This window comes from Cynocephalus volans, chromosome X (genome assembly GCF_027409185.1).
Source record: "Cynocephalus volans isolate mCynVol1 chromosome X, mCynVol1.pri, whole genome shotgun sequence".
Classification (NCBI taxonomy): domain Eukaryota; kingdom Metazoa; phylum Chordata; class Mammalia; order Dermoptera; family Cynocephalidae; genus Cynocephalus; species Cynocephalus volans.
In genome coordinates this window covers 149,768,190-149,840,278 of record NC_084478.1, presented here as the reverse complement: position 1 = coordinate 149,840,278, position 72,089 = coordinate 149,768,190, and the positions used below count along the sequence as shown (strand labels likewise).

The window sequence follows — 72,089 nt, the reverse complement described above, 5'->3', positions numbered from 1 at the left end:
CAGTTGATTTAAGCATTACAAAGAAACAAGGATATTTGCAGAATTATGGCTAACATGTGAAAGACTAGTAATATCATTGAAGTAAGCAAGGTGACATTCCCTACTGCAATTTGCAAAAGGTTAGGGTGATCCAAAAACCAAAACTTGAACTTTGCAAACATTCTCTCACCACAGTAGCTTCCCAGTATCCTTATATATCAATTAGTAACTTGTCTGGCCTTGAGCCAGCAACCTTGCTGTGTTTCAATTCTTTCTCTTACAAGAGAATCTAGATTGGGGAAAGTTTCCTGTTTTTTGCAAGGTTAACATTTTTATATGTACTTTTAAGAAGTTAGACAATACCTGAAACTGCAGGGTTTTGGAAAACCAGGCCCTGTGAAATAAATGTGCTTTATGTATACTCCACATTTAATTCATTCCCAAGTAAAAAAGTCTGAAGGGCTGAGAAAATGGGCGTCTTGAAAACCGATGAAGACATTGCTTTTCAAGAAAAGGTAACCTGAAGTAACCTGATATTAATCAGTTAGTTATTTCTCTATTGTCCTGTTTCCCTGTTCTTTCTTTGCAAGGAAAGTAACCTGGAAATAATCAATCCACTTTCTGTTCTTTGTTTCTGCTTTCTTCAGCCCTTCTCTATCTCAAAAACTAACTTCCTCTCTTGGATCATTGGAAAACTTATTCTATGTAACGAACTGAAATGTTGCCCAATTCTGGAATCACAAATAAAAAAAATTATGATCTTTAAACTAAATTATTGTAAGTTTGTCTCTTGACACATGATATCTATGAATTTGCAGAAATAAAGAAATATATCACAAATTTTTATTAGTTATGAATATTCATGAGATACAAAGGTGATTGTCATTCCTTGTGCCCAAGATGTGAATGCCAGATTCATACTGGCAGCATGCCCATTACCAGAAATTGCAATTGTACTTTATGTCCCCTACCCAGTTATCCCAAACTTCCCTCCCCATCCACTTTTTGCCCACTCCACTTTGTATACCTAGGTATGCTCTCTCCCTCTGCAAGTCCAACACACCACTGTGGTCTTTCTATGTTTCCTTCTTTCTCTCTTAGCTCCCACATAGTATATTAAAAAGAAAAGACATCTAATTAAACTCTAATTGTAATTTTAATTTGATCTCTGAGCCCTCCCCCAGCCTGAACAGAAGGCAGGAATGTGACCATGACCAGGGGCCCAGGCAGAAATCACAGTAAGCCCTCCCCCTGCAAAAGTGAAGACAATAGTGCCCTACAAATAAAACACTTCATGCAGGTGGTCCACCACAGCCACCAGCACAGCTTCTGCCACCATAAGGATAGCTCACTGCCATAGTAGCAGCTATGACTGCAGTGCAGTTGGCCTGCCACATGTAAAACTGTAATGACCACAAGGAGAGTCAATGGAGGAGCCTGGAAAGGAAATAGTAACAGAGAACTTCCCAGGTGTAGGGTGGGATCCAGACCTTCAGATCCAGGAAACTCAAAGGTCCCGAAACAGATTCAACCCAAAAGATCCCCCCAAGACATATTATAGTTAAAGTCCCAAAGCTCAAAGACAAAGAGAATTCTACAAGCAGCAAGAGAAAAGCGTCAGGTCACTTATAGGGGAACACCCATCCAACTAACAGCAGACTTCTCAACCCAAACCCTGTAGGCCAGAAGAAAGTGGAAAAATATATTCAAAATACTAAGAGAAAAAAACCTGCCAGCCAAGAATTCTTTACCCAGTAAGGCTCTCTTCAGAAAACAGAGAGAAAAAATGTGTTTCCGAGACAAACAAAAGTTGTGGGAGTTCACCACTGCACGACCAGACCTGCAAGAAATTCCCAAGGGAGTCATTCATCTGGAATCTGAATAATGGTGACTACCATCACAAATACACAAGAAAGAGCAAAACCCACAATTAAAGCAAAAATGCCAGCAAGAAAGAGAAAGAAGCTAAATCATTCTGCCGTAAATTCCGTACTCACATTGATGAAAAGAAATAAAAGGGGAAATAATGATCAAGAGTATTTAAGCCAAGTGAACAAGTAGCAATTAAATGACAGAAATTAAACAACACTTCTCCATAACTACTCTAAATGTAAATGGATGAAACTCCCTATTGAAGACACAGACTAACTGACTGGATTAAAAAGCTAGACCCAAGTATATGCTGTCATCAAGAGACCCACCTCACATGTAAAGACACTCATAGACTAAAAGTGAAGGGATGGAAAAAGATATACCCTGTAAATGGAAACCAAAAATGAGCAGGAGTTGCTATTTTTATATCGGACAAAATAGACTTTAAACCAAAAAAAAAAAAAAAAAATTAAAAAGATAAAGAAGGCCATTACATAATGATAATTGAACTATCCAGCTAGAAGACATAATAACCATAAACTTGTATGGACCCAATACTGGAGCAGCCAGAAATATCAGGCAAACAGTCTTAGACCTAAAGAAGGAGATAGGACCTAATACATTAAGAGTGGGTGATCTAAACACCCTTCTCTCAGTATAGGACAGGAGTTCTAGGCAACAAGTCAACAAAGAGACACAGGATTTAATGTACACCCTAGATCAACTGGACTTGGCAGATATATACAGAACATTTCACCCAACAGCTAAAGAATACACTTTCTTCTCATCAGCTCACAGTACATTCTACAGGATAGACCACATATTAGGTCAAAAATCTAGTCTCAGCACATTTTAAAAAACTGCAATCATTCCAACAATCTTTTCAGACCACAATGGACTAAAACTGGAGATTAACAATAAGTGAAATGCTGGAAGCTGTACATATACATGGAAAATGAATAATAGGCTCCTGAGTGACTTATGGGGTCCAAGAAGAAATTAAACAGGAAATAGAAAAATTTCTAGAAACTAATGAATATAAGGATACATCATACCAAAACTTGTGGGATACTGCAAAAGTTGTACTAAGAGGCAAATTTATTGCAGTTAATGCTTATATCAAAAAACGGACAGACTTCAAATAAATGAACTAACACTGTGCCTCAAAGAACTTGAAAAACAACAACAATCCAAAGCTAAAGGCAGTGGATGGAAAGAAATAATTAAGATCAGAGCAGAACTAATGAAATAGAGACCCCCAAAACAGTAGAAAAGATCAACAAAACTAAAAGTTGGTTTTTTGAGAAGATAAACAAAATAGCCTCACCACTATCTAAATTAACAAAAAAAGGAGAGAGAAGACCCAAATAACAAAAATTAGAAATGAAAAGTGAGACACTACAACTGATACCACAGAAATATAAAGATTCATTAGAGACTATTATAAACAACTGTATGGCAACAAATTTGAAAATCTGGTAAATCTGGATAAGTTTCTAGACACACAGAAATTACCAAGACTGAACCAAGAAGAGATAGAAAACCTGAACAGACCAATAACAAGCAAGGAAATTGAAGTGGTAATTAGCAATCTTCCAACCAAAAAATGTCTGGGTCAAGATGGCTTTACAGCTGAATTCTATCAATCTTTTAAAGAGGAGTTAATACCAATTCTCATGAAACTATTCCAAACAATTGAAACAAATGCTACTCTCCCAAACTCATTCTATGAGGCCAACATAACTCTGATACCAAAACCAGATAAAAACACAACAAAAAAAGAAAATTACAGGCCAATATCCTTGATGAACGTAGATGGTAAAATCCTCAACAAAATATTAGCAATTAGAATACAGCAACATATTAAAAAGTTATACACTATGATCAAGTGGGATTCATCCCAGGGATGCAAGGATGGTTCAACATATGAAAGTCAATAAATGTGATATATCACATCAACAAACTCAAGGACAAAGACCATATGATTATCTCAATAGATGCTGAAAATTCATTTGACAAAATTCAACATTCCATCATGATAAAGACTCTCAACAAATTAGGTATAGAAGGAAAATATCTTAACACAATAAAAGCCATTTATGACAAGCCCACTGCCAGTATTATTCTGAATGGGGAAAAATTGAAGTCCTTCTCCTTAAGGACAGGAACAAGATAAGGATGTCCACTCTCACCACTTTTATTCAACACAGTACTGGAGGTACTAGCTAGAGTAATCAGACAAGACAAAAAAGTAAAGGGAATCCAGATTGAAAAAACATGAAGTCAAACTTTCCCTATTTATAGATGGCATGATACTATATATAGAAAAATCAAAAAACTCTTAGAGCTGGTTAATAACTTCAGTAACATTGCAAGATACAAAGTAAATGCCCAGAAATCAGTAGCATTTATTTCCTCAAATAATGAATTAATAGAGAAATAAAGTAAGACCATTTACAATTGTCACCAAAAAAAATACGATACCTAGGGATCATTGTAACCAAAGAGGTGAAAGACCTTGACAATGAGAATTACAAACCACTTCTGAAAGTGATTAAAGAAGACACAAAAAGATGGAAAGATATTCCATTTTCTTGGACTGGAAGAATTAACATTGTGAAAATGTCTATACTACCCAAAGTGATCTACAGATTCAATGCAATCCCCATCAAAATACCAATGACATTCTTCACAGAAATGGAAAAACACAATCTTAACTTTCATATTGAAAAACAAAAGACCCCAAATAGCAAAAGGAATCCTGAGCAAACAAACAACAACAAAAAAAACAAAGCTGGAGTCATAATTCTGCCTGACTTCAAATTATACTACAAAGCTGTTGTAAATGAAACAGTATGGTACTGGTATAAAAATAGACATTCAGACCAGTGGAGTAGAATAGAGAACCCAGAAATCAATTCTCAGGCTTATAGCCATCTGATATTAGACATAGGCAACAAAAATCTACATTTGGGAAAAGACTGCCTCTTTAACAAGTGGTGCTGGGTAAGCTGGATATCCACATTCAGAATAATGAAAATACAAATGAATCTCTCACCATACACTAAAATCAACTCAAAATGGATTAAAGACCTAGGTTAAAGACCTGAAACTGTAAAATTACTAAGGGAAAATATAGGTGAAACACTTCAACAGTTAGGTCTGGGCACAGGCTTTATGAACACAAGCCTGAAAGCACAAGCAACAAGAGAAAAAATAAATAAATGGGACTATATCAAACTAAAAATTTCTACACAGCAAAAGAAACAATCAACAGAAAAAAAAGACAACCTGCAGAATGGGAGAAAAATTTTGCTAACTATGCATCCACACAAGGGATTAATATCCAGAATATACATAGAACTCAAGCAATTATATGTTAAAAAAAAAAAAAAAAGATGGCCCAATTAAAAAATGGGCAAAGGAGCTGAATAGACATTTTTCAAAGGAAGACATACAAATGGCCAACAGATACATCAAAAAGTGCTCAACATCACTAGTCATCAGGGAAATGCAAATTAAAACAACATGGAGATACCACCTCACTCCAGTTAGACTGGCTATAATCAAAAAGACAGTGAATAACAAATGCTGGTGAGGGTGTGGAGAAAAGGGAACACTACTGCACTGTTGGTGGGACTGTGAATTAGAACTACCACTTTGGAAAATAATTTGGAGGTTTCTCAAACAACTACAGGTAGATATTCCATATGATCCAGCAATCCGTCTTCTGGGCATATATCCAGAGGAATGGAAATCATCATCTTGAAGAGATACCTGCATTCCCACGTTTATTGCAGGTCTGTTTACAATAGCCAAGATATGGAGCCAACCTAAATGTCTGTCCATAGATGATTGCATAAGGAAACTGTGTATTGTATACTATATGGAATACTACTCTGCCATAAAAAAGAATGGAATGCTCCCATTTGCAACGACATGGATGAACCGGGAGAGACTTATGTTGAGTGAAGCAAGCAAAGCACAGAGGGATAATTACCACATGTGCTCACTCATATGTGGGAGCTAAGAGAGAAAGGAAGGCAGGAAAGAAAGACCACAGTAGTGCTGTGATCCAACAGAGGGAGGGAACATTTCTGGGCTACAAATTGGAGTTGAGGAGAGAGGGAGAAGGGGAGGGAGGTTTGGAGATAATTGGGAGGGGACAAAGGGTACAAAAGTAATTTCTGGTAATGGGTATGCTCCCAGTATGAATCTGGCCCCCACATCATAGGCAGCAGGGGGGAAAATCAGCTTTGTATCTCATGAATATTCGCAATAAAAAAACACATAAGTTTCTCCAAGCTCAGCCTTGTTTTTGCAAGGAATCATTTTACAGCTTCAATGGCCTAATACCATGTACCAGAGGTAGTGTTATTCTGCTGCAACAAAGATACTACAACTGACATTGCAGGTGCAATTTGGGCTAACTTGGTTGAGTTTGAGGTAGTTCACTGTCATCTTCCGAGATCCAATTTTTGTAGGAGCCAGAATGGAGAATTAAATGGATGCATACATGGTGGACTACCAATCTCTGCATCCTCTAGGTCTTTAAGGATAGAATTAATCTCTGCCATTTTCTCCCTGGGATATGATTTTTTTTTTGATTTACTATCACTGCTTGAATGGAATAGACTTTCACTTGCCCTTTTGCATTTTAATAAATTTTACCCTACAAACCAAGTAACGAATGTAGGATATTCTGCCAACTTTTAAGTACGTCTAGTCCAATAATGCATACATACACAAGTGTTCACAATATATAAAAAGAAGTCAGTTATACACAATACAAAACTTCAATTGTATTTTTATTGACTATGAATAGACAAAAACAAAATTATAAAAACAACATGATTTATACTAATATGAAAATTATAAAATATTTAAGGATAAATCTGAAAAAGATGTGCAAGACCTGTACTTTTAAAACTGCAATTCAAGAGAGAAATTTCAAAAAGCTTAATAAATAGAGAGGTACACAATGTTCAGTATTGTCAACATCTCATTTCTCCCCAAATTTGTATGTAGACTGAATGCGATCTCTTCCGAATTCCAGCAGACTTTATTGTAGAAACTAAGAAACTAATCCTCAAATTCCTTTGAAAATGCAAAGGACCCAGAATAGCCAAAACAACTTTGTAAAGAACAAGAAAGTTAGGAGACTAATACTTCCTATTTCAAGACTTAATAAAGTAATCAAGACAGTGGGGTGCTGGCATCTAGATAGATAAATATAAAAATGGAACAGAATACATAGTCCAGAAATAGAGCCACACATAAATAACTGATCTTTCAACAAACTTGCAAGGGTGTGTCAGTGGAAAAGAATGTTTGTTGCAACAAATTGTGTTAGAACAATTGAATATTCCATGGCAACAAAATGAACGTTGATCCATATCTTAAGCCATGTACAAAAAGTTTGTATAAAATGGACAATAGACCTAAATATAATACATAAAATCATAAAACTTATGAAAGAAAACTTTGGAGGAAATCTTTGTGAACTTGGGTTAAGCTGAGAATTCTAAGAGACAACACCACCAAAAGCACAATTCACAAAAGAAAAAATTGATAAATCGGGACTCATCAAAATTAAGTTTCTGTTCTTTGAAAGAGACACTGCTAGAAAATGAAAAGACAAGCCACAGAGTGGAAGAAAATGTTTGCAAATCGTATATATTGCAAGGACTTATTTAGAGAACTCTTAAAATGCAAACAAAGCAATCACAAACTAGGCAAACAAAAACTGAGCAAAGATTTGACAGTTGACCAAAGAAGATATATGGATAACATATATCTAAGTAAATATGTGAAAAGATGTGCAACATCACTAGTCATTAGGGAAATGTCAATTAAAACCACATGAGCTGCCCATACATTCTATTTGAATGGTGAAAATTTAAAAAACTGACCGTATCAAGTACTGGTGAGGATGTTGAAGAATTGCTGTTGGGAATGCAAAACAGAACAACCACTTTGAAGAACAGTTTGGTAGTTTCTTAAAAAGTTAGAGAATACTTACCATATGATCCAGTCGTTCTCTTCCTTGTAATTTGCCAAAGAGAAATGAAAGCAAATGTACATAACAATACTTGAACACAACTTTTCACAACTGCTTTATTTTTAATAGTCAAAGACCAGAAATGACCCAAATGTCCATCAGTAGATGAATGAATGAACGGATTTACTATGTCTACACAATGGAATGCTAAATAGCAATAAATTCTGCCAAGTAACATAAGCCAGACAATAAAAGTACACATTGTATGAGTCAATTTATACAAAATTTTAGAAAATGCAAACTTATCCATATTGATGGACAGTAGGTCAGTGGTCACCTGGGGACAGGAGAGAGGACATGGATGTGTGTCAGAGAGTGAAGGAAACTTTTTTGGGTGATGGATATATTTATTATTTTGTTTGCAGTGAAGATTTCATGTTTGTATACATAATCAAAACTTACCAAATTTTACACTTGAAATATGTGCATTGTTTTGTATGTCACTTATGCCTCAATAAAATGGTTAAAACGTAACAACTCTTTTGACTAAGTAACTTCATTTATTAAGATATGTGTAAAATATGCTTAATACAGCATTGGTTGACATTGTAAAAACCTGAGAACAGTGCAACGTTCATTATTAGAGGATGAGTTAAATAAATTTTGATGCCTTCTTACAATGAGATACTAATATTATTTAAAAGAATTTTATTCATCTCTATACACAGAAAGACGCCCAAGATATTTTAAATATAAAATGTAATTTGCTTGCTGCTGAGGATATAAAATGTTGGGACTCTGTGGACAACAGCTTGGTAGATCCTCAAAAATTAAAAAGAACATTACCACATGACCCAGAAATTCCACTCCTAGGTTTTTAATCAAGAGAACTGAAAACACATGTCCACGCAAAAAATTGTACACGAATGGTCACAGCAGCATTATTCATAATAGGCCAAAAGTGGAAACAACCCAAGTGTCCAAGAGATAAATGGATAAACAAAAAGCAGTATATCCATACAATAAAATATTATTCAGGCATAAAAAGGGACGAAGTACTGGTACATCCTGTAACATAGATTAAACGTCAAAATGTTATGCTACATGATAGAAGCCAGACACAGAAGGACACATATTATATGATTCCACTGATATAAAATGCCCAGAGTAGGAAATCAGTAGAGACAGAAAGCAGATCAGTGGCTCACAGAGTCTGGGGGAAAGGAGGAATTGGGACTAACTGCTGATAGGTACAGGGTTTCTTTTTGTGGCAATGAAAATATTCTGGATGTTGTGGTGATGGTCGCACAGAATAGGGAATATATTAAAACCACTGACTGAACACTTTCAAATAGTAAATTTTATGTTATAAAAAGTATGTCTCAATTTTTAAAATATTATTTAGAAAAATCTGTGAGGAGTAAAATGTGTAATGTCAAAAAAAAGTAATTTGGATAAGGAATAATTGGGTATAGTAAAATACAGTGTAGTTTAAAATTTATAACATATGTTAATATATGCATATAAATAAATTTGGAAGACTATTCACTGAACTGTGAACAACAGCTATCTTTGAGAAATGAGATTATGGAGGACCTTCAGTTTCTAAGTAATACAATGAACTGCTACTTGATTTTTTTAAACCATAAATTACTTTTGTGATCAAGTAAAATTAGACTTTTAAATGATTAATGAAATATATAACAGAGTATAGTATTAAATACAACATGTAGAAAATCTTTTGAAAATAATTCTGTAAGTGAAAATCACTCTATATTTACTTTTTGTACAAATTTAGGTTTTTCTACATCGAAAGAAATACTTTTCTTTCAAGATATGATATATACATAATATACAGGAGATGTTTGTGTATTGAAGCGTTTTTAAATTTTAAAGTATTTGATTTTTTTGCAATACAAATTTGACTATTGAGCTTAAGAAGAGAACTCTCTAATATTTTAATATTACTTTTAGATTTATTACTCATGGTCAGTTCAGAATTTAAGTAGGGTGAGTATTTTCTCCCAATTTTGAGTGTAAGGATCAATATTATTCCCGTCTCAATTTGAGCACGAGAGGTGCCAACTTTTCATCAGTTGCTGAGATTCCCTGTTTGTGGTCACAAATGCCTCTATGCAATGGCATGGCAGCCATGAGAATGGGCCTCTCAGATCTCCTACTGCAGTAAGGATAGTTAACCAAAGGCACCAGCTGCTGTGCTCTGGCTGTCATCACTGTGTTTCAGGCCAAAGCCCACTTCCCCTGGCCTGTTCCCAGTGACTGCTCATGGCAGGATACTAAGGCAGGCCCATTTCTGGAAGACACAGGACTCCTCTGAAGGGCACCTTTGGCTTGAGGACTCCTTGTTGGCCTTGCTGAAACTTCCTTAGAACAATGCTGCAGGCTAAGAACTTTCATCTCTCCTTCAGGGGGCTCAGATCATCTTTACAGCCTGCTGTCTCTCCCAGCCTCCTGCAGCTCCCCTTTTCCCCTTATCAGCATTTGCCCCAATAAATCTCTTACAAATCAACTACTACCTTTTGCTTCTCAGATGACTTGGACTAACACAAATAGTACCAACGATGTTCCAAGAAAACAGGTGGTGAGATTACGATTTGGGACTGAACCACCAAACATCCAGTGGCAAAGATATTGACTTGGTCAATTGGTGGGGCATAGATGGTCCCTAGCATAAGGTGGTGAGTCAAATGCTACAGGTTTCATTGATGGTGACCAGGGAGAACATCTTGATGGAGGGAAAAGATGTTGCAGATGTGATGACTGAGGCATTTGAAAGCTGTGGAAAGGAAAATGTCCTCAAAGACAAGAGAGTTAACCTATTCCTGCTAAGTCTTATCGATGCCAGCAGAGGGATAATGACAGCAGTTAAACAAGCAGTTAATGGCTTAGTGCGTGAGGCAGAGGGTCTCTTTGGTACCTTACAAAGAGGTTCTTACCTCTTGCAGTGTGGGAGAGAAGACACAATTGAACAGGCTGAAGATCAAATAATTAGAATTGCAGAGATCCTGATATTTTTGACTGTTCATTGAAGAACAGGGTGCTGGGGCAGTGGTGGCAGGGGACCTGGAACCCTGTGAAAACCTGGGACCCAGAAAATGGGGATGAGGGCATGTAGATGGATGACCTTGAATGTATTGTCTAGGCAGACTGCTGCTCCCTCCCCAAGTACCTTAGGCTTGCAGAGGGATCCTATCCTTCCTGGTAAGAGCTAGCACTTCTATTGTGCAAGAAGATGGTGTAGTGGTCTCTCCTTCACAAGGCAGCACATGCTCTGCTCAGTAGGTGCCCTCATCACCTCTCTTGTCTGACAGCCAAGGTTCAGTCCCAGCATAAAACCTGGGTGGGTACATGCTGGGAACAATTAAAAAGGAAGAAGATTATACCCCAGATGAGATGCAAGAATTAGCTAGTATCTACCACCATGTGCCAGAGGAGTACACCTTGGATCATATTTGAGATTGCTTGATCAAGGGACTTGGAATTTAACTTTCAGGACCTGAGATCTAACACTTTGGCAAGGACCCCAGGGAAGAAGGCAAACTCACTTCTAGGGTGATTCTTAGAAGTCTGGAAAAAGCAATTGTCAACACCAAGTGAAGTAGAATTTTCTGAGTTGCCCTCAGCAGGAAAGAATTCTGCGACAGGTCCAGGCTGCAGTGCAAACGTCACTGCTCATTGGTCCATGTGATCAGAGGAAAGGATAAAGAGGCTGAGGGAAGTGGGAGCTCTAAAATGTACCCTATAACCTTCATGCTCCTGCCACTGCAGGGATGTTTTTATGGGGTCCAACAGGCAGGAGCATGCCAGTACATCTTCTCCAAAGTGAAAGACAAGTGGGTGCATCTTGCTTCTCTACCACATGAGGGAAGCTCCTGGTAAGCCTCTTTGAGTCAGGGAGACAGACAATTGCTCTGGCCCATATTAGGTGTGACATAGAAAACGGCCAGCTTTGAGTGGGGCTCAGAGCAGGAAAAGGCTCTGCAGCAGGTGCAACATCCCTACTGCTTGGACCATGTGATTGGGCAGTCTCTATAGCTGTGGACATGTTAGTGTTGGGAAAAAGTGCGATGGGAAAAGATGGCACTTATGTCAAGCCCCAGGGGTAGAATCACAATGCAGGCCCCTGGGATTATGGAATAAGACCATGCCAACCATTGCGGAGAATTATATCCCTCATGAATAGATGAATGCCTTCTTGTGGGAGTGAATGAGTTCGCAGCTCTCACAGGACTGCATTCGTTACTGTGAGAGTGGGCTGTTACAAACTGAGGTTGCTCCTTGTGTTTCCTTTTCTTTGCACATGCCCGCTCTCTCTTCCTTCCTCTGCTGTGCCATGATCAGCAGGAGGCCCTCACCAGAAACAGCTTATGCCAGTGCCATGCTTCTTGAACTTCCCAGCCTCCAGAATCATAAGCCAAATAAACCACTTCTTTATGAATTACCTTGTCTCAGGTATTCTGTTCCAGCAACACAAAACGGATTAAGATGTGCACGAACTGTGAAGAGTTCTGTATCACATATTAATGCCCACTAGAGGCACTGAACAGCCAAGTAGACAAAATGACATGGTCGGTTGACATAAATCAGACTGCCACTGGCCACATGAATTGGCATGATGGGCACATGACCTGAGGGCCCTGGTAGCAGAGAAAGAGGCATCCATCTGGGAGACTGACTTCACGGAAATGAAGTAGATGGCATAGGCCTATGATACAAATACCACACCCTCCATAAGCCAGCCTTATAGAATGCAGAGACAGCCAACACTTACCATTAATCATTTGCTATCATTATGAATATCATTCATAATTAACAAAAGTTTCACATACAATAGCTCTCTGACCATGACGTTTCTTGATAGAGATTTAAGGAGTATCCCAGTTCAGCAGTAGTGACTAATGAAGGGCCAAGACCCTTCCCTCAGGGTTAATTATGAATCATGCAGTAAGAAATATGAGAGATTTTCATGGCCACCACAGGCTCCCATGTGCACTGCACAGGTCTACGTTTCCACCTCTGACCCTCACAACCAGCTGCTTTGCTCAGAAATCTATCACCACGTTTGCACTAAGGGTGTGCTTCCCCCAGGCTGCTCCCAGCCAATGACCCGGTGTGCCAGGCATACTAAGCAGACCCCTGCCTGCAAGAAGCCGGCCTCCTCTGAAGGGCAACTTTAGCTCAAGGACTCGCCATAGGCTTGGCTGAAACTTGCTTCCAACAGCACTGCAGACTTAGAAGTAACTTCTTTCCTCCCAGCCTCCTTCCTTCCCTCCTTCTCTAGGTTCCTCTCTCTTTTTTTTTTCACAAGGGACAAACCTATATCATAGTCTTATGGCTCCTCCACCACCTCATTCTCCATTTCCCCCCAGTGGCATTTCCTCTAATAAATCTCTTGCACATCTGATCCCATCTTGGCATCTGCTTCTGATCCAGACTGACACAAATGGCTTGTATATGTGCTGGTGGGCTTCTAAGACAGAATGGCAAATATGTCAAACTTGCATGCTAAGTGCAGTCAACTAGTAGTGGCTACCAGGAGAATGCTGAGATGAGAAAGATTGTAGAGCTGTATCCGGCCCAGTGTAATAAGTGCCGTGGTCTACTGGCAAGGTCTGCCATGAGGGCAAGGGAGGAGGTCTTGGTCTTTCATTAGTCCCTACTAATGAATTGGGATGTTCCCCAATTCTACTGTGTGAAAATTTGTTAACGATGAATGATGTTCACAATGATAGCGAATGATTAATAATGATGGTTAATGATAATAATGATAATTATAAAAATAATTATGATATGATATAATAATATATGATTATATAATATTAAAATGATAATGCTTAATGATGAATGGTAATTATATAATGTTATTATATCACTGAGGATCCTAAGGCAATACTATATGTAAGATAATATGTGGCTTAATTATATAAGCAATAATATTTTCACACTGAAAGATGTTGAGTCACAGGGAATCTAGAAAAGATACAGAAGGTAAGAATTTGTTGATAGTTTCCATCTCTGACTTGGGGTGACTGCGTTCTGCTGAGCTGAAGTGATTATCTCTGTTTCTTTGGCAGGTCTGCATTATGGAGCACATCAAAACATGATGCTATTTGTGAATATTACTCATTTCCCTTTATCTGATTTTATACTTTCCAAGCAACATTCTGACATTAATCAGGTTTTATAAGTAGATATTCCTACTGGGAAAAGCATGTGCTGACCAGTTCATACAGGTATTCTAGTCTGTCTAGCATTTATTTCTTTCCTTTAAAAAATCATTTTTAAATTTATAAAAATACCTGCTTATCATAAAATAATAACTAAAGAACATAGAAGTAAAATTTGAAATCTACTCCTTATGCACAGCTTCCGTCCAATACTACCCACTAGGAGTAACACTTTATTTTTTGTTGTAAATTAATTGGTTTCTCCATTGGATATCTCATGCTCAAGATGTTTTCTTTATGACCCTGTTTAAAAGGAATCTCTTGTGAATTCACTCGGAATGAACTAACAAAACTGAGTTTCTAAATACATGAAACTGAGGGCTAACCCTTTCATTACGAGTCCTTGTTATCTTCATGTGCCAGTCTTTTATGATAGTAAACATTACGCTTTGCCAAAAGTGTAAGCTTTACCTATCACTCACAGAATAAGAGACCAATTTGGAAGAATATATGTAGTGTTGAGCTTGCTGCATTTTCTGATTTATTCAGTTCTATGAACTACCATTGGTTTACTTTTGTATGAATCGTAGTACTTTGTAGTTATTTTCTAGGAGGCTTTCCACCCTCCCCCCACCAAGGATAAAGCAAGGGGTAAGAAAAGTAACTGTACTGCTCGAGTGACTCGGTGTGCACCTACTCAAACAGTTGTAAAAAAAGAATGTGTGGAGACACATCTGAAATGATACAGATTACAGATTTGATTTTTGTTTCTTGTTGTTTAAGAAGGTCAAGATTATTATTATTGACCATTTTCAAACTGAAACAATTCCTGATGAGAAAAATTCGTTCCCTAAAATGAGGAAGGTTGGGCTTTCAGTGTACATGGAATTTATAGCAAGATATTTTCCTTAATGGAGAATATCTAGACCTTTTTGAAAATGCTTTCTTACAAGGATTGAGGGAAGCCACCTTGAGCATAAGATCTCTAAGGGAAATTATTGTTTTAGGAACAGAAAAGAGAATTTGCCAAAACAAGGCAATAAAACTATAAAAAGAGATATATAATTGTGTAACTTTTAAAAAACTTAAATCCTGATTTCACTTGAAGAGAGAAGGACTACAATATTTTCACAAATAAACCCAACCTAAAAAAAGTATTCATTTTATTGAAGGCTGATGAGTTTAAAATATAATTTCAAAACCAAAGAAAAGCTGATACAAAGTTTTCATAATTTTTTAGCTGGGACAAATAATTTAGTGAACATTAACACAGAAATCTAGGTGGCTGTGGGGATAAAATAGAGATCATTTAACGTACATTAATAAGATTTATTTTCCTAAAAGCAACTCATTTATTCCCTCATCCTTTCATAAAATTAGAATAAATTTTTCTTTTGATTACAAGGTAAGATATACTAGAGAAATAAAGATTCTCTAAAACATTCACAGATCTACCTGTTTCCTCTCTCTTTTTCATTATAGAGAAAATGGAATCATTTTGTAGCACGTTTATTATTCAACCGTTTTCAGAAAACGGCATGCTGTAAAGGTAATTACAAAAATACTGTAGAAATATCTTTAGGGCGAGGCTGTGATTTAGTAAATCCTACATTGGATAGTCACAGAGAAGAAGCCTGGTCTTCACATTGGTTCTATCCTCTCAACTTCATTTTCTGATGTTAGAAGTCAGAAAATGTTATATATTTTCAGCAAGCTATATGACTTCATAACTATTGGAGGCAAAATTACTACTATGCCTTAACCTCTTTATATAATAAAGTACCAAAGTAGTATAGGAATGTCATTTCAGTTATCTGACCCACTAGATTAGAGTGGTAGGTTTGATCGTCTTCTATTTAAGATCAATGATTGTTGCTTGAGTAGCTTTAATACATTTATTTTGATTTTTCCTTTTCTTTTCTTTTTATAATCTAATGTTACCCATGGGTTAGGCAAAATACCAAGGTCAGAATGCAAACTTGCATATGGCCTTAATATGAATTCATCTTTGGCTTGGAGGAAACAGCCCTCTGCCCTCATGAAGATAGTAGCAGCTTCAACTGTCCTACTTTTATGATTCTTAGTATAGATACTAAAGTCAAAAATCCAATAAAACCATTGCCATGAGTTTATCCATTATGTCATTCTGGCATATGATGTCAGTTTCTCCTGGCCAATTCTAATTTGATTTTTTTGTTCCTATTTTCATACATGAAGAATGGAACTTCTACTTTAAATAACAGCATACAGGGATTGCCTTTTCAATGTCATTTTATTTGCAATAAAGGTTTTGAAGGCATACTTGCTTTCATGCAAATGTTATCGCATGGTTCAGCCAGATGGTAAAACAAAGTACTAAAACAGGCAAAGTCATTCTACTGGCACTTTTGTCTTCTCAACTTACTATTTCCAGGTCCGCTAGGTCTAGTTTATATAGAACCTACCTAAGCATGATTTTATGGAGTTTAGGATAGATCCAGGCTAACTGGACGTAAATTCCTAAAGATACTACAAATTTTAGGGCACAGATGAAATAACAAACACATAGTAAGATCAACTTTGGGGGTACAAGAGAACTGAGATGGTTTCAGAAAAATAATTAAGAACCCAAACTAATCACACATGTAACCCAGTTTATTAGACTGTCAGTGATACTTTGCGTCAAATTCAAGTTATTTTATTTTGCTTCATATAAACAGAGGAAGGGAGGAAAGTTTTAAACTTCAAGTTTTGTTCAGCTTGTGTGCAGTTAGCATCCACAAAAGCACCATTGGATACGGAAGGATTAGCACCACAGAATTTTAGGACCTGACTGTTTTTTTTTTTTTTTTTTGATCCTCTTTATTTATTTTTATAAGAAAAAACATTTTTAATGGTAATATGTCTTCTTTCCTTTTTTAAAAAAATTTTATTTTGTCGATATACATTGTGGCTGATTATTGTTGCCCATCACCAAAACCTCCCTCCCTCCTCCCTCTCCTCCCTCCCCCACACCACTGTCCCCTCTGTTTGCTTGTCGTATCAACTTCAATTAATTGTGGTTGTTATATCTTCTTCCCCCCCCGTTTTTTTTTTTTTTTTGTGTATGTGAATTTATATATTAATTTTTAGCTCCCACCAATAAGTGAGAACATGTGGTATTTCTCTTTCTGTGCCTGACTCGTTTCACTTAATATAATTCTCTCAAGGTCCATCCATGTTGTTGCAAATGGCAGTATTTCATTCGTTTTTATAGCTGAGTAGTATTCCATTGTGTAGATGTACCACATTTTCCGTATCCACTCATCTGATGATGGGCATTTGGGCTGGTTCCAACTCTTGGCTATAGTAAAGAGTGCTGCGATGAACACTGGGGAACAGGTATACCTTCGACTTGATGATTTCCATTCCTCTGGGTATATTCCCAGCAGTGGGATAGCTGGGTAGGACCTAACTGTTAACACGCATCACTGAAAAACTTGGAACATGAAAACTGAAGTAGTATGTGGTGTGGTTTATCATAAACAATACAAGGCAATTTATGATTTGTTTTCACACAGTACAATACAATCACAATCAATGAGAACCTTTTAAGTACAATACAGGATCAAAAAACACCTCGTCGTACCCTGTTAACACTAGAGCAGTTACAGATTTAAAAAAAAAAATGTTTCCTGGAAGAGGCTGGGGGTTAAAACGATCCCTCCCCCTCAATATTTAAGATGAGAGTTGTATAGTTACATGATCTCTTAAGAAAGTATTTTCAAATCTACACGTCTCTTTGACTCAATGCTGACAAGTGGCGGTCTGAAAACTGAAAGGCTTGATACATTAAAAAAAACAAAGCCAAAACCTGATAGAGTCCAGTGTGGTGGAAGGTATTGCACATAAGGTCTGTTTGCAAATGATGCCAAGGGGGTTGATATTTGTCTTCCCTTCCGTGGAGATTTTACAAGGATTTCAAGGTATGTCTCAAGAGATATTTGTTTCTCAAACGAAGTTACACTGTTCTTCCCTAAGAAAAAAATTAAAGAAGACAATCTATTTTGTGCAGCTAGTGTTGTCGAAACTTATTAAGATCATGAACCAATTTCAATGAAAATAAGATTTCAAAGAAAATACATTCTAAAGACATACGAAGCTTATTAAAAGCAATAGGTTTGTGCCATGGAATAAGTTAAACTGCTCAACGTCATTAAGACAGCTGAATAAGACATATAAGTAACAGTTGTGTCATTTAATTGATTTTGGTACACAATTTAATGACATCCACCTTTAACATTGATTAAAAGTATTTGATTAACGTATTAATGCAGTCAGTTACTTATCCTTTAAATACTTCGCGCCTTTCTATAGAGATAAGTGACCAACAAAGTTTTTTCTCCTCAGGTGTAATATCCAGTGAATGGAAAGTTGATTGCATGTTCATCTAAATATGAGAAACATTAATTCTTATACCTTGTCTATTCTAATGTGATTGGTTTACATATAATGACCTAGAAAATCTTCAATGGGAAGCATTTCATTTAACAAAGATGAAATTGCTTCAGAATCTGGTTGGAATAAGTCAGTGAAGTGCGTTCTGCAGCGTTGCTAAAATTGCTTTCATGAATCATTAGAAACAAATAATACTCTCACTCGGAGGAGAGGCGTGTCTTTCTCCTATGTTTCTGCATGTTGAACATTTTAATTCTAGCCCCTTAATTCACGCTTCACTTCATTTTGAGGTTTTCCAAATCTGTAGAAACAAGTGCATTGACATTCTGTTTTCTAACTGCGATATCTAATACAGGAAGAAGTGACTCCTCCCACAGAAGTGAGCATTTTGTATCAAGAGTCAAGGGTCAGTTTCTTTCCTAAATTCGCGTTTTGGTAAAGGATTCTCCCCCTCATCCAAAGTTCGTCTTGGTATATATGTCCTTAGCACCATTTCCGACTTTTACGAAGATCCTTATTTGAGAAGTTTTGCCAGTTGGTACAGAGGAAAATAAGTACTTCAGTGTCGCTTGTAAATTTCATTCTCATGAGTTTATTCTTTTCTTTTTAGCAATATGAACTCTCACTTTTTTGTTCAGTACTCAATTACTTGCTGAAAATAGATATAGTACCTGCTCGTTAGTCTGTGCTTTTTCTGATTATTACATTACGTAGCCTGTGAGCTCATTCTGCATGTGGGGGTCTTTCTCCCTGAGTACAACCTTAACTCATATCAGAGCCGGGCAGTTTCCACGGGGCACAAATAGCGAACTATTCCTCCTGTGATGACTCTGCAGAGGAAAACCCGCCCACTGAATGAGGAGGTTCCTGCCTCTGAGCTTCACATTTTCAATGATTTCTTTTAATGTTGTTTTCCTTTTCTTGTCCTTCTCATATTTCCATTAGGCATATTTACACATTTTCTAGTTGTCCCATAGCCCTTATATATTCTCTTCTCTCTCTTTTTTTTTCTTTCAGTTTTTTTCTATTGGCTTTCAAGTTTTTGAAGTTTATATTGATATACCCTCAAGGTCAGCAATTGTTTCTCAGCTGTTGCAGTCTCCTCATAAGCCCATTAAAGGCATTCTTAGGGCTGGCCTGTGGCTCAGTTGGGAGAGTGTGGTGCTGGTAACACCAAGGCCACGGGTTCGGATCCCTATATAGGGATGGCCGGTTTGCTCACTTGGGAGAGCGTGGTGCTCACAACACCAAGTCAAGGGTGAAGATCCCCTTAACTGGTCATCTTTGAAAAGAAAAAAAAAAAAAAAAAAAGAATTTGTGGGCCTTTGGTTACAGAATAGATTTGTTTTTGCTTCTTTTGGAATAAAAAAGGATAGTCTTTTACACAATGTTTCAATAAAAATGTTAAAAGCAGACATTTTTTTAATTAAAGGTCATGGAGCAAGATATTTGCAGGCATTGCCATAGTCCCCCCTTTAACTGTATATGTTTCCTATGTCTGAGATAGGGGAACACAGACCTTCCTACTCCCAACTTAATAAGAAGAGACCTTTATGAGTCTGTTAAATCAATCTCCCTCCTGTGCCAAGGAGCAAATGGTTATCTGGTGCCATCAGAGAGCTGCAGACCCCAGGTGGGATATTTTACCTGAGGGCTCTCACAACACCAGTCCACTGCGGCTCCTTGAAGCCATTGCCCAGCCACCTGGTACCACAGCATCACAGAGAGTGATGCCATAGAAAGAGATGTTCTGCCTCATGCTCAGTTCTGGGGATTGCTCCCAGATTGCTCCACTGGCCAGACCTACACTTGACTTCTTTCTACTCACTGGGAGGATTAGCTTCCTCTGCCTTCCTCTGTCTTTGTCCATCTTGTGTTTCTATAACAGAATACCTAAGACTGGGTAATTTATAATGAGCAGAAATTTATTTAGCTCCTGATTCTAGAAGCTGGGAACTCCAAGATCAAGGGGCCACATCTGGTGAGGGTGTTCTGCTGTGTCGTCCTGTGGCTGAAGGCAGAAGGGCAAGAGAGGGCAAGAGTGACACAGCAAGTGAGAGAAGGGAAGGGTGCTGAACTCATCTTTTTATCAGGAACCCACCTGGGAAATAACTAACTTACTCCCGAGATAACATCATTAATTCATTCATGAGGGCAGAGTCCACATAACCTAATTACTTTTTAAATGTTTCGTCTCTAAACACCATTGCATCGGGGATTAACGTTTTAACACATAAACATTGGAGGACATGTTTTAACCAGAGCACCTTCCTTTAACAAAAATGCTATTATGAGATATTGACAATGTTAAATTTTTCCTGAGCTCTGTGATCCTGAAAAACAGTGAAAGTTAAACCCCCAGCTCTCTGTGTTCCAGAAAACAGCATCCTGCAAAGAAGTCTCCTACTCCATGTGACTTAGGTAAGACTCAGGGGATGCCTCCCCTGTTTACTTGTGACAAGGCCTGACACGAGACCCTCGAGATTTCCATTATTTGCCTCATAAGTGATTAGCTGAGCTTCTTGTTCCCACCGATCAGTAGGAACAACATGCTTGTTACCCAAGATTTGGCAGATTCCCTTCTTCCTCCAGATCCTTGAACTCTGATCAACCCTCAGTCTGAGCCAGCAGAGAACCTTAATGGCCCTTTCTGTGAATAGGCTGACCCCAGGCAAACATTCTCGGATGCACTATCTGGTCATCCCACATACTCACATCAGCTTCTTTGTAGGATTGCTCACTGCTCCTTTAATAGAAAGCTTCTTCTTGCCTAACTCTTAAGATGCTTGTGGATCTTACGGCTGGGGTGTCCTCCCTTTGCAATATCCCCTCACCACATTGCAAGAAGCCTTTTGACTAAAGTCTTTCTTCATCAAGTCAGGATGTTTTTTCCCCAAGCTTTACTGAGGTATAATTGACAAATAATATTTTCATATATTTAGGGTGTACGATGTGAGGTTTGGATATATGCATACACTATGAAATTATTACCACAATCAAGTTAATTAAGACATCCATCACCTCACATAGTTTTTTGTGTGGTGAGACACTTGAGATCTAGTCTCTTAGCAAACTTCAAGTGCACAATATACTATTATTAACTGTATTACCATGGTGTCCATTCGGCCTTCAGTACTTATCCATCTTATGGCTGAAAGTGTGCACCTTTTGACCGGTATCTCCTCTTTTTCTTCACCACACGCCCAGCCCTTGATAACCACCACTCTACTCTCTGTTACTATGAATTTGACTTTTTAACAAAATATCCCACAGACAAGAGAGATCATGCAGTATTTGTCCTTCTGTGCCTGGCTTGCTTCACTTAGCTTATTGTCTTCGAAGTTTATTCATGTTGTTGCAAATGGCAGGTTTTCCTTCTTTTTAAAGACTGAATAATATTTGACATTCTATAGATTACACTTCTTCATCTGTCAGTAGGTACTTAGGTTATTTTCATGTCTTGGCGGTTGTGGATAATGCTGCAATGAACATGGGAGTTCAGATATCTCTTAGGGATAGTAATTATATTTCCTTTGGATATATACCCACAAATAAGATTGCTGGATCATATGGTAGCATATTTAGTCACTTAATTTTCGGGGGTGGCGAGAATACACAATGGTGCCAAGAACACACAACGGGGAAAGGATAGATTCATCAATAAATAGTGTTGGCAAAACTGGATATCCACAAGCAAGAGAATGAAATTGGACCCTTATCTTACACCATACACAACAACCAATTCAAAACAAATTAAAGACTTAAAGATAAGACCTGAAATGAGAAGAAAACATAGACGAAAACTTCCTTGATATTGTTCTGGGCAATGATTTTTTGGATCTGGCACCAAAAGTGAAACTGACACTCAAATAGAAAGAGAGTCGATTTTATAATTTAGCTTAAGCTTAGATGTTAAATTAGGAAGGAGTTAAAAGGTTTTTGTTGTTGCTGACTTTGCTTGCCACGTAGCCTGAACTTAATGATTAAATAAAAGACATTGAGCTAGGAGTCTCCAGATGCTCTTCCTCCTTTTTGACCTCTAAAGATAACGTGACTTATGTACAGGTTACAAGCTGTTTGTCTTAAGATGTCTTGCAGAACCTAGAAGCAGATCCCAGCAGCCTCAGCTGGCTCAAACTGGATGAAGCCAAAGACCCCTACACTGGGCCTGTGTAACTGTCCAATGACTGACCTATTGACATCAGAAGGCCTAAAACTCCACCTCCTCATCATGCTAATGCTGCCATTTTTGAACATGCATCCCATGAAAAAGCATGATGAGCCTACTGTGCATGCCCAAGAGACTTTCCAGATTCCTCTTTCTTTGTTCTTTGCCTCCATTAATCACCTTTCTATTTCTTTACGTCTCCTCTACCAATCATATTTCCCCATGGCTGTGACTTTCCTGCAAACTTTGCCTTAAATATACCTCACTCCACGCCATCAGGAAGATGGATTTGACATATATAAATATCTTACTTTCTCACTTGGTCAGCCTTGTGAATAAAGCATTTCTCTACTACAAAGGCCCATACTTCAGTGATTGGCTTTCTCTGCATGTGGGCAACAAATTCCATTTGGTTTGTTAACAAAAAAGCACAGGCAACAAAAGTAAAAAATTAATAAATGGGACTACATCAAACCAAAAAACTTTCTGCAAAGAAAACAATCAACAAAGTGCAAAGGAAGTCTACAGAATTTGAGAAAATATTTGTAAACCACTTATCCAATAAGGGATTAATATCCAAAATATATAAGGAACTCACACAACTCAATAGAAAAAATAAACAACTCAATTAAAAAACGGGCAAAAGAGCTGAATAGACATTTCTCAAAAGAAGACATACAAATCGCCAACAGTTTTGTGAAAAGATGTTCAAAATCACTAATCATCACAGAAATGCAAATCAAAACCACAATGAGATATGATCTCGTACCTGTTAGAATCATCAAAGAGACAGAAAATAACACATGCTGGCAATCTCCTACATTGTTGGTGGGAATGTAAATTGGTACAACCATTATGGAAAACGGTACAGAGGTTCCTCATAGAACCAAAAAGCGAATTCCCTTATGATTCAGCAATCCAACTTCTGCTTATATATCCAAAGGGATTTATTTTTATCTGGCAGTTAATGATTCTGCATCTCTGATAATGTGCTGACTGTCCCTTGGACCCCTATCTTCACCTGAGGGTTCATGCTGGTAATGAATGAGTCTGGTGGGATTCCCTTTTATGATCAGCCAATGTGCAAGGGGTCGTCTTAGGGGAATCCCCAACCTATGTGGGTCTGAGTGCTCACCACTATAGGATTGCCAATCACACCTGCCAGACAGAACTCAAAGGAAAGACTTTTAATTTTGGAAAATGTTGACCAGGAGACAGAGGGTGAAGTCCCCAGTCAACTGTATAAATTAAATATTCCTAAAACTCCCGGAAATTTAAAAACTAACCAAAATGTTTTAAAAATTCAACTTCACGTACCTTAGGTAAATGTTTGGCAAAAAAAAAAAAAAAAAAAAAAAAAAAAAAGTTTAATATTGTTGGTTTAATAAAAGCAGTCATGACCCTGAGTTATCAGCATTAAGCATAATACAACTATACATATTTATTTAACCTGGTATGTGGGTATGTTCCCCCAAAACTTAGAATGGACTTACTAGAAAAATGAGCTAACATAATATTTATTAAACATTTAAGATAATAAAAAATATACATATAAATTTGAGTTTAATCACATCGAGTCATTATTCTGACAACCTTTATTTCAAAAATACTTATATTTTTCAACCCACAATGTAGGGAAGGAAAAATAATTTGTTTTATAAGATGTCTGGATAAAAATAATTTCCAATTTCATGGGGTTAACTTAAAACCTTAGACTAGGGTAAATTAAGTAGGAGATATTCATTAAATAGCTAGATCATTTATAAGTGAGATAAAACACTGAAACAATAAACAATAAATGTAAGTTTATATACTTTTTCTTATTATTTTTATATGGTACAGAAAAGCTAAAAATATTACAGTTCGTTAATAAATATGTTCTTTCTTTACACACTGTGAAATTTTATTGTAAGGAAGTATATACCTATAAACAATTGTGGGATATATATTCCCAATCCTTGCCAGTCTGCCATAAAATGCTGGCTCATGACGGATGGTTTATAATGATCCACTTTCTTGTTTTCTCTGTAAAATAATAGTGACTAATATTTTAAAATTATAATCAGTACTCATAAGTGAAATAAAAACAGGTAGAGTATCCTTTATCCGAAATGCTTGTGAGCAAAAGTGTAGATTTTGGATTTTTTTCAGATTTTGGACTATTTGCAGAATACATACTGGTTGAGCATCCGCCATCTGGAAATCTGAAATCTGAAGTGCTCCAATCAGTATTTCCTTTAAACAGCAGGTTGGTGCTCAAAAAGTTTCAGATTTTGGAGCATTTTGGATTTCAGATTTTAGAATTGGGTGATGCTTAACCTGTAGACACAATAATGGCAAAGGGAAACAACATTGCATGCACTGCATGCAAGATAAGTTTTTGTTAAGGAAAAAGAAAGTAATTTTATCCTCAGGTAAAATGAGTGGTTGTTCCTAAATGAGATGAATGGACACAGCAAGTTGCAAAACATTAATTAGAAAGGAATTTAATTACTCATGGTCAAGACTGGGTAAAATGTGATGGGTTTGTTTATAAGATTATTTAAAAAAACTGCCTGAGTATTAAAATTTGGTTTTCTCTCTGTTAAAATGACAAAATCGTCATGGATTACTGTTCTGCTCTTAATAATAGGTGGTAAAAGATGTTCATTTACCTTCTGAGTAGCAAGGACGGGGCGGAGCCCAAGAGACTCAGGACCCCGAACTGCCCCAAGCGCGCCCATCCGGCCCGTTCCCCTGTCCTGGGCAGTGTCTGCTGGTTCGGCTCGAGCAGGTCCTGTCCCTCTCTTTGGTCCAGCCTAAACGCCCCAGCAGGTGACGTCGCCGCACGCCATGCCCGCCCCTCTCCCACGGCCACACTGGTCTGCGCCGCTTTGGCTCGTGCAGACCCCGCCCCTCACCGCCGGGCACCCTCTACCGCCCTTGGGCTCTCTAGCCCCGCCTCCCGGCGCGCAGCACAGCCCCGCCCACTCCCACCACTGTGACGCACGCGTGACGCAGGCGTGACGCCAGCGCGGTTGCTCCCCAGGCGCGCGCGCTGCCCCCGCCCTGCTGCTAGGCGGCCGTTGATAGGCTTGTGTAGACAGGCCCCGGCCGCCCGCAGGCCTTTGCCGCCCGCAGGCCTTCGCCTCCCGCATCCCAGTGCCGGCTGCACCCGTCATGGACGACAATGGGGTTGTGTCGGACCCCGAGCTGGCCGCCCTTCTGCGCTATTTCATCCCGCACGGGAACGTCTTGGGTGCGCGGCGGCCGGCGGCGGTCGGGTCACCTCCCGGGACCTGCTCTCTGCGTTTCGGCCCGCTCCTTCCTCCGCACCGGTTCCCCGTGTACCCCCTACGCTGTCCCCCAGGTTTCCTTCCCATACCCCTGACCGCCCTGCGCCCCGTGTCTGGCCAGGCTCCACTGACAATCTCTTGGAAGAGGAAATCTTCAAGTACATGACCCAGAGGCGGAGGAGGCTTTCGCCCTCTAACTCGTCTGCCTCCTCCTATGGGTTCTCCAGTGAGACCCAGCCCCAGAGGCCCGCCTGGCCACGCATGGGATGGGAAAGGGGCATGGGCGACGGGGAGGATGGGTCGGGAGTGTGTGGCAAGGGCGTTGGCTGATTGGGGCGCTGGGGAGAAGGGAGGAAAGCCTGAGAGGCACATGGACTGTTCCTCCTAACCCATTCAGACTTGGATTCAGCTCTCAAGGGCTTGTCGGATATGGACAATCTGCCCGAGAAAGAGGACACCTTACTTGCCCAGAGCATCGGTAAGGCAGGGATGGGGTGGGCACCCTTATACCTTCATCCCACTCTGTCAGGGACCCCAGTCTCAGGGAGAACCTGATTCCCCAACCCCCACCACCCCTCAGCAGCCCTGGAAGGGAGAAACTTTGTCATAGGCCCATAATGGGATTCAGATTAGGTCCATTAGGCCAAGCAGGGGACAGTGATGCTTCTGCTGCTAACCATGCCCTCCTTCCTAAGGTTGTAATGAGGAATACTATGAGGAGAGTTACCTGACCGCCAGGACTTCCGGGGAGGCTGATTCTGTGGGTACGTCCAAGGGCTTCCACCAGCAGGGGACTTCGCTCTCAGTTGCTGACACCTTCCACCACCAGGTGAGCTAGCTGTCAGGCATCCTGTACTTTGATCGGACCTGAGTGGACCATAGCTGGGTTTGGGCAAATACAGTGCAGTAGGGGGGGGCACTGAGTGCACCCTTCATTCTCTGGGGAGAGTTAGGGTCAGCAGACAACTGTTTGGTCAGGGCCCTACTTTGGGGAGTCGTGAGAACTATTTGACGAGAGTGCATGGGGCACATGGCCTGGACCCTGGTTTGAGATCTAGGCTCGTGCTCTTTCTGAAAATCCTTAGGGTAGAAAGGAGGGTGCTGTTGTACAGGCAGTCAGGACAGTCACTGAGCAAGTGGGAAGGCCCCACAAACAAAAGGCCGGGAACCCAGGAGGTTCTGGAAGGGGCAGGTCCCTGGCCTTTAAGCAATGGTCTGAATGGGCTGGCCAAGGAAGTTTGGACTGAGGGATATGATAGGGCCATGGTGATCCCACCAATCGGTTCCCTCACCCTGACTTCCTTCTGCAGATTCGAGATGACAGTCTTTTGTCTTCTTCTGAAGAGGACAGCAAGGATAGGTGAGTAATGGAGAGGCACACGGATGGGGCTGGTTCAGGGCCCAGGCTCTCCTGGCCCACTTGCTCCCCTGTTTTCCTCAGGGAACACCCCGTGTATGGCTTGGACAGTTCCTACCAGAGCGTCGCACACTACCGCCACATTTCCAGCATCTCCAAGAGCTCCCAGGACCTGTCCTATTATCCTACATCCTCATCCTCCTCCTCTTTATCTTCATCTTCATGTTCCTGCCCTTCATGTCTCACCCAATACACCATCCAGCCAGGAAAGCAGGCCCTTAGGGTCCCGCTCTGGGGCCAGCTGCTGCTTTTCCTGCTGTTAGTTGCCTTGCTGCTCTTTGTTTACTACTACTGGAAGTTTAGAGAGGGCAAAGCATTCTGAATAGAGCCCTGAGGGTTTTTGGCTTCAGAGCCAGCTCTTCTCAGAAGTCCTGGCTGACTTCTTCAGCAGTGTTTGATATGGGTGGGGGTGGGGGTTTTCTTTGTGTTCTAGCTTCTGGGGGCTGGGCCTAGCCCAAGGCAGTGTTTGTTCTCCCTGCCTTGTCCTGCCAGGGAGGCAGCAGACTCAGGCCCTCCAGTGTATGGTGTTCCTGTGCTTGCCTTCCTCTGGAGCCTCCTGGCCCTGGTTGCCTGTGACCCTTAAGTCCTGGGAGGGAAAGACCTGACTCCCGAGGAGAATGGGGTTGTTGTCATGCATGCCTCTTGTTCATTGACACCTTGTTGGCCAAAGGCCACCCTGACTTTGTTTTCATGGACACACAATAAAAAGACCATTTATTTGTAATGTATTGGCTCTTCGTGTTGGGGGAGGGGTTGGGCTCCAATGGCATGGGGCTTCTGGTCTTGGATCTCCAGGATCACTATCTGGCTTTGCATTTCTGTTTTGGTCTTGGGTTAGGGATCAAATGCTCCCCAGAGATATGTTTGTGTTTTGTTTTGGGGTTTTATTCCTTAACTCATTCCCCAAAGCATTTACAATGTGCATAGTTTACATGCAAATACTACGCCATTTATATAAGGGACTTGAGCATCAGTGGATTTTGGTATGGGGGTGGGGTGTGGTGGGGTGGGCGTGGGAGGTGTCCTGGAACCAATCCCCCAATATACTGAGGGATGCCTACTTATAAAAATAACTATAGTATAACAAAGTGTGTGGAGAGAACTCAGTTGGAAGTGCAGCATACCGGTATCTGTGGTGTTTTAACCGGGAAAAGTCAAAGGCAACCTCAGCATCCAAGGGCACATAGATGGTGGAGCATTCCTGAGCTCCTGGAATTGCTGCTTATTTAATGACACAGGGGAAAAATCTTAAGACTCTGAAGTTCTCCAAACGGTCCATGACTCTATTGACTACACACACACACACACACACACACACACACACACACACACACACACACACACACACACACGCATGCTCCTGCTCCCCCATACACACACCATGCCCTTCTTTCCCTGTTTATCCAGTTAGATGTACCATCCAGCCCTATAAACACTCCTTTACCAACCGCTTTAGTTCCTTTGCCTCTCTCTCCCTCCAGTGTGTTTACAGCCCCATGACTCTGTGAACCCCATAGGACCAGCCTGCTTCCCAGCTGTGCTTGAAGTGCTGAATGTTGTCGGGGACATCTCTCCCTAGCGCTGGCTGGGTGAAATTTGGTGGCCAATTCCCTGGTATTATACTCCTCGTCCCTCTCTCCAAAAATACTCTTTCACCCCTTCTTCTCTCCTCAAACTTCCAACATCCCTGCTGATGACTTTGCTCCATAGTTCACTGAGAAAAGAGGTACAACTGGCTGAGAATCACGTCATCCTCCCACCATCAAACCTACTCACTGTGTTTGTGTCCCTATTCTCTGCTCTGGCCTGGTGGCAGTGGATGAACTGTCTCTGCCCCTACAAGGCCAACTCGTGTGCTTGTCCCATCTTCCATCCATTATCTCACATGTTTAGAAGTCCCTTTTTTCCTCACATCCCCTTCTAGTGACAACCTTGGTGCCTGCTCCCCTTTACTATGTGTATGTATATCAAAACATAATGTTGTGCACCTTAACTTTATACCATGAATAAACTCATAAACTCACTGCTAAAGTCATCTACACAGCCGTTCCCTGCTCTGCCTAATCCATCCGCTCCACAGGGACCATTTGAACTCTTGGGAATGTGGAGGGAATGAAGATGCATTAGGGCCAGAAAAGGCACATGGGGTCACATGGGACACATGATGACATCCTTAGGCTCACAGAGTCCTGGCCTTCAGAGTAGGGAGGAAGCGGAAATATTTCTTCATTATAAAGATGGGGAAACTGACACCCAAAAAGGAAATGGACTTGCCCTATATCCCACAGTGATGGGGCTGCGTAGCCAGGAATGAAACACGTTCACTTCCCTATTTCTCAACGATGTCTTCAATTATTACAGTAAATTATTTTGTGATCTCTATGTTTTTGTCCCAAAAGTAATAACATGAGATATTATATGCAAAAAGTTCAAGCTGTCTGGATTTACATGGAGTAAAATATAAAGGCGCGCCCTCTTGCAGGCCCACACAGGGCATTTCTCTTCCCAGTGCTACCCACTGTCAATGATGTCAGTGTCAAGCCACACTGCACCGAACCACCTCTCAAGAGTTTGCTGCACTTTCAGAAACTCTCATTTGCCCTGGGGTTGAACTTGCCTTGGTCTACTCAGCAGCAAACATCAGGGAACATAAGATCCACTTGAGGAATTTACGAAAAACCACCAAATTACATACTTTAAGAGCCAGGGTTTTATGTGATGTGAGATTTATCTTGGACAAAGGTCACAACAGGATTTGGGGGATGTCACGGAGGACCAAGGTATTGAATCAGAAGTGGCAGAGTCCACATTTTACTCCATATACATCTCAACAACTTGGGCTCTTTTACATGTAAAATATCATGTTATTACTTGTGGGATAAAAACATGTATCTTGCCCCAAGAGCATTTCTCCCGGCTTCCTGCAATGGAGCACAAAGCACAGGCACAGAAGCCTTAGTGACACTGCGGCTCCTTGGCCTCCCCACAGCACCAACTCCACACACAGAACTTTTCTCATGAACAGCCTGGGCCGCCCCTCTCAGGCAGAGGGTTCGCTCCATCAGACCCGCCACGCCTTCACTGCTCCTGGAAGGGGTCATTGGGGCACTTTTGTCTTGAGTCACCTAAGTAGGTCCCAGCAAGACTCCTCAGTTTAGATGTGCCCCTCCCTCCAGGCCCTATGATCTCTCCCTGCTCCTAAATTGCACCCCATTCCCATGGTGGTCTAAGCTCGGAGCCTGGGACTAATTCCTCAAACCTCCTTCTCTTCCTCAGTTCCTACATCTACTCTGTCACCAAGGTCTGTCCATTCATCTTCAACTGATCCTCCCAGTCCTCCCACTTCTTTTCATCTCTGTGGTCACACCCCAAGTCCAAGCTGCCACCATCTCTAGCCTAAACAACAGGCTGCACTGGCCACCCACCTGATCCTCCTATGGCCTCTTATTGCCTCTGTCCTTTCTCTCAAAAGCAGCCGAGGAGATCCTTTAAAAAGTAAGTCTTATCCGATCACTTCCATCTCTGAATACACGCCAGGCAGTGGCTTCCAATGACCCTTGGACATAAACCCCGACTCATTCCCGTGCCCTCCAAGCAATGCCACACCGAGCCCAGTGCCCATGTGACCTCCCCTGTGCCAATCTTCCGACTCCCTCGGCTCCAGCCACGCTCTTCCCCATTCTTGGGACACACCAAGTTCTAGTGTGTCTTCCCTCTGTTGAGAATGTTCCTCTTCAGCCGGCCGATGCCTTCCCATCTCGCAGGTCTCCATTCTGATGCCACTGCCTCAGCGGATGTGGGAGGAAGGAGTATTTGGTCTCCCTCCCCTGCTGGCCCTTGTCACGGTTCACTGTAGGCAGAATATACTTCCACAACCCACTGCCTTTGGGCTTGTGCCCGTGACTTGCCAACGTGATAGATATGAGTGGGCCTGAGGTGCACCATGTCCAGTGAGAGGCTTTGATGTGCTTCCATGGTTTGACGTTCCACTTCTGCCCCTGCCCTGGCCCATTGGGAGTCATGGCCTCACTCATGTAACCACTGATGCTTCTATTGGGCACCCAGAATGAGGAGACACGTGGAGCAGACCTGAAGCCATCTCCACCATCGCACACACAGCCACAAGTGACCCGAAGGCCATGAGTGAGAAATGTTGATGTGAACCACTGAGGCCCGGGGGCTGTTTGTTTGGCAGTACTATTAATGACACCTGCCCTTAGCATTGATTTAGGAATTTTACTAATGTATATGTATAATGAATTATTTGTGGTTTATGTATTTTACATCTATTTCTAAAGGTAAATTGTCTAGAGTGCTTTGCTTTCTACGTATAATTTTCAGTGGTATGTGGAAGTTTCAATGCACATGCATCTAAAAACTTGAATCGATAATTCTCATTCATTTCCGTTTATAATGTGCATTTTTATATTTAACAATACAGTCTTCATTTTATTTAATAGCTATGAAATTGTTTGTGAATATATTTCGAACAACTTAGTGAATTGTCTTCTTTTGTCGAATTAGGGAAATTGCTTTCACGAACCATTCAAAATAAAATTGTCCCACTGGGAGAAGAGCCAGGGTCCTGGGGCCTGGGGTCTGCCTGCTCTTTCTCGCCCTCCCATCAACTTCTACCCACTTATTCCTGGGGGCTGTCTGACTGCCCTTGGGCCCCAACCAGCCATTGCCCCATGTCATGTTGCCCAGCTCCATGCATCTCAGGGGCCACCATGGCCCATCATGACCCCTGCCCCGCACATCCCCGAATGTTAACCTGGCTCCTGTGACCCCTCATCCCCACCTCCATCCCAGCACTGTCTGGCCCAGCCGTCAATTGCCCACAGCAGAGGAGAGACTCAGCTGCAACATCCAGAGAACTTTGTTGACCAGAAATATCTGCTGAACCACTGAGGAGAAGGGGACATCACAGAGAGGAAATCCTAACGGGCACAAGAAGTCATGTGGCCCAGGGTGGACATGCGCCTCATGGCTTTGCACAGACACGAAGGCGGTGGGGGTGGGGAATGGGAGCGCCTGATTGACACGGGAGTCACCTCAGGGCCAACACAGATAAGGGTGGGCTTCACAGAAGATGGAACAGCCTGACCCATGACTGGGAATGGGGGACCCCTCTTGGGAGTCCCCAGCAGCTCCATCCTTGAAATGGCCTCTTTCCCCCCAATGTCTCCCAGTCTAGTGCAGGTGGCAGCCATCTTCAGGTCCCTCATCCAGGCCTTGGCCGGACACTCAGACCTTCCCCCTTCTCCGAGACAAGACTGGAGTCTTTGGGGTCCTTGCCTGACTGTGTACAGAGAGGCATTCTACTGGGAGTGGGGTGCTCAATTTGCCCCCTTCCCCATGCCCTTGGCAGCCTGATGGGCTCTGGACATTGCTTTCTTGGCCGTGAGGGCAGCATGTGTGTCATACCTCCCCAGAGATATCCATCTGTCTGGCCCATGTCAGTCTTCCATAGTTCCTTTGCCTTTCCTTTGCTGCCTGGTCAGAGATCAGTACCACCTGGGCCAGAAACAGAGCTCCAGTCCCTGTGGGTCTCACCACCCAGCACCCAGCATCTGGCCCGTCACGGGAGTCCAGGACCATGTGGACAGCCTCTCCAAAAGCCAGATGGCAAGCAGGCTCCCGTGGGGTCGCGCCTCTGGGTGGTGTTGCCAGGCCCCCTTCTCTTTCCTTGCCTGGCATCCTCTCTGGAGACTTGCTTTACCCACTCAAGCGTTACTGGCCCAGGAGGAGACAGTGGGGGCGTTTTTAGTACCTGATGGTGATTGCCTTTGAACTTGACTGGTTTTAAAGGCGGGAGCAGACGCACGGGAAACATGAATTCTGATTGGATGAGGCCTACCCACGTTATGGAGGGCTGTTTGGTTACTCAGAGTTCACTAATTTGAATGTTAATCTCATCCAAAAACATCCTCCAAGTTGACACACAAAGTTAATCATCACACCTACCAAGCACTAAAGTGAGTAGTTTTGAAATATTTCCTTGGGTAGTGTAATATGTGCATACATTTTTCTCTGTGGCTTCATAAAACTGTTTACTGTAAAGGAAGACGCTTTCTGCCTTCATCACATCATTTTGTTATCCTTGGATATTTTGAGGGAAAAGTATAGATTTTCTGAGTTATGAGCATTAATCAATGGACTCGAGAGTTCTTTGTTTTGAATAGAATGAGGCCCGTTTGGAATCCAGACAGAGGAATAAGAGCCTCATTGTTCTCTTTATTTAAAACCCTCAGGAAGATCTCACCTGACATTTTAGGCTCATGGTCTGCAAGGATTCACATAAATCCTATTTAGCTCTTTATTAGCCTTTTTTTTTTTTTTAATTCCCCGGTTGGGATGCTGATTTCAAGAACAGCTGCGGACCTATTTGAGTCAGCCATCTGCACTTTCAGACAATTCCCAGGATGGGTTTTTGCTGAGATTAGCCCAACACATCCAGAACGACTGGACCTGGACCTGCTTCGTCCTTGCTGTGGGGCTGGTGTCCCTGACAGTGTTTTTTAGCCACAGCCTTTCCCACACAGGCTTGTGGCTTTGTTTCTCTGCAAGGGTCGTAAGTGTGCTGGTGAGGCCTTTTCTCCCTTATATTTTCAAGTGATAATTTTTAGAACCTCATCATATGCATAGAAATCTTATTTGGCCTTGAAAATCTGCATTATCATATTACCAAATCTCAATGATGTGTCAGCATGCTAAAACCATCAAGGTGTCTTCTGTAATCATAAATTTCCACACGCACAATGTGCCTGTCATAATGTTGAATGTCTTAGGGTTGTTTTATATACTGCTCCAATTTTGTCTGAAACTTCACATGCAAATCAGGATTTCTTTTTTCGAATGGTTGATTCTCCTTTTATGTTCCACGTGCTTTATAGGAATGGGTGTTTCCTCTCCTTTGTTCTACTCAAAGGCAGTTTTATTCCAGGCTCTAGGGAAAACAGCTGTACCATCCTTGGCCAGCCATGATGCTCTGCCCTCTTTTATAAAATTACTGAATGTGACTCTGATCTACCTGCTGAAGTTTTTCACTCTGTAATTAAGATTAATGTATGTTCATCTATTAGGAAGACTGGATTCAGAATTTGATTCCCCAGCCTGTGCTTTTGGGGAAAGCACTTTTTGGTCAATGGATTTGTATGTCATTCCTTTGGGGAAAAATATTCAAGGGTATTTAGTAAGCTCTGTTTTTCTTAGTTTTGACGTTATTAGTATAGGAATATTTAAGTACCAAAGGCAATGTTCTTTTATAAAATAGATGTTAGAGTGCCTTCTTCTAAAATTCTGCTCCATTAATGTTAACCTTAATTGTTGAAATTTATTTATCAATTTGGCCAAATTGAGACATCTAAAGGATTATTAGCATTTAAACACATAAAATTTATTATCTATTAGTATAGGTTCCAAACATGTATATTACTTAATTTGTTAATGCTTAGATTTTCTCAGTAGATAACCAGAAAGTGACTACTTGCAAGAAATACCACCACTTGACCTTGGTCATTGAATCTGTTTCATTCCAGTCACGGGAGAGAAACCACACAGTAGATTAAATGAGAAGGAAGTTTAATATAAAGTATTATTAAATTCAAAGAAATAAGTGACTACAAGTTATAAGGAAATTCTGTGTGGTTCTCTAGGGCCCTGGGAGAATACCCAGGGACGGATGAACTTGGAAGGAGACCCCCTCCCCTAGTCTGAGGTTCAGACTTTGTTGGAGAACGTATAGTTCAGCCCATAGGATAGCAGAGAAATTTGCTGGTTTTCCCGGGCTATACTGGTCTGCACTTGCTTGGCAAGCAGGAAGCAGCTCTCTGGAGTATAGGCAGGACACACAGGCAATTGGCAACCAATGGTGTGGTTGTGTAGAGGGAGCAGAGGCTTGGTTTGGGCAGGAGACTTTTGGAATGCTAGTATCCATGTGGAGAGGGCCCTGAGAAGGTTATCACTAGGGCAGGCCAAGAGTGCAAGTTTAGCAAGGAACTGCATGTTGTGGGTGCATGGCTTACACAGTAGCCGTCAGCAGGGGAGCCCCATTCTCCTGCAGTGTCCTTCCAGCATCCTCAACTGAGAAAGTGTCATATCATGCTCACTATAAAGAAATATGCTTAATGTAATTCTGTCCATTATAGCAGAGCAAACATGGAAGGGAAAGTTTGGAGGTGAGAGGCAATTAAATGACAGCTAACACGGTCGTAGTTTCATCGTACTGTGAACCGTCTTCCTCCTTATTATTTATTATCAGTTGAGGAGTGACTCCCTCCATAGATTTTACAACCCAATTATTGCTGTGAAGAGGTGATCCAAGAACAAAACTCCAAATTGAGTTTTGGTGCCATCATCTGAACCTTCTCTTCTCCATTCAGGAGTACATACATGGATAGTGAAGTGAAGATGCTATTTAGCTGCCAAATTTGTTACTTCTTACCCCTATTCATTGGATTTCCCCAGTGGCACCGATTCTGGAACTGGCTGGCCTAACTAGACATGAAAGGCAATTATTAAATCTGATTAAAGGGCTGGCCGGTTAGCTCAGTTTGTTAGAGTCCAGCCTTAGAGCCCCAGGGTCACAGGTTCAGATTCCCGTACCCGCCAGCTGCCAAAAAGCAAATAAATCTGATAAAAGAAAAACATACATATATTGTATTGGGAACTATAATTCATGTATTTAAATGTTAATAATTTGAATTTAAATTACTTCTCATTGATATTTAGAATGTGTTTCATTGTTATTGTGGCTGATTATTATAAAATAAGTACCAGAATGCTATATTGGTTTGTATAATTTTGAAAATAAAGTTGTTCTTGAATAACGAACAGACATGATCCTGAAAAAATAACTTTTAAAAAGGTTCCATTTAAAAAAAATTCAGTAAGCATTTACTGAGTCCCTACTGAGCCCCTGCACTAAGCATAGATACTTCAGATTCTCCAAGATCTTATTTTTCTTAAATCAGGTTGACTAGTTAGCACCCCTGGGAATTTCTGAACATTTCATTGCCAAGTCAATAAATACATGTGACAGATGTCTTATGCTGTTTCCCTTAGTTTTAGTGTGTCAGCAATATCTGTCCATTGAATTAATGGCTGCTAATAACTTGTTTGGTATCTGTAGAACTATACATCTGTGTGCCGGTAGAATGGCAGAAAACTGCGGCAGAGCCATCATGTTCCAGGATCTCTACTTTTGCTGCCCCCATAGGGACTTCCTTGTTCTCAGAATGTATTTTTTCAAAATGCAGTTTTAGAAGTCTTTTATCCAGTCTGTTGCTCACGCACTGGTGATTTTTGTGGAGAAAGGCAATAGGTGGAGATGGTCTCATAAAATGCCCATGAAGTCAAAGCTTGTTATAAAAATATCAAAGATAGTGATAAAGACTTTCATTTTTATCATTGTTATTAACAGCAGTCTTTACAATAAAAAGGAGGTGGTACTCATGGAGCTTTCCTCACCTTGTATTGACGGTAGCGTCTACAGTCAGCCATTTTTCTATTTATTCCTCTTTCCGCCATCACACTTCTCTCAGTTTTCCTGCACTGCACGTTGCAAACACTTACTACATATTGGTTACATCTCTCTGCTCCGTCTGCAGCCATCCTTTTTTCTGAACATATGGTTTTCTGGCTTTATCCCATTCCCAGTGACCCATCTTTGGGAGATGGCTCTCTCTTTTGTAACCAATTATTGTATTCAATTAGCTCTGCAGAATAGCTCCAGGTGGATAAATAGGACTTCCCAGCTTAAGTGGAAAGAGGCAGACATACTTGCAATAGGAAACCCTTATATGGCCCCCTGAAAGGAACTGGAAGTCTAAGAGTTCTCATTCTCTGTTTTTCTTTTTCCAGAATGGCCCAATTTTACCCAAACTTAACTATCAGGATGTTTCTGAACCCTTAGAAGGGGCCTCTGTCAACTGGAATTGCCTGTGTCTACAGGTTCAAGATGTTCGGTTGTGCCAGTTCATTCCGCAGAGTGGCTCTTATTGTATCTGACCTCCCATGGAAAGGGAAGAAACTGGGTGATGAGGCTCGTCACAGGAGAGCCCTCTCTCCCACTCAGGCTGGTCACCTCACCATCCCTCAAACAGCCACATTTCTTCCACCTCTGTGCTTTTGCACAAAGCACACCACTTTACATTCTTTTGTTCAGGTCATAGTTCTTCTTCAGTTTCCTTTCCGTGTTTTCTGTGGGACCTTTTCTAACCCTTCCAGTCCTCACTTTCCTTGCAACTCTTACACTATGTATATAGTCTCTACCTGCAACTTAATACTTACCTTTCCCTTGTGGTGCTTATGGATGTTTGTATGATTCAGACTACATTGTAGGTGGGATGCATTTTACACTTCTCTTTCCCCCCAGTTGTTCACTGGCAGTCATTTGTTAAAATACACAGGAGTTTGTTGCATGTATCTATCTCTTAAACCAGAACATTTAGCTTAAGGTCGGACTAAACACGGTTAAAAAAAAAAAAAGTATACATCTTTCATTATCTCTCTTTTCAGATTGGCTGCTGTGAATTCATAAGTGTGGCCAAGAGCTTTTTAACATTTGATTGACGGCACTTATAGAAATACTGTTTTTAAAGCAGGTCTTACTGTACTAGCTGCCCATACTTCAAGGTATTAACATGTGGCCGGGAAGAGTGTGGATTAAAATCTATTGGTAGAGGTTTTAGGCTGTTCGATATATAGGATCATGTCATCTGCAAACAGGGACAGTTTGACTTCATCTTTTCCAATCTGGATGCCCTTTATTTCCTTCTCTTCTCTTATTGCTCTGGCTAGTACTTCCAACACTATGTTGAATAGGAGTGGTGAGAGTGGGCATCCTTGTCTAGTGCCTGTTCTTAAAGGAAAAGCTTTCAGCTTTTCCCCATTCAGGATGATACTGGCAGTGGGTTTGTCATATATGGCTTTAATTATGTTGAGATACTTTCCCTCTATACCTAACTTATAGAGGGTCTTTGTCATGAATGAGTGCTGAACTTTATCAAATGCTTTTTCAGCATCTATAGAGATGATCATATGGTCCTTGTGTTTGAGTTTATTAATATGGTGTATCACATTTATTGATTTGCGTATGTTGAACCAACCTTGCATCCCTGGGATGAATCCCACTTGATCGTGATGAATAATTTTTCGTATGTGTTGCTGTATTCTGTTTGCTAGTATTTTAGTGAGGATTTTTGCATCTATATTCATCAAGGATATCGGCCTGTAGTTTTCTTTTTTGGTTATATCTTTACCTGGTTTTGGTATCAGGATGATGTTTGCTTCATAGAATGAGTTTGGGAGATTTGCGTCCGTTTCAATCTTTTGGAATAGTTTGTAAAGAATCGGTGTCAATTCCTCTTTGAATGTTTGGTAAAATTCTGCTGTGAATCCATCTGGTCCTGGGCTTTTCTTTGTTGGGAGCCTTCTGATAACAGCTTCAATCTCCTTTATTGTTATTGGTCTGTTCAGATTTTCTACATCTTCACGGTTCAGTTTTGGGAGCTTGTGTGTGTCCAGAAATTTATCCATTTCCTCCAGATTTTCAAATTTGTTGGCGTACAGTTGTTTATAGTAGTCTCGAATGATTCCTTGTAAAACTGTTGGAATTGATAAATGATTTCAGCACAGTAGCAGGATACAAAATCAACACACAAAAATCAGTAGCATTTATTTTCTCCAATAGTGAACATGCAGAAGGAGAAATCAAGAAAGCCTGCCCATTTACAATAGCCACCAAAAAAATAAAATACTTAGGAATTGAGTTAACCAAGGAGGTGAAAAATCTCTATAATGAGAACTACAAACCACTGCTGAGAGAAATTAGAGAGGATACAAGAAGATGGAAAGATATTCCATGCTCTTGGATTGGAAGAATCAACATAGTGAAAATGTCCATACTACCCAAAGTGATATACAAATTCAATGCAATCCCCATCAAAATTCCAAAGACATTTTTCTCAGAAATGGAAAAAACTATTCAGACATTTATATGGAACAATAAAAGACCACGAATAGCCAAAGCAATGCTCAGCAAAAAAAATAAAGCTGGAGGCATAACACTACCTGACTTTAAGCTATACTACAAAGCTATAATAACCAAAACAGTATGGTACTGGCATAAAAACAGACACACTGACCAATGGAATAGAATAGAGAATCCAGAAATCAACCCACACACTTACTGCCATCTGATCTTTGACAAAGGCACCAAACCTATTCACTGGGGAAGGGACTGCCTCTTCAGCAAGTGGTGCTGGGATAACTGGATATCGATATGCAGGAGAATGAAACTAGATCCATACCTCTCACCGTATACTAAAATCAACTCAAAATGGATTAAGGATTTAAATATACACCCTGAGACAATAAAACTTCTTAAAGAAAACATAGGGGAAACACTTCAGGAAATAGGACTGGGCACAGACTTCATGAATACGACCCCAAAAGCACGGGCAACCAAAGGAAAAATAAACAAATGGGATTATATCAAACTAAAAAGCTTCTGCACAGCAAAAGAAACAATTAAAAGAGTTAAAAGACAACCAACAGAGTGGGAGAAAATATTTGCAAAATATACATCTGACAAAGGATTAATATCCAGAATATATAAGGAACTCAAACAACTTTACAAGAAGAAAACAAGCAACCCAATTAAAAAATGGGCAAAAGAGCTAAGTAGGCATTTCTCTAAGGAAGATATCCAAATGGCCAACAGACATATGAAAAAATGCTCAACATCACTCAGCATCCGGGAAATGCAAATCAAAACCACATTGAGATACCATCTAACCCCACTTAGGATGGCTAAAATCCAAAAGACTATGAACGATAAATGCTGGCGAGGCTGCGGAGAAAAAGGAACTCTCATACATTGTTGGTGGGACTGCAAAATGGTGCAGCCTCTATGGAAAATGGTATGGAGGTTCCTTAAACAATTGCAAATAGATCTACCATACGACCCAGCCATCCCACTGTTGGGAATATACCCAGAGGAATGGAAATCATCAAGTCGAAGGTATACCTGTTCCCCAATGTTCATCGCAGCACTCTTTACAATAGCCAAGAGCTGGAACCAGCCCAAATGCCCATCATCAGATGAGTGGATACGGAAAATGTGGTACATCTACACAATGGAATACTACTCAGCTATAAAAACGAATGAAATACTGCCATTTGCAACAACATGGATGGACCTTGAGAGAATTATATTAAGTGAAACAAGTCAGGCACAGAAAGAGAAATACCACATGTTCTCACTTATTGGAGGGAGCTAAAAATTAATATATAAATTCACACACACACATACACACATACACACACAAACCGGGGGGCGGGGAGGAAGAAGATATAACAACCACAATTATTTGAAGTTGATACAACAAACAAACAGAAAGGACATTGTTGGGGGGGAGGGGGGGGAGGGAGAAGGGAGGGAGGTTTTGGTGATGGGGAGCATTAATCAGCTACAATGTATATCGACAAAATAAAATTTAAAAAAAAAAAAAAAAAAAAAAAAAATAAACAATGTTGTCGTGAATATCCCTATGCATAAATTCTGGTAAAAATGTCTGATTATTTTTGGCATATCCTGTAAATAAATTTTTAAGGTGAAAAAAAAAAAAAAAAAAACAAAAAAAAAAAAAAAAATCTATTGGTAAAGTTCTTCTGTCTATGCCCATAGAGTGATAGAAGCAGGTAGGAATGGGGGTAGAAAAGCAGATTGAATCATGTCCCTTCTCTCCTTAAAATGGAGTGATGGCTTTCTACTGTATAAGATCCCCAGTCCTCAACATGCGTGGTCTGGCCCCCACAACCCTCATCTCATCCCCTTCTCCTCCTAGCTCGGCACACTCCAGCCACTGTAGCTCTTCTGCCCTTCTTTGCCTGATTAACTCCCACTGAGTCCTGAGGTGATACGTACTTCATATTGTCTCTTTCTCAGAGATGTCTTCCCTGACCCCCCAGTCCAAATCAAACATCCCCAATATATAATTTCTCATCACTGACATTGCTTTTTCTTCCTATTGCTTTTTGCCTTTCACTTTTTTCCCCATTTATTTTCATTTTTATTTTATGTATATATATTAAAGGTCAAGATTCTTACAGCAGTTATTTCAAATGAGACCATGCAAAGCAATTCAGTGTGCACAACAATCCTTTCTTCCCTTTGGTTCTGCTGCCTTATACAAGAGTGTGAATGGCAGAAAATTGGATGACATGTGGCCGGTTGGAAATGACATCTGTTTACAAAAACAACAGAAAAACCCCAAACAACAACACGCAGGACAGTTTCTACTTTTGTAAGTCAATTTATAATAAGTATTTTGTTTTTTATTTAGGAGGCACATGGAACTGAAAACTTTAGTTGTCCGATTTTATTAAACTAACCCACAAAAAGCACAAATAACAGTCCCGACACTCTGCAGACTTTGGAGGGTTGAGATTGTAGCCACTGTTATCTTTAGTAGATTCAAAGACTTAGCCTGAAAACGTTGGCTTTTTCTCTTAATAGAAATAAATCTTCATAGGGGTTTTCCTCTAGTTTTGCTAGAGTGGCTTCCAGAAGAATAGGGAAGAACACTTCATGTGAAATTTAAAGTGTGAAAACTGTAAAGTATTCTCTTGCATTATATGAACATTTGCTAGTTGCATAGACTAAAGACAGTTGGTTTGCTAAATGGCACTGAAGAAAATCCTGACCCAAGTGGCACTACTTAGTCCAAATGTTTCTGACCGAAGAAAACTATACAATATTTATAGGCTAACTGTATGAGATGGTTGACATTAATACTGTACATATTTTACATGTCAAATACATAGTCCAAGAGTTCGTAAAACAAGGTCATGCATTATTACCTCTAAGAATGTCATGTACAAGATATACCTCCCCAAGTACTTGTGACAGCATTTCAGGTAGAAGCAGTCTTATATGCAAAAACAATCCAGTTTCTCTGCTATGCTAAGTATATAATTTAAAGAATCTTCAGAGATTACTGAGAAAAAAAATCTCAGTCCACTGAAGACTAAAGTGTCAATTTGTGGGATTTAAAATGTTTCCTTTTTAAAAAATACCGGAATACATAACCTTTGTACAAAGAAAAATATAAAATTTCTGGACGATCATGATTGATCACACTACTACACAATTGAGAATGAAATGTCATTGGTTAAAAGTTTTTCTACTTTACTCATTCCTTTGACAGCATTAATTTTTGAACTAACGTTTACATTTAGTTCACCTGCATTTATGGCACAAGATCTCATTTTCAAAATGGCACCAATTTTCCTTAAGTGTAACAGCATTCTATTTTTAGCAGCAATTCTATTTTTAAAGGTTAACAATTTGTAGAACAAATGTTTTATCAATACTTATTTTCTACTTTATACCCACCAGTTATAATATTCACAAAAGGCTAAAGTCTACTTTAAAAATGATCTTCCACTCTCCCCTTCCCCACATTTTAGTCAAAGGTTTTTCCTTCCACCTCATTTCTGAACTGGTTGGGGACGTACAGGAGTTTCAGACAAGGTACCTATGTGTTTTAGGTGGGATTCTTGATTTTAAATGAGTATAAAGACAAGTACAAGATGAAATATTTCTTAGTTCAGGTATGTCCTACTACCCCAAAAGTTAGTTAGTTACATGACAAATAGTACCTACGGACAACCTAGAAAGGAAGAGACATTCAACGCTAGGCTAAAAATCTTAAGTCTGAACAGCAAGAAGGCCGTTTTACACAACGGTGATGCAGTCATCACTGACTGGCATTTAAGGTTAGACTCTAATTTTGTGGTTACTGATAAACACGAAAGTTTACCTGAAGAGGTGTCACTAAATTTTAAAAAAAACTGAAAATGTTTTAAGAGCAATTTACACTGAGGAAAATATGCTTCCATGATATTCTGCGTAAAGAGAGATTATCAGTAAAGGGAATTGACAACTGAGCCTGCTGAATAAAATTCCATGAATATAGTTTTCATGATAAGATGTATTTCCCCCTAAAAATCATCAACTCTATAGAGGTACACTTCATGTTAAACTATTATTCTCTAGAGAAAATATCCATATCAAACAGTTAGTGACATAATACGAGTTGAGAAAAACAATTTAGGGGGAAAATTTACCCACAAGTAATCTGATCTGACAAAACAAACCAGACTGATGTCAAATGGACAAAAAACTGAGAAAACGTTGCAAAAAAACTGATAACCACAAATATATGGTTGGGGGTGGGGAACAGTTAAGCCATCTAAAAAATCATTCCACATGGCTTTGGCTTATTAAAATATTTTACACTTTTCTTTAAAAAAAAAAAAAAAGATTTGAAAGCATCTGAAAAACATGCAAATTGTTTGAAAACCCTGCATGGAAAATTCAGACAGTTTGCAAGCCTCATTCAGATGTTTACCAAGGAAAGACAACTCTCCCCATGAGACATATGGTGGGAAAGGTCTTTATAATTCTCTTTGTGTTATACTAGATGGCAACCCAGAGGTCCGTGCAGCAGTTACAAACAAGGGGTATTATCTGAAAGGGACGGGACTGTGGTATTTGCTTTGGTTGGGGAACCACCCAGCTTCGGTTTTTCCAGATATTCTGCACGCACAGGTTTATGACACTGGAGAACTTGGATTGCATCTTCTACTTTGAACCACTCTCTCTCCCTGCCTTCATTAACAGGATCTTCCCAATCTTCTCCTAGCTCAGTGACTGTAAGAACATGAACACATGTTCTGTGCTTTCGGTCTTGGTTCTGCTGCACGGTGCCCAGGAGTCTGCCTAATCTTCCTTTCACTCCAGCCTCCTCATCAACTTCCCCCAGGGCGGCGCCGCCAGGCCCCTCCTCGGGCTGCATTCCTCCTCCTGGGACAACCCACTGGTCGGGGCACCGACTGCTGCTCACCAGCAGCGCCTCGTCCTCCTGCTCGCTCCGGAAGCACAGGCGCGCTGCCCGCTTCTTGAAGCCCTCGCGGTCATAGGTCCGCGTCTGCTTGGGCTTGAGCTTGAGCTTGGGCTTGAGCTTCATCACAGAGGCCGGCGCTTGCTGCAGCTGCCGCTGCCGCCAGGAGAAGAGCGAGGCTCGGGAGCTGCGGCTCGCGCCACCGGGAGGCAGTTTCGAGAACCGGCGCCGCCGACTCGGCAGCCTTGGAATGGTTTGTAGTTGTGCATCTATTTGTGTGATGATTTGTTTAAAGTCCGAGTCCTCTTGTAGAGTGTAAGCTCCACAAGGGCGGGAACGTGGTCTGTTTTGCTTGCTCTTTTAACCCCACGTCCCTAGCTCCGTGCTTGGCACGTAATGGAGGCTCAATAAATACGAGTTTGAGAAACGGAATGAAAGCAGATGTGACAGCAGACTTTAGGGTTTGCAAGGTCGCGGGTGAAGTTAGGCGGGCAGAGGACTGTGGTCACAGAGACCTTTATGGGAGGAGCTGAATCAGGAAGCCGGTGCATTCAGGGCGTGTCAGAGAGTCAGAAATAGTAGGTCCCTGGCTCTGCAGGGCTGGACAAATGGTGACTCTAAAGAGGCTCTAGAGCGTAATAGCCTGGAATACACTGTAATAGCTTCTTAACTCCCATTTCTTCTCTTTCCAGTCCATCAGCACACATTTACCAAACCAAGTTCTCTAAAGTCCGTCCTTTATTGTTATTTCTTGCCTCCTCAGTGATCTTCAGCAGTTCGCCATGGTCACCAAATCCTGAACTCCTTGGTCCTGTATTCGAAGCCCCAGCCAGTCTCAGTCTCCTTCATACACTTTATCTTCTTTTGCTCTCTTGGTCAACTCTCTGAGCCCCAAATGCAGAAGTGACACATTCTGGCTCTAAAACTGGTCTAGAGTAGTTCTGCTAGCTGCCATACAGGACCGTTATGTTTTAATAGCCATGTAAAATCCTCCAGTGCGTGAGGCCTGGAATCCTATTCCAATGCCTGATTAATACCCTTATATGTATTCCTGTTCTCTCACTCAACTCTCGCTTTATTTTGTTTTAGTTTGTTTTTTTATCTCCTTTTTATCTGATTTAGTAGTATAAACATAGTCGATGTTAGATAAATATTTGTTAAATGAGTAAATCATGCATGTGGTGGACTGTCTCACTAGGAATTTGCTGTGCATTAATATATTCACAGCAATAAAGAAGTAATACAATTTTAAAATGAGGAAAGTAGGATCTTGAATAGATTTCTCATTGGCAACTTCAATAAACTGCAAAGTGTGTGAACTTTAGTGTTCTCATAGGTCAAAGTACAAAAACATTGGTATATTGACTGCCAGTGGGGCCCAAAATATTGGTTACAATAAATACGATGTCCTTTTGCTTTGAGTTTGTGATATGCTGCTCAACTCACTGAATAATGCACATTGAAGAAATTGCTAAATAGAAATATTTAACATTACTTTAAAAGTACTGAATGCTCTTAGGAATGTAATAAACAGAATTGTGATACACTTCATAAAATAAATGAACTGAACTGCTCGTACAGTTTACCTCAGGCTACTCTTTTCTATTTTCAGTAGATTTACCTTTTAAATTAAATTATATTTTGCTTAGGCTAATATTACAATTACTTTGCATTCCAGGAGCACATGTGTCAAGGGGGACATACATTTAACAGCAAAAACTATCTGCAAAAGCAAAAGGCTCTTTTTCCTCCCGAAAGGATCTTTTATAAGAATCAAAATGCACAACTGATCAAAAATAATAGTTTAAGGGCTGGTCAGTTATCTCAGTTGGTTAGAGCATGATGTTGATAACACCAAAGTCAAAGGTTCGGATGTCAAAAAAAAAAAAAAAAAGTTTAACAGGGTGCAAACAGTAGCTCAACAGAGCATATAAATTTATTTAGTTTATTTTCTACGCTTGTTTGAGTTTTCTGTTTTTGTTTTTTCTTCACTTTGTGCTTTACAACCAAAAGAAAGAAACTCCTTCAAGGAGATATATCCTCTAAGTAATTACTGTGTGCTATAAATTGGAATATTAGCTGAAGTTAATGGCAGAGAATGACAGTGTAAACTAACAGAGCATTATCTAAACCTTACGAATGATATAATGGGTGTTCTCCTGAAGAAAGACACAAGATGTCTCAAGGCCTGGGTTCTAGAACTGACTACTATCTTATGAGCTTGAGAATATAATAACTCAATATTACTAGCATATATATTGTTATAAATGGTACTGATTCTTTATGTCCCTTGTCCATTCTCTTCCCATCCCACTCTCCCACCCCCCTCCCCACTCTAATTACCCTAGATTTCTTCTCTCCTTCTGAAAGAGTAATGGTTACTCTGCTGGTTTGTTGCCTAGATGATCAGACTAAAGCTGAGAGGTGTGTTCAGGTCCCCCAATATTATCATAGAGCCGATGCTTCTTCTGTCACTCTGGAATGGGCTTTGTGGAGAGGGGCATCCTCTTCTTTTTGGTCACTGCTGGTGACTCTCCTTCTGTCAATGCACTCCAGTGGCTGGCGGACCATCTGCATGGTGGTTGTGGTGTCTAGCTGCTTCCACGGCAGCTGTGGATATTGTGGGGCCTATGACCCCTGTGGAAGAGATTCCGAGCACTGAGATTCCTGCCAGGCTCAGGAAACCACAAACACCCTTCAGATCTCAGTTTCACTCACTGAATGCTTTTTGAAATCTGCATCTGTCTTCCAGCCTCCCCTTCCCCCTGACTCACCAAGGTACTGTATGATTTCAGACTCTTTATTGACAACTATCAGGTTAAGTGTATTAATGGGAAGATGTGTTAGGTGCAGAAGCGACCGACATCATATTCCCACAAAATGAGTCCCGAGGAGGTCTCTGCACATGATGTCTTAGTTTCAAAAGGGAGCAACACACCAAAAATAGATCACTGCTGTTCTCGCTCAAGTTCTGAGGACTCTGGGATCAATGCGATTGGGGCTCACTATCTGGAATCGTGTGATGAGGACACAGAAGAAGGAGCAGAACTGAGTTCAGAAGAAGATTACAGTCCAGAGAGCAGGTGGGAACCGACGAGTGCACCCTTCTCTCCCCTTCTCAGTCTGATCTGGAAGCGACTGCAGCGATAGAAACCACCCTGTGAGAGTCCAGGCGGGAAGCTGCGGCCTCGGAGCCACGTTGAGCTTTTGTACTTTTGTCTGATGGATCCTTTTTCTCAAGGCTGTTGATATTCTCTACCCTTGTCTGACAGCAATAGCAGTTCAGTGGTCTGCAGATTAGCTTCACTCTTCAATTAGTCTTATAACTAAGACATTCTTTTTATTATAAATGGTTTTCTTTTGTATTTTGTCTTACTTTCTATGCTGCATCTGGTGTCCTGTATTGTGACCCAGCCTTAATTTCACTGATGATCACAGAATTTCATGAATCAGATTGAGGAACTACCCAGAACGAAGGAGACAGTATTTTCTAAACAGCCAGTACTTCACAAAAAGACTCTTGGCATTCCATCTGGCACGCTCACAGGCACCCCTATCCTGCTAGTCCCACGTGGGAAGCGCTCACTTGAGGGGGACAGAGTGTGCACTGGTGGATGCCATTCCTTCCCTTTCCCCTTCTCCCTACCGCGTGTACTGGGTCTGGCCCAGAGCTGCCTCTGTTTACTTCTGGGAGGTCACTGGAGGCCAGCTCAGCCCCTGGTTATGCCTAGTATCTGCACAACCCTCAAATGACTGGGGCTTACTAGACCTTCACATAGGAGCAATTTCATGCTCAATTCCGCTTTAGGTGACACCTGCACTCTGGAGGGTGCTGTGGAGATACAGAATGAATAAGACCTGATCCCCACCATGAAGGGGACCACAGTCCAATAGAGAATATGACACGTACAGCTAATGGCACGCAGATGCTCTGGGAACCGAGGTGAAGGACAGATGTACTTGGCTTGGACTAGCTGGGGAAGGTGTTGCAGATCTGAGCTGGCCTCTTGGGTGGGTTCCCTAACATTTCCTTGCTTTTCTTAATTGCTCTTCAAATCTGGGGAAAGCTTTAAGGAAGCTATATAGTTATTCTATTTAGGAGGCTGCCATAGCTGACATCTTAAGAAAAAAATTGATTAATAGTCTTAGTTAGCATGGAAATGCTAAAGGCAGAAGTCCTTTAGGGATTAGGAATGAATCTAATAGGTTTGATTAATTCTGCTTCATTTGGTTGTATGAAGCATTAGAATGGGTTAGGTGAGAAATGGATTAGAACTCAGTACGATGCATGGATTTATTATGCAAATGCAGAATCAGTTGAGAGAGTTCACTGCTAAGTCAGGAGAAAATATTTTGTGTGATATTCATTCACTTTACTACACTAATATTCATGGTCTGTTGTATATGTTCTCTTCTCTCACATGCACAAAATAGTGAATAATTCTTATTTAGCTCTCTTCAGAGTTCTCTTAATCTCCACTTACACCGGCTATTCTTGTGTGAGCTGGTTATCTGCCATTTCTCCAAATCTTCTGTGAGGCACGTGGTTAAGAGTCCAGGAGATTTTAAATATGGCCTTAATGAAATGAACACTATCGAAGATGGAGATAGAGAAATACTTCTCATACCCTGACTATCCATGAGTGGGCTCTTGTGCTGTGTCAGCAGTATGACTCATGTCTTCTATGTCACGTTAGTTAATATTTTAAGAAATGAGAAGAAGCCTGCTGTGTTCTTCCCTGAAGCTTCCATTTGGCATTCTTCACAAACTGCTCAAGGAAGAATCTGCTTTCCTAGTTGTATGTGTAGTTTAAGTGATTTGCTAGAACTTTATGGTAGGTTTAGGTGCCCCAAACATCCATAGGGTTTAGAAGGCAGAGTGTGCATTTTCCTTTCAAAACAGTGTCAGTTAAAACTTTCTAGATGAGAAATAAGTATAAAATTCCTACTTATTGAAATTTAAAGACTCAACAGGTCACACTCAAGGTGGTGGTAGGAGGAGCTGTAGGAACGGCAAGGTACAAGAGAGGGCAGGTGGAGGCAGGTGTGTGGGCTTTCTCCTGCTCTGTCCTGGACTGGCCCAGGTCTCCTGGGGACATCTGCTGAGCCCTGCCTGAGTTCTTAGTGCCTTCTCTAAGCAAGTGGCCAGTAGAAGGCAGGCATGGAAGCTGAATGCCTGCAAGCCACATGTCAGGCCCCAGCAGTGCAGTCGGTGACCATGCGCTCAGGGTTTAACACCAGTGCCCTGTCTAGATCACACCATGGGTGAGTCCTTGAATCCCCAGGTGGGCATACAGAGGGGCTTCTTTCTCTATGCCATTCCCATCAATTTTCTCTTTTGGGCCCACATCCTCACCGATTAAACTATTAGGTATCAACAATCAGGTCTAAAAAGTTATAGAAAGGTTTTTTTCAAGATGGCGGTGGCTGCAGCGGTTGGCGCGGAGTAGCTGAGGTGGAAAAGGCGGCTACTGGGCCTCAGGCAGCCGGGAAACTTGTGGACCTTCCTCTTGCCATCTCTTAAGGGAGGACCGCTGCTGGTGGCCGGTCGTGGGGGGTGACCGCCACTTTGCCCTCGGCAGGAGCGGCTGCCTCATCTACAGGCAACAGCTTTGAATTGTGGAGCAGGAAAAGAACTGTTTCTTAGCTGCAAAAGCGAGTCTCGAAAGAGGGAACACGGCGCCAGGGCTGCTGTGGATGCAGACAGGATACTGGAGGCCGGGGCCGCGCTGAAGGCGGCCAGATGCCCTATTCAGGATTCGAGGTTTCAGGCCGGCATTAAAGAAGATTCCTGGGAGCACCCGAGCCGCGCTGCGACTGAACAGCCTGAGGTGGCAGCAGCCGAGAACAGGGAAGGCGGCAAACCAGAGGCAGAGAGTGAGCGCCCGACCTGGCACAACCCTGTGAGTGACCCCTGGACCAGCCCTGTTTGGGGTGCTGACACCCACACGGCTCCTGCCTGCATCACCAGGCCACTCACCGCCCCGGGGCTGCCTCCATTTTCCCAGGTCCGGGCAGCTCCACCCGGCTCGGCCATCACTGAGCCTTTCCACTTGCTTGGCCTGGCGTGGGGCTTTCTGGAGCCTGCGGGCCGGCCTCCCCTCCCACTCCCTCCGTGGTTCTCTGGCGGGTTGGTGGTGGGGGGCGTCCCCGGCCAGTGTCGGGAGGGCAAGGAAGTACGGGCGGGCCGACTCTCACTCCACCGCACCCTGGACTCCGGCCCCCGGTAAACTTCCTGTTACTGGGAGGCAGATACCATCTCTGCGGCCACCAGTTCGGAAAAAAGCCTAACCAATTTCTGGTTGGGAATAGTGTGGTAGGAGAGCTCCCAGGTCCGCTTGAACCTGCCGGAGAGCTGGCTGCAGGCGGGCGCTAGATTCGGTCTATGCCTGGGGGATACAAAGGTGAACAAGTCCCGAGAAAAATCTACACAGTGCTACAAAGGCACCCAGAGTGACCGGTCGTCTGTGCCTAGCAGAAACCTGGTAGACTTCCTGGACGAGGCGGTGCCGAGCAGGGTCTTGAAGGCCCAGCTGATAGACGAGGGGTGCAGAAGACACGCCCCAGCCCAGCACAGTGCGCACAGAGTGGGGAGACGTGCGGCCAGGGAGGCGGAGACTCGACAGAAACCACACACCCTGTGGGGTCACCACTGCACGATCCAACAGCCTGGGCCAGAGCACACGGAACAGGGAGAAGTCCTGCACAGGAAGTGAAAGCTCAACAGAGATCACACACCCTGTGGTACGTGATCCACCAGCCCAGCAGAGTCCAAGCTGACCAGAAAGGTGGCTCCCCGGAGAAGCCCAAGACCCGAGGCAACCACACACACAAGGCACTAGAGGCCAACTGAGCAGCCACGGAGGTAGCCATACGAAATTGGCAACCACAGCAACATCCTAGTTATTCATTAGTCTCAAACCGGTGGACTGTGAAACCCCCTGCCACAATGAATAAACATCAAAAAAAAAAAAAAAAAGATACCAGAAATACAAAAAATCAAGAAAGTACACCACCAAAAGTTAATAAATCTCAAACTCTAGATCCTATAGAACAAGAAGCCCTTGATATGACTGACAAGGGATTTTGAGTGATAATTCTAAGGAAACTGAATGATATAGAAGAAAACTCAGCTAGACATCATGATGAAATGAGGAAAAGTATACAGGATCTGAAAGAGGAAATGTACAAAGAAATCAATGTCCTGAAAAAAAATGTAGCAGAACTTGCTGAACTGAAGAAGTTATTCAGCGAAATAAAAAACACAACGGAGACTTTAACCAGCAGGCTTGTCGAAGTTGGAGAACCTCTGAACTTGAAGATGGGCTGTTTGAAATAACACAAGCAGACAAAAAGAAAGAAAAAAGAATCAAGGACATTGAAGAAAATCTGAGAGAGATATCAGAGAACCTTAAGCGCTCAAACATCCGAGTCATGGGTATTACAGAAGGGGAGGAAAATGGAGGTTATGTTGAAAACATATTCAAAAAAATAGTGGTAGAAAACTTCCCAGGTATAGGAAAAGTCACAGATCTTCAGATCCAGGAAGCTCAACGATCTCCAAACGTATTCAACCCAAAAAGGCCTTCTCCAAGACATGTCATACTCAAATTGGCAAAACTCAGAGACAAAGAGAGAATCTTAAAAGCTGCAGGAGAGAAGTGTCAAATCACCTATAAGGGAGCCCCAATCATGCTAACATCAGACTTTTCATCACAAACCCTAAAAGCTAGAAAGGAATGGGATGATATTTTCAAAATACTAAAAGACAAAGATTGCCAGCCAAGAATACTCTACTCTGCAAGGCTATCCTTCCGAAATGAAGGGCAAATAGTATATTTCTCAGACAACTGCGGGAGTTCACTACCACACGACCACCCTTACAAGAAATCCTCAAGGGAGTACTGGTTTTGGTTCCTGAAAAATAACTACCACTGCCATAAAAACCCAAGAAAAATCAATACCCACTAGTATAATAAAAATGGCATTCATGAAGAGAAAACAAGCAAACAAAAACGCTATCTACAACCTAAGGAACCAACAAACACAGAAACCAAACAGTAAATCAGAAAGCAAGGAACAAAAGACACCTAAGACAACCAAACAACCAATAAAATGCTAGGAATAAATCATCACCTTTCAATAGCAACTCTTAATGTAAAAGACTTAAATTCCCCATTCAAAAGACACAGACTGGCTGACTGGATCAAAAAGGAGGACCCAACTATATGCTGCCTACAAGAGACCCACCTCACCCATAAAGATTCACACAGACTAAGAGTGAAAGGATGGAAAAAGATTTACCACGCAAACAAAAAAGAACAACGAGCTGGAGTAGCTATTCTTATATCTGACAAAATAGACTTTAAATTAAAAACCATAAAAAGGGACAATGAGGGACACTACTTAATGATAAAAGGACTGATCCATCAAGAAGACATAACAGTCATAAATATGTACGCACCCAATGTTGGAGCAGCCAGATTTATAAAACACACTCTATTAGACCTAAAGAAGGAAATAGACACTAATACCATAATAGCAGGGGACCTGAACACCCCACTGTCAATATTAGACAGATCATCTAGTCAAAGAATCAATAGAGAAACACAAGATCTAAACAAGACTCTAGACCAATTGGAATTGGCAGATATCTACAGAACATTCCACCCAACAACCTCAGAATATTCATTCTTCTCATCAGCACATGGATCATTCTCCAGGATAGATCACATATTAGGTCACAAATCAAGTCTCAATAAATTCAAAAAAATTGGAATTATCCCATGTATCTTATCAGACCACAATGGATTAAAACTAGAAATTAATAACAAACGAAACTCTGGAAACTATACAAACACATGGACATTAAACAGCATTCTACTTAATGACATATGGGCCCAAGAAGAAATCAAGCAGTTAATCAAAAAATTTATTGAAACTAATGAAAACAATGATACATCATACGAAAACCTGGTGGATACTGCAAAAGCACTATTGAGGGGGAAATTTATTGCATTAAACGCTCACTTCAAAAGAATAGAAAGATGGCAAGTGAACAACCTAACACTTCACCTTAAAGAACTAGAAAAACAAGAACAATCCAAACCTAAAGTTAGCAGACGGAAAGAAATCATTAAGATCAGAGGAGAACTGAATGAAATTGAAAACCAAAAAACAATTCAAAAGATCAATGAATCAAAAAGTTGTTTTTTTGGAAAGATAAATAAAATTGACAAACCATTAGCATGGCTAACAAAATAAAGAAGAGAGAAGACTCAAATAACAAAAATTAGAAATGAAAAAGGCGATATTACAACTGATTCATCTGAAATACAAGGAATCATTCGAGACTACTATAAACAACTATACGCCAACAAATTTGAAAATCTGGAGGAAATGGATAAATTTCTGGACACACACGAGCTCCCAAAACTGAACCATGAAGACGTAGAAAATTTGAATAGACCAATAACAATAAAGGCGATCGAAGCTGTTATCACAAGGCTCCCAACAAAGAAAAGCCCAGGACCAGATGAATTCACAGCAGAATTTTACCAAACATTCAAAGAGGAATTGACACCGATTCTTTACAAACTATTCCAAAAGATTGAAACAGATGCAAATCTCCCAAACTCATTCTATGAAGCAAACATCATCCTGATACCAAAACCAGGTAAAGATATAACCAAAAAAGAAAACTACAGGCTAATATCCTTGATGAATATAGATGCAAAAATCCTCACTAAAATACTAGTAAACAGAAAACAGCAACACATACGAAAAATTATTCATCACGATCAAGTGGGATTCATCCCAGGGATGCAAGGTTGGTTCAACATACACAAATCAATAAATGTGATACACCATATTAATAAACTCAAACACAAGGACCATATGATCATCTCTATAGATGCTGAAAAAGCATTTGATAAAGTTCAGCACTCATTCTTGACAAAGACCCTCTATAAGTTAGGTATAGAGGGAAAGTATCTCAACATAATTAAAGCCACATATGCCAAACACACTGCCAATATCATCCTGAATGGGGAAAAGCTGAAAGCTTTTCCTTTAAGAACAGGAACTAGACAAGGATGCCCACTCTCACCACCCCTATTCAACATAGTATTGGAAGTACTAGCCAGAGCAATCAGAGAAGAGAAGGAAATAAAGGGCATCCAGATTGGAAAAGATGAAGTCAAACTGTCCCTGTTTGCAGATGACATGATCCTATATATCGAACAGCCTAAAACCTCTACAAAAAAACTGCTGGAATGGATAATTGATTTCAGCACAGTAGCAGGATACAAAATCAACACACAAAAATCAGTAGCATTTCTTTTCTCCAATAGTGAACACGCAGAACGAGAAATCAAGAAAGCCTGTCCATTTACAATAGCCACCAAAAAAAAAATAAAATACTTAGGAATTGAGTTAACCAAGGAGGTGAAAAATCTCTATAATGAGAACTACAAACCACTGCTGAGAGAAATTAGAGAGGATAAAAGAAGATGGAAAGATATCCCATGCTCTTGGATTGGAAGAATCAACATAGTGAAAATGTCCATACTACCCAAAGTGATATACAAATTCAATGCAATCCCCGTCAAAATTCCAAAGACATTTTTCTCAGAAATGGAAAAAACTATCCAGACATTTATATGGAACAATAAAAGACCACGCATAGCCAAAGCAATGCTGAGCAAAAAAAATAAAGCTGGAGGCATAACACTACCTGACTTTAAGCTATACTACAAAGCTATAATAACCAAAACAGTATGGTACTGGCATAAAAACAGACACACTGACCAATGCAATAGAATAGAGAATCCAGAAATCAACCCACACACTTACTGCCATCTGATCTTTGACAAAGGCACCAAGCCTATTCACTTGGGAAGGGACTGCCTCTTCAGCAAATGGTGCTGGGATAACTGCATATCCATATGCAGGAGAATGAAACTAGATCCATACCTCTCACCGTATACTAAAATCAACTCAAAATGGATTAAGGATTTAAATATAGACCCTGAAACAATGAAACTTCTTAAAGAAAACATAGGAGAAACACTTCAGGAAATAGGACTGGACACAGACTTCATGAATACGACCCCAAAAGTACGGGCAACCAAAGGAAAAATAAACAAATGGGATTATATCAAACTAAAAAGCTTCTGCACAGCAAAAGAAACAATTAACAGAGTTAAAAGACAACCAACAGAGTGGGAGAAAATATTTGCAAAATATACATCTGACAAAGGATTAATATCCAGAATATATAAGGAACTCAAACAACTGTACAAGAAGAAAACAAGCAACCCAATTAAAAAATGGGCAAAAGAGCTAAGCAGGCATTTCTCTTTGGAAGATATACAAATGGCCAACAGACATATGAAAAAATGCTCAACATCACTCAGCATCCGGGAAATGCAAATCAAAACCACACTGAGATACCATCTCACCCCAGTTAGGATGGCTAAAATCCAAAAGACCGTGAACGATAAATGCTGGCGAGTTTGCGGAGAAAAAGGAACTTTCATACATTGTTGGTGGGACTGCAAAATGGTGCAGCCTCTATGGAAAATGGTATGGAGGTTCCTCAAACAATTGCAGATAGATCTACCATACGACCCAGCTGTCCCACTGTTGGGAATATACCCAGAGGAATGGAAATCATCAAGTCGAAGGTATACCTGTTCCCCAATGTTCATCGCAGCACTCTTTACAAGAGCCAAGAGTTGGAACCAGCCCAAATGTCCATCATCAGATGAGTGGATACGGAAAATGTGGTACATCTACACAATGGAATATTACTCAGCTATAAAAACAAATGAAATACTGCCATTTGCAACAACATGGATGGACCTTGAGAGAATTATATTAAGTGAAACAAGTCAGGCACAGAAAGAGAAATACCACATGTTCTCACTTACTGGTGGGAGCTAAAAATTAATATATAATTTCACACACACACACACACACAAACACACACACACACACAAACACACGCACACACACAAACACACGCACACACAAAACCGGGGGGGTGGAAGAAGATATAACAACCACAATTACTTGAAGTTGATACGACAAGCAAACAGAAAGGACATTGTTGGGGGGGAGGGGGGAGGGAGAAGGGAGGGAGGTTTTGGTGATGTGGAGCAATAATCAGCCGCAATGTATATCAACAAAATAAAATTTAAAAAAAAAACGTTATAGATATACATGGTCGTGGGGCCACATTTTTGAAGCTTGGCTAAATGTCAGCGTTGTGTCCTTTATCAGTAATAGCTACAAATTTTGTCTAGTCCCTGTTATTTAAACTCCTGAACTGTCATTCAGTTTACCCACAATTTTAATGGAATTTTTGAATTTAATAATGGTTGATAATCACTTTAAATATTTGTGCAATCTGTCTATAATTAAAATTCCGTGATTCACTTACTATTATCTATTTTTTAGAATTGGAGATATTCCACTGGATTCTAAATATCACATACCCCTGGATCTCAAAACAGCCTTTTCTAAATCAGCACAAGATTTTTTTTTGTCCTAGCACTGTTAATTTTAATAATTCTCTGAAATATATGATTGAACCAGAATTGATTGTTTATGCTTGCATTACAAAATCTACTGATAAAGATATAAAAATGTGAAGTTTCAGCTTAAATTCTAGGCCTATTCTGTTCTATACTATACGGAAGAATTCGTCCGTAATCCTAATATTATATTGCTAATTCACATAAGCATATTTATAGTTACTTTAGAAAATGTGTAGACTGCAATGTGTACTATAGACATAACAAGTCATGTTAAGTAGCCTTTTGATTAATACACGGACGCTGAGAGAGATGAAAGCTTTATCATTTGGACCTAGTAGTATGCTCACTCGGAGTAAGGGTTGGGCTGTGTGGATGGATAGACTGCTTTCTTGGGCTTCTGTGCAAACCTGGCACCATTTCCACTTTGTGAAAGTTGTTTAAAAGCTACTATGTAGATGCTTAGTTCAAGAAAATGGGGAATTTAGCTTTCTTATCTGACCAAGATTTATTTCAGAACTTTCAAGTTTCAAATATGCTCATAACTATTTTGAGAATTGGCAAAGCAATTAAAATGCTGTTGTGGTAATAACTGTTTGGTACATTAAACAGTAAGGCTTTACTATCAGATATAGATATTTTATTTTTACCTTGTAATTTTTAGGATATGAAATGAGAATGTGAGGACAACCCTGAAAAAAGAAAAACAGTTGCTTTCCTGGAAGGGAAAAACTTGTAGTTCAAGATAATACAATACGTAATAAAAGAAAAACCAAAACCCCCCGAGGCTGGAACAAAACCACGTAGTTGTTTTCCAAAATACTTTTTGGATTTGATCTAGCATTTGATTTTATCTTGGAAGTGGTTGTTTTATTTCTTAACCTCCACTTCCTGGCCTATTTGAAACATCCCGGTTTCAAATTTTTAAATTTTTAAAATTTAGCACATCCAGAAAAGAACGGCTTCTGGGGTTGGCTCCTATTGAACAACCTCAGTAGGAACGGCTATATAAATATCATTGTTAATATTAATAATTAGAGATGGCAACAAAATACTTTTATGCATATTTAATTCTCTACTTGGATAACAGAGTATAGTGGATAATTTAGAAAGCTATCAAAATGTCGTAAGTTTGTTGGTATAGATACTACTAGGCAAGAAAGAAAGCACAAGTTAAACAGAAGATATTTATATGGTCAGCTCTTGATTATTCTGACATCTTGTTTCCCAAATTTTCTTCTCGCCTTTCGGCTATTTCCACGAGGAAAACAAAGTTTTGGGTGTTTTCTCTCCTACCCCCTTTTCCAGAGGAGATGTGAACCAGAATTAAGGAGCCAGTTTTCCTAGGAGTATGTGGCTCTGCCCATTGAGAAGGAGCGAAAAGCAGAAGGCAAGTGGGGGTTCCACTCACTTTACTAGTGCCCTGTGTTCTGGAGATGTCAGTCTTTCTCACATCCAAACATAAGTACAAGGACACATTTCAAAATTAATCTGGGAATTGTTCACCATTAAAAAACTTATGGATAGGGCCTAGCCCGTGGCGCACTCGGGAGGGTGCTGCGCTGGGAGCGCGGCGACGCTCCCAGCGGCCGCGGGTTCGGATCCTATATAGGAGTGGCCGGTGCACTCACTGGCTGAGTGCCGGTCACGAAAAAGAAAAAAAAAAAAAATTAAAAATTAAAAACTTATGGATAATTGAGAGTTGACTGTATTAGGAAAGGGCCATGTTTCAGTTAGTGCTATGAGTTCTTTTTTCTATTAACGTCGAAGCAGCGCTCTCTTAGTAGCCTGAACACCTCTGAAAGCAACCCATCACCAGCGGTTTTAATATTAACCTTCCATATTATTGTGCGCACATACGCTTTTTAAGGCTGTTCATACCTTGCAAAATTCACTTACTGTGCTATTCTTTTAAATCTGTCTATTTTAAAGTTTTAACCACAATATCGACTCTTCTGTAATTTCCTAGAATTATATTGTTTTCTTACAGACACCTCAACTTGCTTTTCTGTATAATACTTTAGGAAAACATTGCCTTGTAAAGTAAACCTGATTTTTTTTTTTCTTTTGTAACAGAATGAATCTGCTATTTTGGAATCTGGAATATGCCTCCCACTCCCCCAATTCTCCACAGATTGTGGAATTCTGATGTAAATAACAAGACGTGAGCTAAAAAGCCAAACAAAAATCCATATTTTCAAAATGTGAAATATTTGTATTGAATGTTTACTCTGTGCTAGGAAATAAGCAATTTATGTCCATTATCCCATTGAAACTTTACAGAACTTCATGGAGAGCAGGTAAATATTATCCACAATATATGCTAATGGTGACCAATCATGATAACTCCCAGAATTCTTTGTAATAAGGACTTTTTTGTTGGCCACATTTGGTTTATATCAAATAAAATTATATTCTCTCACAAATAGCACTTATTTCACACAAAGAAACAGTCTTTGCGTGCAGTTTACACATGCCATGTAAGACAGAATTTGGCTGCAGTTCTAACTGCAGGTCAGGCATCTAAGGAGGCCTCCTTCGGGGCACTGGGGTACTTGGGGGCACTTGGTTGCCACTTGGTCACCAAAGCTCGGGGTGCAAGCCTCAGTGTGGCTAGTCCAGGAGCTCACTTTTTAAAATTTAGCACATCCAGAAAAGAACGGCTTCTGGGTTTGGCTTCTATTGAACAACCTCAGTAGGGACCCCTAAATAAATATCATTGTTAACATTAATAATTAGAGCTCAACAGCTACCTTACTGCTTTCTCTACATCACCTTCACAGCAACCCTATGAGGGAGATTTCAGCGTCCTCATTTCACAAATGAGAAAAGAGCTCAAAAGTAGACATTTTTGCCCACAGTGGCACCTCTTGTCAGATGGGGGCGTCAGGATTTGAACCCAGTCACTCTGGCTCTGGAGTCCACACTCTTGGCCCTTTGACTGCATTGCTCCGTTCTTGTCCCTCCCCTGGCAAGCACCTTCCCACAGTCTGGTGGCTCATCTCCTCACCCAGTGCGCCTCCTCCCCAGACAGTGTTGGAGAAACACTGACAGGCTTCCCTCCTCTCCCCCTTTTCTGTGCTCCACAAAGACACCGCCCCATGCACGCACATGCCCCGTTCCTGTAAATACTTCAATGCTTTCATTAAGCCACTGTTTCTCCCATGTTTAAATCACATCTTGACTAGCATTCGAGTCTAGCTCTTTCTGCCTTCACAAAACATAACTTGTCTTTTAAAGTGACTCCTGTAGACAGCTAATCTCATCTACTGTGTATGCCTCCCACTAATTTAACTCTATGTAATTGTATTCCCAAGTTCTGTAAGGCATTTCATTGTAGCCTCTTACATATGCTGTCCACACACGCTTTTATTCTGCAATGACCTTTAATTTAACATCTCATCCTCATTAAAGTTAAGGCACTGGGAATCGGCAATGCCTTTAACCCTTGGTGTCTCACCCTGGTTCTTTGCTAAGACAGGATCTTGGGACTCAGTTTCGCAGTAGAGTTCCAGGAGAAGCAGTTAGTGGTCAGATAGAATTAGTTTTTCAGAAAATATGAGAAGTGGATGGAAATATCAGTAAAAAGCAAGGCAAAGTAAATATGGCAACGTATTAGTGGTGTTTTTCTGTCTTGCTTTTTTGAATTTTCTGGTTCTCTAAAATGAGTCTATATTACTTTTATAATCAGAAACAACCCAGGAAGTTATTTTCAAGATGGTGAGCCCTAGGACAGTGAATGTAGGTGGGGCCTGATTTTGCTGGGTCTGTGGTGAAAGTGGAGGGCTTTTTAGTCCAGGCAGTGTTCACACTTGCTTGTGCATCTGCAGGAAAAGACTAAAGGGGGCTGGGGAGTGTGTTATCCGGCTTCCACTGAGGAGTGACCCCATTCCAGGGGCCCCAACCATGGCTGGAAAGTTCGTGGGCTAGGTGGGCTGGATAAAGAGGAGAGGATTTGCTTGTTCCTGACTTTCTCTGTCCTCAACCTGAAGCTCTGTGGGTGAATCTGGACAAGGGAGATCAGAAAACTCGGGCCCATGGGAGACATCTTAGCCCTGTGTGACACTGAGCCTGTCACCTGGTGTAAAAGCCCAGATGATTTCTCCCGGGACAGAGATCTGGAGCATCGCTGCAAGACGATGACAATGCATGCAGCATCATGGATTAGTGGAACATCACAACATCTGATCCTACGATATACAGAGTGTTTTCCCAGATGGCTGCTTTTCTGCCATATCCAGCAACTCTGTGTGGTGGGTGGGGCAGGAATAATCTTGAGTGTACAGTGGGAGCAGCCAAGAGTTAAGTCAAATCTAAAGGTCACCCAGCCGGTAAGTAGCAGGGCCAGAGCTCCAAACTTGTGCTGATTCCAGACCCAACCTGTGTTATTCTCTTACTTGGTGATTCTAACCCTGCCTTGCTTCTGCTTTTGCATCCTGTTTTCTCTCCTCCCCACAGCTGAGACCCCCAGGCCCCCCCAGACAGAGACCAGTCCTGGCTTTATGTGGGGGCAGGAAGGAAACCTCAGCCCAGCCCTCTGGGGATCACCCACCTTTTGCCCACCTGGCTTGACCTGGACCCAGGTCTGGTCCATGACCCAGATGCTGTCTCGTGCTCAGGTGTGGCCCCAGGATCTACAGAATCATTTTGGAAACTTAGCACATTCAGAATCAGCTGCTTCTGTGTCCTCACCTTCCCATCCACTTTGGGGTTGGGGCCCTTGATTCCAACTGGCTTCTTTCATCAGCTCTTGCATGTCCTCAGTGTCTCCCACCTTGGACTTGCTTCCTGGAGCCAGTCTCCTCCAGAGATTGCACAGACCCTAACTGTATGATTACAAACCCTGGACATCTGATGGCTGCCTCAACCAGGGCCCTATGCAGTCAACAAAGGGATAAGCTTCAGCCTTCATGTTTAGAGTCTACCTGTGTGTACTGTGAAACCAAAATTCACAAAGCAAATGTAGGCATATTCATTTATCTGCAGAAGCACGTAGAAAAGCCCTTCCAGTCTATCAGCAAAGCCACTCTAAGAGGCAAGTCAGCAAGCTCAGGAGCGCTGGGGAAGACCCAAGGTGGCCACATGGTGTCTGGAGGGTGGGTTCACTGAGTCCTAGGTGTGATGTGCACAGGGGATCTACAGAGCCAGTTTTACCTGGGAATCTAGAATAATAGGGTGATTGTAGCATAATTCCGAGGGTGCAATGAGTATAGGGGGAGGACACCAGGGATTTGGGTTTCTCAAGGGCCCCAGGGCCCCAGATGGATGTGGGCCCACAGTGGGCATCTCTGAACAGGTCACTAAGAGGTCAGTGTAAGATTAGTGGGTCCAACTAGAATTCACTGGGGTCCCTTCAGACTACTGAGAGTCTAAAAGGGGTAAGTTCTAACCCTGAAGGATTTATTCTCCCCCCATAAGCAACATATCCAAGGATCACAGGGAGGCCATGAATTCCTAGAGCTTCTCTGTGTCCCCTGAATCAAGTAGGAAGTCACCCATGTTATGCCTCAACCCAGCCACTCAGAGTGGGAGTAATGGGGTCATAGAAAGGTCAAGGGGCAAGGATGAAGGAAGGGAGTTGATTGGAAATCACTGTTCACGGGGAGGTGAATGTGGGTTATGGAGGTGTTGAAGGATGATGGGCCAACTCATTCTTCTAGAGAGAGAAGAGGCCAGGTTCGGTAAACCACGAGGTCTTCATCTTTGCTAGGGGCTGGGATGTGGCCCCAAGACCATTAGGACCAAATCCTGACCTTTGAGATGGGTATAGTGCAGAGTTCTGAGGGAACAGATGTCAGGAACTGAGGGTGGGGGTGGGGGTATTGGCTTCTCTCAGTTATGTACAAGTGCCTAAGTGTGCAGCTGAGGGCCCCTCAGTGCCGCAGGCCAGTCAGGCCAGGCCCAACCCAGGCCCAACCAGCAGCCTAATAGCAGATCCCGCCAGGCTCTGGAGCCTGCTACCCCCTGGCTGGGGTTCGAGGCAGGTGGCAGGGCCTTGCACTTAGAGCTAAGCTCAGGAAAAGACTTTGGGGTGGGAGTATGTGTGAACCATCTCCTATCTTGCCTATCCCACTGCCCTCTGAAGCTGTAGAAATTCGTTTGTTCGGGCAGGCAGGCATGCATTCAAAAGTTATTTATTATATCTGCCTCCTGACCCTGCAAGATCATTCCTAAGTTCATACCAAGCAGAAATACATACATTATGTTCACCAAAAGACAGGAACAAGAATGGGAATAGGCCAGTACTGAAAGCAACCCAAGTGCCCATTAATACTTGAATGGATAAAATATGGTGTATTCATATAATGAAATACTATTCAACTATGAAAATAAATAATATGGACAAATCTCAGAAACCTAACGTTCAATGAAAGTAGCTATTTCTAGAACAGAACATGGTATATAATTCCATTTATATGAAGCTCAAAACAGGCAAAATTACCTCTGCTGTTAGAAGTCAGGATAGTGGTTAACTTGGGGGGTGGTGGTGTGATGAATGGAGAATTCAGGGGATACCTGGGGTGCTGGTCATTTCTATTTGCTTGACATGGGTGCTGGCCATACAGGTGTGTGCACGTTGCAAGTGAATCCAGCTGTGGTACACATATGGTTTGGGGACATATCTGTTCCATGAAAACTTTAGTTGAAAAAGATAGTGACTTGGATAGTGACACATATTCTGTTTCAAGCAGTGCCTGGCATATACTTGGCACTCAGTAAATCACTATTGACTGTGCCAGGGAGGACACAGGAGTGAACCACACACAGTGCTGCCCTCAGGAGGGATGCAGACAGACAGGGCAACAGGCTTCTCTGCTTGTGTGGCAAGTGCTCCCGGGAGCATGTAGATGGGGTGAGTCAAAGTGCCATTTTCCTCAGGGAGTTGGGAGAAGCTTCACAGAGGATCCCGGAAGCACCAAGATGGCCAAGGAGGCCCCTGGGGGGACGGGGCTGCTGGGATGGATCCTCAGAATACCTGGGGCCGCCCACTGGGGCTCAGCCGTGCTCACACACCTCTGGGGCCTGGAGTCCGGAAGACACCATCCCAGGAGCCCTTTCCATCTCTGGGCATGGCGCAGATGTCTGATTCTGCACGTGCATCTTTGGAAAGCCATTTTCAGCAGGCAGAGAGTGGAAACACACTGCATCTGAAAGGATTTTGAAAACGGAATTAGTTATTCACCGAGGCATTCATCATTGATGAGTCTGCCTTCCTCTTCCAGACCCCTTCTCTTCCCCTCACCAGGGTAGGCTGTGGTTGGTAATACCTGACTTTTGTCAAGCATGTGCACACATCATTGAGCCCTTTGCTGTGGGTGGAACAGATCGCTTTTGTCATCTTCCCAGAGGGGCCAGCAGCCTTCCTCGGCTCACACAGGGACCTGTGGCAGGCTGTGACTGGAACCCAGGCTCCTGACGTCCCAACTGTCCGCTCTGCCTCTCCTGGAGAGCTAGGTGAGTCTCCGTCCTCTGATGGCAGGAGGGAGGGGCAGGTGCAGGGGCTCCGGGGGCCTCCCGGGCTCTGCCTTCTCCACACATGGGCTGGGCCGTGAAGGTCAAGCTTGCCCCGCCCTTTCCCACAAAAATCCCCCAAGGAGTCCTCTAGGATAAAGCAGGACAACAACGAATTAGAGTAAAGTTAGTGCGGCAACTTCTGAGGTCCCTAAAGTCAGGATTGACACTTGGAACACGATGGGCCTGCCACCTGCAGACAACTCCCAACGCTGGGCTCAGCTCGGGCTGTTTCCCTGTCCACATCCTCACGTGGGAGGACAGACTGCCTTCCTCCATGAAGCCTTTCCCGCTGATCATGACGTCCCTGTCCTGAACAAGCACGCCAGCCCCCCATGCTTCCTTCCTCCTTGCCTTCCCCACGCCCAACCAGACAGTGAGCAGAACACTCTTCCCTGGGCACAGGGCTCTTGCCTGGGAACGCAGCTGTCCCAGGTGGCTGCAGAGCTCCCTCCTGGACGCTGGATGCTTCCTGTCTTCCAAATCCCTGGAGCGCCTCCCCAAGAGCCTCCCCACTAAGTCCCAGCCCGGGGTCAAGGCTGGTGCCTGGATCTGGGTGGGGGAAGCTGGCACCCACTGAGTTCTGTGGTTCCGTGGATTCTAGAATTTACTGACCCCAACATTTTATTTATTTACTTATTTTTAACGAAAATGTAATTTTATTAATATCATTTTTTACATTCTAGGATTTTGCTGCAGAGCAGTTGGGAGGAGGAGGAGAGGAAAAAAGGGGAAGGAAATGGGATGGAAGAAGGAGGAAGGAGGAGGGGTGGGGTTGAGGCCTGTGGCACCCCCCTCATTCCCAGAGGGGACACCTGGGGACTTCCAGTGGTGACTTGGTCACTGCCGGGCTGGGTGCAGATGTCAGGGGTGGGTGGCAAAAGCCCTCACCCCCACCGTCCCAGCTTGGGAACGCGGGGCCCTTCTTGGGGTGGCCTGGTTGTCGCTGGGCTGGTAGCACGACTGACTCGAACATTTTAAACTGCCGCACTCAATTTCTGCAGGGATCTGCTCTGATTTCTGCAGAGTGGCAGAAACGGAGGTCTTTGCTGTCTTCTCTATCCCTTTGATGGGTAAAGAAAAGAAAAATTATATCAGAAACAAGGTGGATGAGTCCAAATTAAAAAGAAAAAGGAAAAGTTTCTCACGGGTTAGGGTCCCTCCCACCCACTCACCTGGCAAACCCTACAAGTCTCAATGTTTTCCCACTCTTGTGTGATGTCTGTGCAGTTTTTAACCTCTCTCTGCTCCATGAGAGGAGAGACCGTGTCTGACTTGCTCACTGTTTATTCCCATGGCAGCGGCAGTGTCTGGCATATTCTTGGCACTCGGGAAACAACGACTGACTGACAGACAAGCAACGGATACGCGCCAGGACTCAACATTCATTATCTCTGATTCCCACTGTAACCTGCAGTGGAGAGCACTGTCCACCCTGACACACACTTTTTTTTCTTTCTTGAACAGAGGAGGAAACAGACACCGATCATTTGCTCAAGGATCGTCTCCCCTCCCACTGAGGATGTGACTACACCTTGTATAGCCACAGATATCAGTTTTTTTCAGGATCTCACACCCCTTCAGGGGCTGGGAAAGCAGCTGCTTGTGAAAAATATGTGTAAGACACACACGGTCCCGGGGAAAAGCAATCTGGGGACCAAGATGGGTGTCGTCCCAACCTGGCCAGAACCCACCCTGGAAGGTGACTTCGTCTGCCAGAAACAGCCTCTTCCCCACCTGCTGGCCTTTCTCTGATTTCCCCCAGAGGTATTACAGGTTGGTCTCCTCAAAATGTGCTCTGGCAGGCTCCCCTCACAGGCGCTCCATGCCTTGGCCCAAGGAAAGCTGATTTTCTCACTTCGGTCGCCGTAGATGTGCCCTGCTTGGCCTTACTGCCGAGTGAGCTGAGACAACATGGGCAGCTGCTCCTTGTGGATGTAGGGAGGCTGGCAGGTAGATTTTTAATACCCTTGACCCAGCCATTCTGCGGGAATAGATGTCTTTCCAGTGAAGCTTTTACTCTTCATTCCCAGGTGAACTTGGGAGTCACGTATTCCAAGCTCCAAATACAACACATTAGCTGGGAGTTCAACGGAACTAATTCCTTCTGAGTAAAATGGGGAAAACTGCAGCTCCCTCCCCTGCTGAGGATACTGTGGGAGAATGAAGTACCTGCAGATAGTGATGCTGAGGGCTAGTGGCTGCTATTATCCCCCATTTTATGTTATACAAAGGGTGTTTAGGCCATGCCAGGTTTTGCCCTCATTTACCCACAGGTAGGCAGAGTAGGGAATGTTAGGGAACCCGGAGAACTGATGACAGCAGGGGTTCTCAACCTGGTTGTGCTCCAGAACCCTTACCCCAGGCCTTGCATGGAAATCCACCCACTGAAAGAGGATGGGTCCTGGATGGAGCACATGCCCGGGCCAACTGCGGTGAGCAAACTACCTCACCACTGTACCTCCTAGAAGCCCTTGGACAGAGAGCCCCATAAGCCAGAAGCTCTGACAGAACTCTGAGTCCTAGAGGAAACCCACAATCTCGTACCCTCCTCCCCAGAAGGAAGCCAGGCTGGGAGGAGCTTTCTGAGGCCCCTTCCCTACCTCCCCTTACCCTCACTGGCTCAGTTCTTGATTACCATTAGGATAATTAGACCACAGCACGGAGAAAAGGATACTTGGATCTATCTCATGCTGGGCCTTTAATACATTCCACTCTAGTTAAACATGAGCACATACCTAAGAAACACTTGTCTTAGTCCATTTTGTACTGCTATAACAAAACACCTGAAATTGGGTAATTTATAAAGAACAAATTTAATTTCTCTCTGTTCTGGAGGCTGAGAGGTCTGAGGTAAAGGCAGCAGCAGGTGAGGGTTGCTGTCTGCGTCCAAGGACACCTTGTTGCTGTCCCCTCATGTGGAAGGCGGAGGGGCAAGTGCAGCCTCTTTTATAAGGGCTTTACTCTCATTAGGGAGGGAAGAGCCCTCACGGCCTACCCACCTCTACTTACAGGCCCCAACTTTAAATACCATCACACTGGCCATGGTCCAACACCTGGAAGGTAGACGTTCAGACCATATCAACGTGAAAACGTGGGCTAGTTTATTTATACCTCTGGAGGAAAGTGGTGCTCCTGTTGAAGGGGATATCACCAGAGTTTCAACACATAGGCACAAACCTCCCTCTGGATAATGAAATGTCAAAAGAAGAATGGAAAACAGAGGCTATGACAAATAATGCCTGGTAAGAGTGGGCCTGTATGATAAAAGGTCCGTGCCCAGACTCTAAACGTGCCCAAAGGAAATGACCCAACTTACATAGAGGGAAGCTCAGCATATCCCCACATGAGCAAGTGCACAACCCAAAGCAGTAAAGGGACCACTGAGCCATCTTTTTATAATAATTAAACTTTAAAAATAAAAACAAGTGTTGGCAAAGCTATGGGGGAGTTTTCTGCTAAATGTGTATCCCTCTACGGTAAGCACCTAAGGAGACAGGGGCTGTGTGTCTGTCACGTTTGTGTCCATGGCAGCCAGCACAATGTCTGGCCCAGGGCGATGACTGAGTATGACGGGGGCAGATAGGGGAGTGTAGAGGGCAGGGGGGAATTCAGCTGAAGCTGGGAGCTTAACCATTCTCAGGTGTGACGTGGACAGTGTCCATTCAAATACTAAGTGTTTACCAGCTCAAAGGAGAAACAAAGCTGTGATGGACACTGCTGTTTCCTGGCCAACCTGAATGCCCCCCACGCCCACGTCAGTGCCCTAATTCCTGCTTGGGGGATCATCTCCTCCTCTTCCCAGGGGATGGTCATGGGAGAAGGAGAAAGTTCAGACCAGGTACCTGCCCTCCCCAAATGGTAGCTGAAGGGTCTCTGGAAACTCCCTTCAACAGATCCTCCTTCTTATCACTGTCACAGCCAATCGATGGGCATGTGGCCTGGAAACACAGCTGGAACTCAGCACTGGGGCTGGAGCGAGGCACTTGGAGCTGCCTGTTCCAACGTCCTGAGCTCCCCATACCCTCGGTAAGCTCCCAAGGAGATACGCAGAACCAGTTGCAGTTGCTGAATCTAAAGATATTTCCAGAGAAATCTTTTCCCTGAAGGAACTGCTTTGAGGTGGGACCTGATGTCACTACAAGGTAGAACATATGCTGAGTGCCCCAAGAGGGGACAGGGTCAGGCTTCCAGATGGAAGGGACTGGGGCTCGGCTCAGGCCTGCCCCATCCCTGGTGCTCAGTGCTGCCCAGCTCTCAAGAGTTGGTTTCTCACAAGAGGACTCTTCACATCCAATCTAGAGTATATTCTTAGGAAGGCATGACATGAACATAAAGAAGCTGCAGTTTATTCAGTTGTGCAGTGACTTGAATGACAGACAAGTAAAGGAACTTTTGAGGACTGATAAAACACGGAAGGGGCTGGGAAGGACTGCTGGATGTTTATTGGTCCTGATTTGTGCAGGGGCTCTGATACTCAGCAAACTGACGTGGTTCTTTTAATTTTTTTTTAATTGATGAGTAAAGATTGTATATATTTATGGTGTGTATCATATTTGGGTATGTGTATATGCTGTGGAATAGGTAAATCAAGCTATGTAACATATGCATTGCCTGATATACTTATTTTCTTTGTGGTGAGAACACTTAAAATCTACTCTCAGCAATTTTCAAATATAGAATACCTTGTTACTAACTGTGATCACCACGATGCACAATAGATCTCTTGAACTTATTCCTAACTAGAATTTTGTGTCCTTTACCAACATCTTCCCAATACCCTCCTCCCCCAGCTTCTGGGAACCCCCATTTTCATCTGTTTCTGTAAATTCAACTTTTTTATACTCCACATATGAGGGTATTTCAAAAAGTTCGTGGAAAAATAGAATTTTAAAAAAAAGAGTCTTTCCGTGAACTTTTTGAAGACCCCTCACATAAGTAAGATCATGGAGCATTTTTCCTTCTGTGACTGGTTTATTTCACTTAATGTCCTCCAGGTTCATCCATGTTGTCCCGAATGACAGGGTTTTCTTTCTTAAGGCTAAATAGTATTTAACTGTGTATATGTACCACTTTTTCTTTATCCATTTCCACTGATGGACACTTAGCTTGACTGTGAATAATGCTGCAATGAACATGGGAGTGGAGATATCTCTTGACATACTGAGTTTATTTCCTTTGGATATATACCTAGTAGTGGTATGGCTGGGTCAATGGTAGTTCTATTTTGAATTTTTTGACGAACTTCCATACCGTTTTCCATAATGGCTGTACCAATGTACATTCCTGCCAATAGTATAGTGGTTCCCTTTTCTCCACATCCTCGCCGACGATTACCTCTCATCTTTTTGGTAAGAGCCATTATAACAGGTCTGAGGGGATATCTCACTATAGATTTAATTTGCATTTACCTTATGATTAGTGATATTGAACATTTTTTTCATATACCCATTGGCCATTTATATGTCTTTTTTGAGAAATGTCAATTCAGGTCCTTTGCCCAATTTTAAATCGAGTTATTTGTTTTCTTGCTTTAAAGTTGTTTGAGTTTCTTATGTATGCTGGATATTAGCCCCTTATCAGATGTATGGTTTGCTAATATATGCTCTCATTCTGTAAGTTATCTCTTCACTCTGTTATTTCTTTTTCCGTACAGAAGCTTTTTAGTTTGATGTAACCCCATTTGCCTATTTTTGCTTTTGTGGCCTATGTTTTGGGGGGTCATTAAAAAAATCTTTGCCCTGGGCCAGCCCGTGGCTCACTCGGGAGAGTGCGGTGCTGAAAAAAATCTTTGCCCAGACCAATATCACAAATTTTTCCATTATGTTTTCTTTCAATAGTTTCACAGTTTTGGTTCTTAAGTATTTAATCCATTTTGAATAACTTTTAGTATATGGTGTGAGATGAGGGTCTAATTTCATTCTTCTGCATGAGGATATTCAGTTTTCCCAGCACCATTTATTTTAAGACTGCCCTTTCCCCATTGTGTGTTCTTGGCATCACTGCTGAAAATCAATTGACTGCAAATGTGTCAATTGCATGGATATATTTCCGGGCTCTCAACTCTGATCCATTGGTCTATGTCTGTATTTATGGCAGCACCATGCTGTTTTGATTAGTACAGCTTTGTAATCAATTTTCAATTCAGGTAGTGTGATGCCTTGAGCTTTGTTCTTTTTCCTCAGTATTGTTTTGGCTATTGTAGTGGATAGAATTATGTCCCCCGAAAGCTCCCTGAAACTTGAATTGTGTCTCCCACATTTTAGTATTAGAAACAGCCCCCACTGTGACGGTTAAGCAGGCAGGAAATCCTATTATGGTAATTGAAAGGTGGAGCCTTGAAGAGGTGATTGGCTTGAAACACCATGCTGTAGTGAATGGATTAAAAATGGTGGTCAGGGGCATGGTTCTGAGGGCTTTAAAGGAAGAGAGTCTCTCTCTCTGTCTCTCTCTCTGCTTCCAACATTTTGCAATGTAAGACCACTGGGTCACTGTTGCCACCACCAGATTGACTTTGGACTTCCCAGCCTCAGAAACTGTGTGCCAAACAAACCTCTGTTTTTTACAAATTACCCAGTTTCAGGTATTCTGTTATGGGAACACAAAACGGACTAATAAAGCTATTAAGGGTCTTTTGGGGTTCCATGTGAATTTTAGGATTGTTTTTCCTATTTCTGTGAAAAATATCATTGGAATTTTGATAGGGATTGCACTAAAACTGTAGATTGATTTAAGCAGTTATAGTCATATTCACAATATTAATTCTTCCAATCCATGGGCATGAGATATCTTTCTATTTCTTTGTGTCATCTTCAATTTCTTTCATCAGTGTTTTATGGTATACAGATCTTACACTGCTTTGGTTAAATTCATTAATAAGTATTTTATCTTTATGTAGCTATTGTAATTGGGATAATTTTCTTGATTTCTTTTTTACATAGTTTGTTGTTAGTGTAAAGAAACACTGCTGATTTTTGTATGTTGATTTATATCTTGCAAATTTACTGAACTTGTTTATTAGTTCTAACAGTTCTTTGGTGGAGTCTGTAGGGTTTTTTATACAAAAGATCATGTTATCTGTAAACATTGACAAATTTAATCTTTTCCTTTTCTAGCTGCATGCCTTCTATTTCTTTCTCTTGCCTAATAGCTCTGGCTAGGACTTCCAGTACTAAGTTGAATAGAAGTGACAAGAAAGGGCATCTTTGTCTTGTTTCTGATCTTAGAGGAAAAGCTTTCAACTTTTCACAATTGAGTATAATGTTAACTATGGGCTTGTCATAAGTGGCCTTATTGTGTTAAGGTACATTCTTCTATACCTAATTAGTTGAGAGATTTTATTGTGAAAGGATGTTGAAATTTGTCAAATGCCTTTTCTGCATCTATTGAGATGTGCATATGGATTTTGCCCTTCACTCTGTTAATGTGGTGGATCACATTTACTGATTTGTGTTGTACCATCCTTGCATCCCTTGGACTAATCCCACATGATCATGGTGAATGACCCTTTTATGGTGCTCCTGGATTTGCTTTGCTAGTATTTTGTTGAGGATTTTTGTATATATGTTCATCAGGGATATTTGCCTGTAATTTCCTTTTCTAGTAGTATCCTTCTCTGGTTTGGTATCAGAGTAATGATGACCTCTTCAAATCAGTTTGGCAGGCTTTCCTCCTTTTAAGTTTTATGGAAGAGTTTTAAAGGGATTGGAATTAGCTCTTTAAATTTTGGTAGAATTCAGCAGTGAAACCATCTGATTCTGGGCTTTCCTTGATGGGAGACTTTTTATTTCTGATTCAATATACTTGTTA

At 41.6% G+C, this 72,089-nt stretch overlaps 2 protein-coding genes and 1 pseudogene across 3 annotated transcripts; 2 read left to right on the top strand and 1 right to left on the bottom strand.

Annotated features, from left to right (window-relative positions):
* The first annotated feature begins 25,783 nt into the window (after window positions 1-25,783).
* On the top strand, window positions 25,784-27,710 carry LOC134367287 (emerin-like). Of its 2 annotated transcripts, none has more exons than XM_063084001.1 (5): window positions 25,784-25,862; window positions 26,297-26,377; window positions 26,595-26,728; window positions 27,210-27,259; window positions 27,341-27,710. In XM_063084001.1, the coding sequence occupies exons 1-5, from the start codon at window positions 25,784-25,786 to the stop codon at window positions 27,636-27,638; spliced, it is 642 nt and encodes a 213-aa protein (XP_062940071.1). In that variant the 3' UTR covers window positions 27,639-27,710. The 2 variants fall into 2 exon arrangements, with proteins under 2 accessions (XP_062940071.1, XP_062940072.1); XM_063084002.1 differs by having other exon boundaries at window positions 25,827-25,973.
* A 16,126-nt stretch (window positions 27,711-43,836) lies between these two features.
* Window positions 43,837-44,184, bottom strand: LOC134367405 (diphosphoinositol polyphosphate phosphohydrolase NUDT4B-like). The gene has a single exon (XM_063084146.1). It carries the CDS (start codon window positions 44,182-44,184, stop codon window positions 43,837-43,839), a length of 348 nt encoding a protein of 115 aa, XP_062940216.1.
* Window positions 44,185-46,859: 2,675 nt separating this feature from the next.
* Window positions 46,860-47,393, top strand: LOC134366703 (UPF0524 protein C3orf70-like; annotated as a pseudogene).
* The last annotated feature ends 24,696 nt before the right edge of the window (window positions 47,394-72,089 follow it).

Excerpts from the sequence above, each read along its gene's own strand:
- LOC134367287 (XM_063084001.1), top strand. The coding sequence starts at position 25,784 with ATGGACGACAATGGGGTTGTGTCGGACCCCGAGCTGGCCGCCCTTCTG. Across the intron at positions 26,378-26,594 it reads CTTACTTGCCCAGAGCATCG|GTTGTAATGAGGAATACTAT; the intron begins GTAAGGCAGGGA and ends CTCCTTCCTAAG. Across the intron at positions 27,260-27,340 it reads GAAGAGGACAGCAAGGATAG|GGAACACCCCGTGTATGGCT; the intron begins GTGAGTAATGGA and ends TGTTTTCCTCAG.
- LOC134367405 (XM_063084146.1), bottom strand. The coding sequence starts at position 44,184 with ATGCAGCCCGAGGAGGGGCCTGGCGGCGCCGCCCTGGGGGAAGTTGAT.